The 71,443-nt window shown below is 38.2% G+C and overlaps 5 protein-coding genes and 1 long non-coding RNA gene across 9 annotated transcripts in view; 3 read left to right on the forward strand and 3 right to left on the reverse strand.

The window, feature by feature from the left end:
- Nucleotides 1-398: 398 nt before the first annotated feature.
- LOC131321098 (uncharacterized) lies at nt 399-1,313 on the reverse strand. Its single transcript, XM_058352110.1, has one exon. The coding sequence runs from the start codon at nt 1,311-1,313 to the stop codon at nt 399-401; it is 915 nt and encodes a 304-aa protein (XP_058208093.1).
- Nucleotides 1,314-23,939: 22,626 nt separating this feature from the next.
- Nucleotides 23,940-24,887, forward strand: LOC131318386 (putative phytosulfokines 6). The gene is made up of 3 exons (XM_058348094.1): nt 23,940-24,180; nt 24,306-24,388; nt 24,558-24,887. The coding sequence occupies exons 1-3, from the start codon at nt 24,084-24,086 to the stop codon at nt 24,681-24,683; spliced, it is 306 nt and encodes a 101-aa protein (XP_058204077.1). The 5' UTR covers nt 23,940-24,083; the 3' UTR covers nt 24,684-24,887.
- Nucleotides 24,888-33,401: 8,514 nt separating this feature from the next.
- LOC131318387 (heat stress transcription factor A-3) lies at nt 33,402-38,486 on the forward strand. 3 transcript variants are annotated; one of them, XR_009197685.1, is made up of 4 exons: nt 33,402-34,242; nt 35,197-36,439; nt 36,552-36,630; nt 38,276-38,486. XR_009197685.1 is itself a non-coding variant. In XM_058348095.1 (2 exons), exons 1-2 carry the CDS (start codon nt 33,508-33,510, stop codon nt 36,229-36,231), a joined length of 1,770 nt encoding a protein of 589 aa, XP_058204078.1. In that variant the 5' UTR covers nt 33,402-33,507; the 3' UTR covers nt 36,232-37,558. The 3 variants fall into 3 exon arrangements, 1 of the variants encoding a protein (XP_058204078.1); XR_009197684.1 differs by having other exon boundaries at nt 35,197-36,630; XM_058348095.1 differs by lacking the exon at nt 38,276-38,486 and having other exon boundaries at nt 35,197-37,558.
- A 688-nt stretch (nt 38,487-39,174) lies between these two features.
- On the forward strand, nt 39,175-40,050 carry LOC131318389 (uncharacterized). Its single transcript, XR_009197687.1, has 2 exons — nt 39,175-39,441; nt 39,505-40,050. It is a non-coding gene; the product is annotated as an uncharacterized LOC131318389 (long non-coding RNA).
- LOC131318388 (serine/threonine-protein kinase CTR1) lies at nt 39,524-56,714 on the reverse strand. Its single transcript, XM_058348096.1, has 16 exons — nt 56,075-56,714; nt 52,052-52,353; nt 51,186-51,330; nt 50,753-50,856; nt 48,853-49,061; nt 46,463-46,735; nt 45,678-45,718; nt 43,880-43,948; nt 43,656-43,756; nt 43,463-43,547; nt 43,180-43,278; nt 41,706-41,774; nt 41,464-41,595; nt 40,769-40,863; nt 40,498-40,688; nt 39,524-39,838 (listed from the first exon to the last, which is right to left on the reverse strand). The coding sequence occupies exons 1-15, from the start codon at nt 56,591-56,593 to the stop codon at nt 40,580-40,582; spliced, it is 2,352 nt and encodes a 783-aa protein (XP_058204079.1). The 5' UTR covers nt 56,594-56,714; the 3' UTR covers nt 39,524-39,838; nt 40,498-40,579.
- Nucleotides 56,715-64,914: 8,200 nt separating this feature from the next.
- LOC131318390 (DNA glycosylase/AP lyase ROS1-like) overlaps nt 64,915-71,443 on the reverse strand; it is a 12,948-nt gene continuing 6,419 nt past the window's right edge. For both annotated transcript variants that reach the window (XM_058348098.1, XM_058348097.1), the window contains exons 5-20: nt 71,214-71,304; nt 70,057-71,134; nt 69,866-69,945; nt 69,606-69,690; nt 69,425-69,516; nt 69,277-69,345; nt 69,098-69,134; nt 68,920-69,002; nt 67,614-68,072; nt 67,195-67,231; nt 67,033-67,090; nt 66,663-66,802; nt 66,510-66,575; nt 66,318-66,432; nt 66,207-66,245; nt 64,915-65,300 (exon numbers count right to left, since the gene is read on the reverse strand). In XM_058348098.1, coding sequence (XP_058204081.1) covers nt 65,176-65,300; nt 66,207-66,245; nt 66,318-66,432; nt 66,510-66,575; nt 66,663-66,802; nt 67,033-67,090; nt 67,195-67,231; nt 67,614-68,072; nt 68,920-69,002; nt 69,098-69,134; nt 69,277-69,345; nt 69,425-69,516; nt 69,606-69,690; nt 69,866-69,945; nt 70,057-71,134; nt 71,214-71,304 — 2,654 coding nt within the window. In that variant the 3' untranslated portion in view covers nt 64,915-65,175. The remainder of the gene's footprint in view (nt 65,301-66,206; nt 66,246-66,317; nt 66,433-66,509; nt 66,576-66,662; nt 66,803-67,032; nt 67,091-67,194; nt 67,232-67,613; nt 68,073-68,919; nt 69,003-69,097; nt 69,135-69,276; nt 69,346-69,424; nt 69,517-69,605; nt 69,691-69,865; nt 69,946-70,056; nt 71,135-71,213; nt 71,305-71,443) is intronic.

Below are 71,443 nucleotides of genomic sequence, written 5' to 3' on the forward strand. Positions count from 1 at the left end.
CAAACCAGGAGGCCAAGCTCTTCATAGTTCTTACCCCAAAAGGGGTGGGGAGAGAGCGACAAAGAGAGACATTCAAAGACAAAGGATTGAATTAATCTTTGTACATTTCCAGATTATCCTAAAACTAGGAGTCCCAAGCTCTTCATACCCCGAACCGGCGGGGGCGGGGGGCGAGAGAGATGAGCTATTCTATAAAGAGTTTCATGTACAATTCAAATCCCTTTCATATCAAACTCATTTCCTCCACGCCAAATTCAAGCATATGTAGTATCTCTATACTCATATAACGAACCACAGTATATTTTTCCAGAGGGAAAAAAAGCTAGTACTTAGTAGTATAAAAGTTGAAGTGAAAAAAGGAAAAGTTATGAGAGAAAACACCAAAGCATGAAAGGGAATCAATCAGGAGTCTTACAGGCACAAATCAAGAGAGAGAACTCAACTCTATCGCTCTCAATCTGCTCCAAATTGCTCTCCTCCAACCATAACCTGCTGTCCAATCCACTCCTCGTCCTGAACATGAACACCCCAATTCCAGATTTCTGATTGAACAACCAATCATGAACGTCCCACATCAAATCCACCACCAACCCGTCCACGAAGATGCTCTGATTCCCCCGGAAATTCCACCGCAGCCTCTTCACCTGGATCAAATTCCTGTCGTCAATCCAAACAGACAATACAGAATTCCCTTTCCCTGTCACTCCGTTTTCCTCTCCCCTGCACTTGATCATGATCTCATGACAAACTCCGTTCTCGCAAAACTTCGCCTTCGTCGTGTAAAACCCCTTCCCCGAGAACTGCTCGGACCGAGAAACCAATGAAGATTTCCCAACTGGGTAACCGGAAACAACCCTTTTCAACTCCGATTCGGCCTCCATGTCTCCGAGTTGTAGGCTCAGTTCCGAGTCGACCAAAACCATGACATAAAACATGCTGATCGGTTCAGGCCCAGAACCATACTTGGCATTTGAGAGATCCCAGAAAACTACAACGTTCGAACCGGAGGATTCGAATGTTTTGGAGCCATTAGACGTACGCAATTCACGAGGATTTTGGGTGAATTTGAGAGGTGAAGAGGGATCATCATCGCAGAGAGTTATGGTGAGGCCGAGGCCTAGGAGATTGGACCATGTGAGCTTGATCAACAGCTGCTTTTTGGTGGATAATTTGGACTTGTATATACACGTGACTTCATTTTGGATTGAAGGGGTCAAATTTGGAGAGAGATAGGATTGATTTGAAGGGCCTGAACAATATGAATCTGATACCTTAATGGCATGTTCACTGTAGCAGGTTGCTAAGTTTCTCATGGCAGAAAAAAAAACCCACCAAGAAAACACAAAAACAGATACCAGAATTAGGTGTAGAGATTGAAAATGAAAATGGGTCCTCTTCACATGGAAAAACAAGAAAAAGGAGGGAGAGAGAGAGAGAGAGATAGATGGGGTTTTATCCCTTGCCTTTGCTACAAGAAAATGGAAACAGCGTGGTTTATGTGCTTTATTTACCCATCAAATACAATTCTAAAATTCGTGACTGAAACACCATTGGACTCATGAATTGACAGGAAATGGCAAGGACAACGCAGGTTCTAGGCCGGCAAATCCTCATTTAATATGACTACTAGACATTAAAATGAAATGGATACGTAAGAAGGGAAGACCGAATGACTGTATCAGACAAGCCCAAATCATGTTTCTACGGGTATCTCATTGGGCAATTTCCATCTGTCATAAAATAAAAATTGAATCTTGTACTACTAGGCAGAGAGATGGTCATTGATTACTGTTTGACCTGATCTTTTGGTCTAAGAACATCCAATTGGGTATTGTTAACGGACTCAGATCCCGTCCTTTTTACCCGGACCAGTTCAGTCCATTTGGGTGTATTCGAGCCGTCTAAAAGTATTTTGGACGGCTTGGATTTAAAGTGAATGTTTTTTTTTTTTAAAAACACCTCTTTAAATCTGAGCCGTCCTCGGATGAACCAAATGCACCGAACTGGTCTGGAAAAAATGAACAGGATCCGGTCCGGATTTGGCATCTCTCAACTAAAAAGTCATATCCTTTATATATATGTAGAAAAAGGGAAGCAAGTAAAGATTTGGTTAGTTGTTACTTCAATCACACCTCCGAGCTATTATGCCTTTTCAGATTTAAAACTTTGGATGATGAGGTGGCCAGAAGTGGAGTTCTGGGATTAGACTCATACATCTGACTCTTCTTCTTCTTTTTTCTGTTCAAAATAAGACTCAGATCACCGACTGATTATACAGTGCTCTAAGGGCTTTTTCATATCAGAGCTACACACTTGCTGGTGAAGGCTATGCTAATGTACGGTGAAGAAGAAGACCTTAGAGCGTTACGTGATGACGGTTCTCTAGGAGTAATTAAAAATGTGACGGTGGTACAGACTTCGGGAGTAATTAAAAAATTTTCCCAGATACCTAACCATATAACCGGAAAAGGATGCCTCCCCTCTGCCAAGTTTGTTTATTCTAGCTTCCCAGATCAGCTTTTACTACTAGAACCAGTATTTTTCTTCTTCCTTCGAAATATTCCTAGCTGCAGCTTTTTCCTGAAAACCCAGTAGTAGTAACGTAAACATTCTTTTGTAAAAAGCGATCAGTCAAAAACTCAGCTTTGATCCTTCGGCTTTAGCAAAATCAACTTTCAATAGTACTATCATTTAAATTGCAACAAAAACATACTAGTACTGTATAAAGGGCTGTGAAGTCAGGAGTTCGAACCCCAAAAACAAGACACCTGGACTACGTATTCATTTTTTCTCCATAATTCAGAGTTTTTATTTTACCTTCCACGCACCTCGACCAATCCTAAAAGAACCAATCTCACCATTTACTAGTAAGAGGCCCGATTAAAGTCAGGCAAAGTCTCGTCTAGACTGACGAAATAACAGTTGATAGTATATAAGAGGTTTTCGCTGGAAAAAAGCAAGCTCCTGGACCTTGACTGCCAAACTAACCTGAGGGTATAATAATTGCTCAATTCACATGTCTTATAGTATCAATGAAAACTAGTGTATTTTTCTATATTTTCCGTCTCAAAGGCAATGAGCTCGAAAGATACTTTATCCAATTATGTATTGAGGAAATGGGTGACTTTGCCGAAGCCATCCAGTGGCATGGGGGTAGGACTGATGATGGTGAAACTTGGGCCCAATAATTAAAAACTGGACAGGAGTCTGGACAACCCACCGCACCTACTACGGTACAAGATGAACATGATTGAAGTTTTCTCATTAATGTTCTGTGGATGCTTTCTTTGCCCCAACAGTTCCATAATTTGACCGTCCAATTTCTCTCTCTCTCTCTCTCTCTCTCTCTCTCTCTCTCTCTCTTTTTGCCCCAACAGTTCCATAATTTGACCGTCCAATTGCTCTCTCTCTCTCTCTGCCCCAACAGTTCCATAATTTGACCGTCCAATTGGTCTCTCTCTCTCTCTCTCTCTCTCTCTCTCTCTCTCTCTCGAGTTGAACGCTGAAAAATGTAGATATATTTATTCCTTGACTCCACAAATTTTACACTAGACAAAAAACAAAAAAAACCGACGGGTACCCTTTCTTGTCGTTATAAGAACATCTCTAGTCCTTGCATCAATTTTTACCAGTAAAAATTTGATTTGGTATTATGCACTCCGATTACAAATCCATTTCTTATTCAAATTTTGCTATAACAAAATTTATAAACATATTTATACCGTTTGACACAATTGGAGTCGAAACTCAACACCAAGTTGTTCCTCAACAACGTCGACGTCGACCCACCTCCGCCGCCATCGAAAAAAAACAACCTTCGGGATCTCGCGACGTCGACCCACCTCCACCAGAAGCCATTGACGATTCGCTGACCACTGGAAACCATTGACCAATACTAGAAACAAGCGGCGACCACCACCCTCGATAAGGGTTTGGGTCTCCTTTGATTTGGGTAAGGATGAATAAAATTCAATTTGGTATGAGTTTGTTGATTCCAGGGCTAGAAGTGGATTTTGGGTGTTTTTAGCCAAACTTAAAATTTGATTATAGATTTGAGCTAGGACCAGAGATGCTCTAAAAGCAACCCATTTCATCTGGTCAATCACTGGCTAAGCTTCCGCTGCTTGTTGGTTGAACGCCGAAACAAACTTATTGAACCTATCAAACTCAAATTTGATTCGCAGTATCTGTGGTGACAAGCCGAAGCAGTGGGATCACACTTTGCCGCAGGATGAGTTTGCTTTCAATAGTGCAGTTCACAGTGCCACAGGAAAATTACATTTTTCCTTGGTATATGTGACATCTCCAAAGCATACAGTGGATTTGGTTCATCTCTTGCGGAATCCCGGGGTTAGTGTTGCAGCTGAGGCAATGGCTAAGCAGGCTCAAGAGGTGCATGAGCAAGTAAAACAGAAGCTAGCTGAGACTAATGCGAAATACAAGAGGGCTGCAGACAAGTGCAAGAGTGAAAATTTGTTCAAGGAAGGGGATTTTGTGATGGTGTTCTTACGCAAGGAACGGTTTCCAATGGGGACCTATAACAAGCTGAAACCTAGGAAGTATGGTCAGTATGAAGTTCTGAAAAATATTGGCGACAATGCTTATGTGATTGATCTTCCTGATTTCATGAAGATTTCAAAGGTTTTCAATGTTGCTGATTTATCTGAATATCATGCTGAGGAGCCGCTGTATCCAGACTTGAACTCGAGGTCAAGTTCTTTCGAAGAAGAGAGGACTGATGTAGAACACGTGAAGGCCCAATTCCATGATCAGCTGGACCGAGCTAAGCCTCGGAAGCCCAAACGGTATTTAATTTCAGATTACCCAAATTGGCTAAAATTAGGACGAGCTCAGAATAGACCCAAACTTGGTGGGCTGACTTATTTTCGCGCTCCGGTCGATACACATAGGGCTGCAAACGAGTCGAGCAGAGCCGAGCCGAGCTTTACGATGTTCAAGCTTGTTTATTAAGTTTTTAACGAACACGAGCTTGAACTCAGTGAGAACTTAACGAGTCGAGCTCGAGCCGAGCAGGCCTTGGCTTGACTTGAGCTCGAGCTTGCTCACGAGCCTTAACAAACCAACAAAAAATGTATATATATCCTCGCATAGGTTTAATACAACCAAAAATATTTTGATTGTGAAAGTATATATCTTTCATTTTCCTATGGAGTGGGGGTGTACTGGTGTGCGTGTGATTTCGCTTCCCTTAGTTGACTAGAAAGTGAAAACGGAAAAAACAAATTATGAAATAACAATAAAAATCCTAAACTTAAGTATATATACCCCAGCTCGCGAGCCGACTCGAGCTGAGCTTATCCTAGCTCGAGCTCGACTTGTTCACTAAACAAGCTGAAAAATCGGCTCGAGCTCGTTCGTTTAACTTTCGAGCCGAGCTTGAACGAGCCACTAACGAGCCGAGCTACGAGCGGCTCGGTTCGTTTGCAGCCCTAGATACACATCAACCTTAGGTTGATGATCAATGGTGTTTTTCGGCCTAATTCCTTCGTTTAGGCTTTCAATTGCGTTATTTTGCCATTTTAGGAAAGATTTGTCGTTAATAACTCTTAGACCGTAATTCATTTTATGTTGATTCTTTTTGGGAAAGTCTTGTTTTTCTTTCCCGTTTTCAGTTTTAGGAAAAGCCCCAAATTCTAGAACTTTTTATTTTTCAAGTTTATTTTTATGGTTTATAGGGTTTCGGCCTATATAAGGGTTTGTAACCTATAATTTATGCAACTTTTAATCAATAGTATTGCAGAGATTCTCTCTTTTTTCTTGTGCACAAGATTTGCTCGTTGCGACGAGTTGTTAATCTCGTTTGGACTAGTACGCTAACTAGTCTCTCATGAATTCCGCTGCGTCATTTTTTTAACTCTACATGACATTTCCACAAGACTAATTGAGTTTCTAAGAGTTCGTGAGACGACCATTTTGAACCCCCAAAAAAAAAAAAAATTGCATACACCAGGATTTCGTTTATATTGTTTTTTTTCATTGCTGCTTGCTTCAATTAGCGGAATTCGTATCAAGGAAATACGTGCGCAAGTATTGAAAGAAAATAATGATAAGAATTTCAAAATGCTGGATGAGAGTAGTAATGAAAATGCACTCTAGAATGTCAAAAAAGAATCACCCAAAAGATGTAACAAAAGAGAAGGGACATTCATCGATTAAGTACTATAATGGTGTTTACTCATATATATCTCGCTTCAGCGTGAACCTAACAACTTAAATTGTGATAACAATCATGACCAAAAAATTGTGTGGAGAACAATAAAGCTAGTCACGGTTGAACCCTCATACTCTAGCTCATGAGGTCGGGGATTCAATCCCTACTTCTTCTCTTTTCTCTCTGCCCTCGGCTAGGCGACCGGAGGTATTTCCGGTCTAAACTATTATGTATACAACTTGTAATTGATGAGTATCATACACAAACAAGCTGGTTTGGGAAGAGGCCTAGTACTATGATTCACTTTCTCAGTTCCATGAGTAATCAAACTTTGTGGAATGGAACCCAAGGAAACCTTGTCTCCTAGGAGTAACCGGCAAGACTATATCTTCATCATCTAGGGGGGGCAGAATCTGATAGAAGGTTCAAAAGCTTATACAGCCATGTTGGTTGTAGCGAGTGATGATCACCAGAAAATAAGAAAAGAAAACGAGAACGTAAAGACGAAAAAAAGAAGGTAATTATGTACATGATAAGAAGAAGGAAAAAAAAAAAAAAAAAACATATACGGCGGAAGGGGATCGAGTATAAAATTATAGAAGAAAGAAACATCAAGCAAAATACATGTTGAAAGTGTTAGAAGAAAGAAATAGAAGGCAAGCAAGAATATACTTTTCCATGAACTCATACAAAACCGAACTGACAAGGCTGAAGCATTCCTTGCTTGCATACTTAATTCATCTTTGTGTCCAAAAATTTTTAAACAAGAAAGTCACACGGTTCAGTTGCTCCTTAATTTTAAGTCTTCGAGTTTATTCTTCTTCGTTTGTCAGCGACACAAGAACATACTTTTCACCAGCGTCGGTTCGGAATTTTTAAAACAGATAATCCCCCAGTGTGAACAGAATCCGAAAGGTCTGTGTACATATATACAAGAGGATGGATAGTTGTGGCAACTTCTAATAGCTATATAATATGTCTTGGATCCGGATATATAACCATACACAGTCAACTCTATCAGTTTTTGTGTGCAGTTTTTTAATGAAAGTAACCGTAAACAAGCGATAATATAAATCCTATATGTCTTAAGAAGACACAACAATGAGTAAAAGAAAGAAACGATTGCTTCGAATCAATAAACTTCGTACAAAACAATATGAACAGAGAAGCTGGCAGTTCATCAGCACAATCTGTATAGTTTTTTACGGTGTGTTCTTTGATTTTGTTTTCTTGTTTAGAGCTGCTTTGTATGGCTGCCTGTATTGTTGTTTCTTGTAAGGGGATTCTATCCCTTGTACCTTGTGCGTTGAATTGAACTAGATCTCTCGTTTAGGAATTGCAGAAGAGACCTATAATCCATTTTATTCTACTTTCCAGAAAGTAAACTGAATCATGAAAAGGACTCTTAAACCTCAAATATACCTAATCAAGATTATCGTTAACAACTAAAAAAGGCTTAATTAGAACTTGGCAGTTAGAAAAGTGGGATATACTACTAATTAAACAGAGCATAATGTGAGGTCCTCCACATATATGGCAAAATAATGTCCTCCCCCAAACTGTCCTTGGAGGTACTCGATGTCAACTCTGCCATTTTCTGCCCCTATCCCTAAGATTTTTAATCAAGTTGTTCCAAACACCAAAGTCTCTCTCCCTCTGTCTCCGTATTTGTGTGTATGCGTGCGAGGAGACATATCTTTGAACTTTCTAATAGCCAGAAAAGATATAGTAATTCAGAGATGAACACCACCTCGGAGGGAAAATAAAATTAAGGCTATCCGCAATTGAGTAAACGTACCAAATTTCTGGACACTATGTGTAGACTTACATCATAAAGATGCGTTGTGTTTCTTGAGAGACAAAACCGAGAAGAAATAACTGATACATAGAGAAAACATAAAACTGCAATCGGAAATACAATCAAAATGATACGTAATCAAACACCAAGAAATTAAGGCGCCTGCAGTACGCCCAAAAAAGTTCATATCCTATGCATGCGGATTTCATCTATTTTGAATTGTTGATTATCGTTAACAACTAAAAAAGGCTTAGAACTTGGCAGTTAGACGTTTTTAAAAATTTCCAAAAAACAAGAAAGAAAGAATACTTTTAGCTCTTTTGCGTCATAACCAAGACTAATCATAACCAAAACACCAAAAAAGACTCTGTAACAAGGCCACTATGAATCATAACCACATAGCACAAAGCCTCATTGCCAATTCAGAGCCTACTTTGATTGGACCACCCCTTCCCAAGACTATTATACACACAGGGTCTATTAAGCATACCTTCAAATGATATGTACCACAGAATAATTAAGCCCCAACTACACTACTACTAAATGCTATCGTGTGATTAGGTCCTAGTAATCATCTTCTATTATAAGCCTGAGTCTGCCTAACATCTAAAAGGTGGTCTTAAACAAGTATGTTTACCTACATGTGCTTGTAAGCTTGTTTTGTACTACTCTCAGGTAGCAACTGATGTTACAATCGGGAGAAATTAAAAAGAACAGATAAAGTGGATTAGTGGTCATTAGTTTTGACAGGGGCAAGGAAGAGAGATGGAAATCTGTGACAGTGCTTGAAATCCAAACGACTACTACTTCGACACGTTTCCAAGGACTCCAAATTCATAAACAGTACTAACAACGATGAAGTCGAGTCAAGGATGAAGCATGTGCAGAGATGGTAACCCTTTGATTTACATCCAAGTCTTTGCTGCAGGAACCTCCTATTTGGGTGGCGAATTCTCCTCAGAACCTCACTCCCGCACTGCCAAGTCAGACTCTCCTATGAAACTCCCTCCCTACGAGAAAGGAACCCACTCCCAACTAGAATAGAGCCTCTTAGGCATATAGGATCTCAGAAGCAACAAAAACAAACGAAACCAACCTCACTCCCGCACTGCCAAGTCAGACTCTCCTATGAAACTCCCTCCCTACGAGAAAGGAACCCACTCCCAACTAGAATAGAGCCTCTTAGGCATATAGGATCTCAGAAGCAACAAAAACAAACGAAACCAACCAAGAGAAATATGAAGTAATGACAAGATACTAAAAAAATTATTAAACTGAAATTAGAAAAATAAGTTTAACTTACATTCGCTAAAACAATATTTACAGTTGACACCACTTACAAATTATAAAATTTTCTTGAATCACATATTTATTTGTGTAAACTATTTCAACGCCTCTCTAGCATTCCCAAACGAGGAGCTTCTATGATCCTTTGCTACCCCGCCTCCACATCAGCCCCGAATCCGCTCCCGCCCTTGCTTCCTGTCGAAAGTTAATCTTGCACATGTGAAGTGGGCCTATGTGTTCTGTTGTTGAGTGACAAAGTGGAGGCTAGGAGTAAAGAGGGAGGTGAGAGTAAGGCCAAGCCAGAGAGGTCTTTGAATTGTATTTGTGGTGCATTTACTTTGTGTGGTTGTGTAGTCATTAAGTAGTTTGTCAAGTAGTGTATAAGTTGGTTGTGAATTAGTGTGCATGGGTATTGTATCAGTGTGCATGGGTATTGTATCAGAGAGAGTGAGAAAGTGCTGTGAGAAGTCAGAGAAGAGAGTTGTGTGTGTGAGCATATTGCATTTGTTTTATGCTTGTGATTTATGATTCAATGAAAGTAAGTTGAGTGTTGTATGTGATATCTCTCCGTTGTTTCCTATTATTGAATTCCCACCACCCAACACTTCTTGCTACGAAGATCCAACATGTTTTCAAGGAATCTGGCACGTCCAAGAACAACTCGAGCTGCTAAATGCTTGCACTCAACGAGAGATATAAAGAAACCAATTTCAAGAGCCGCCTTAGAACCCTAGAAATTGCAGTTTGGATCTACCTTGTCCAAACGACAACATTAATACCATGGGTTAGAAGACTCGGAACAAATCTTTTAACGAGCAACTACAATATGAATGTCGGCTTTCCAATTAGTAAAAAGCCTATTTTCTGTAAGGCTGGCTATCGATCATATGTATTCCTATTTTCATTGCAAAAGTTTCTTGTCCTTGGCTGCTAGTCTAACAAGGCGGACTCTAAGCATTGCCATGGCAGACAACAGTGCATATGCAAGATACATGCCCAACGGGGAGAAATAGTGACATAGGAGAGGAAATGACCCAGGTACAACTATTGTCAAGGTCTGATAAAAAAAAAACACTATTTGCCCAGGATGCAAATGGCTATTATCAGAACATAATATACGTATCCACGTGGTTTTGTAGTTAAGAGAGGGTGCGATTGCGCCCTTAGACTTATAACTTCTAGTACAGCCACTTGGAGAAAATGGATCCATGCTTGCCTTAGGCAACAAGTGGATTAGAAAAAAATGGGTAAGGGTTTGAGGGTTTAAGCAGCTTAGCAATAGCCGCTCTACTACATTTTTCGCATTGTCCTCTGTAGCAATCCTCCAATCAATCAGACAAGGGGGTTAGCATTATTGCTGGAAACATTACACATGGGTACGCGAACAACGGTAAAATGCAAGAGTATAATGAGCTAATCCACACCCGAACGTACTCACATTTATCCACTCAAAACCTTATGCGAGAAAAGAATTAAAACAGCAATGGGAGCTGATCTGGTTTGTTGGGCCACAAATCTTACTGCCACACTGCGCATAGACCACTTAAGACAACTGAACTGGCCAAAAAGAGCAACTATCGCTACTAGGAAGTCTCAAGGAAAGACCCAATAAGCATTGCCGTCTTTTAAGCCAAAGACAGCAAAAAATGCGATAATCTGTCCCTTAATTCAAGGAAATTGATTTTCGCGCTCTACTTTTGTATGCAAGCGATCCAATTTGTACATGAAGTCACGTTAAAGCGGAACGCCTGCGTACAAGGAGCGCCAAAATCAACATCCTAATTCAATTGCAAAATCATGCCAAAATATGTAGTCCAGCAATTATCGGACGTCATTTAGCAGTCAAGTACAGAGAAATTCATTTTGAATCGAATTATGCATTAGACACATTTACAGGGATGGCCCCGGGGTAAGCCCCGCAAGCCTTCGGTCTTGGGCAACCCCCGAGCTGGGGCAACCAAAAAAATTTTTTTTTTTAAAGTTATATTATAAATTTAAAAAAGTTTCCCTTCCCTTTGCTTGGTGTAGTGGTCGCTGAGATACTGTTAAAGCACCGGCAGTGCCTAGTTCGACTTCCAAGCGTGCTCTTTCTTGTTTTTTCTCCATTTTTTTTTGTTCTATGTCTTTTTTTGTTTTCCTCCAATGCACAATTTTATTTAACCTCCTTTTGTTTTCCTCCCAACAATAATCTATAAGTGATATGTTACATTTGATTGAAGAAAAAAAAGTCAGTTAAAATAAATCAAGCAAGCTAACACGGTATTTATTTTTATCTTCGAACTACCATTTCGCAAGACAGATTAAAGAGATTAGCTATGATCTTAATTGAAAATGGGGCACAATTCCACTAAGAGTATTTTTGGGCATTTGAGACTTTTTAAACTTTTTATGCTTTTCAAACATATACTCCATCAACCAAAAAAAAAAAAGTTAGCAGAACGAGCCTAAGTTCCTGGATAAGTAAAGTACGATGAGTCAATTGAGAAATTTGCTTCAAAAAATGTTAGGAGAAGTTTTCTTTAAATCGGATCATGCTAATCATAAAGCACTATAATCAGGGTTTACATTTTGATGTTGATTTTTTTTGATGTTATTCAAGCTAAAAAACAATGTAATTTTGATTTTTTTTTTGTACTTAATTTTTAAAAAATTTGTACGATTTAATAGTAAGTGGGTAACAAAATATGAGGTTGGATAGGGCAACCCAAATGTCGGGACCGGCACTAGACACATACACACAGGCATCTCGAGAGAGAGAGAACCTTCGGTGGATTTGCTAAGTTCAATTGGGAGGTTGGAGAGGAGACATGCGGAGGCTATTGCACGGCGAAAAGGGATTTTTATACACATATATATATATGATCAGATTGAGAACAAAGTTAATCGAACAAGAGTAAAATTCAACGAACATTGGTGATTGATTATACATTCACCAGTAGATATAAAATTCTAATTCGCTACCTTGCATGAAAGAATCTTAATTAGCCCCCGGTGATTGATTTTATATATATATATATATATATATATATATATATATATAGAGTCATTTTTAAATGAGAAGGTTCTTATTTTAGTTAAAATAAGTATCTCTCCATTTCAAGTGAATGTATTCACCAATAGATAGATATAAAATTATAATTCACTACTTTTTGAAAAACTCTAATTCAAATGAACGTATTCGAATGCGCCATGCGGCACTGAACAATTTTCCCAGACATGTGTGAAGCCTTTTTCAAGCCATGCAAAACTCACCTTCATGCTCATCTCTCACATCCATCGGGACTCAAATTTTTTGGGTCTCGTTAGAGCATTTGAAATCCTTACCCATTCTTTTTTTTAAATTTGGGTCAAATTTTGAGCAAAACCCCATTTTAGGTAAGAGCATCTCCAATCATCAAATCCAATTTTTACCCGAATATAAATTCGAACCGTGTATTTTGTAGACAATATAAACAAGAATGTTAATAAATAAATAAATCAGCTTTATTAAACATACATGGACACTCGCACAAATTGAGTTTAATTCACTATCGCCGCCTCGATAGTTTCCTCTTTTGCCCCACTAGTATTCCCTCTATCCTTGATTCCTGGTATAAGAGCATCTGCATTGGTAATAATCAAAATCAATAACCAAAATGTGTCACGTTAGCATTTGATTATCCATTTAGTTCATAATCAAACTTACCAATCTTTACCTCCACATTAGTTATTTTTGCATCCCTAATCAAAAGACCACCCACAATACACAATGCACATTTGTCCAATCGCAAACGAGTTTCAATTACGCATCCGACCACACCAAATTATTTATCTCGAATAGACGATTCCAATGTGGGGTGTTTTTGAGTTATTAAGTTTTGAGTTTGGTTATTGGTAAAAGTTGTTAAATTTGGTTACAAAATAGGTAGAATTTGGTTATTTGCTAAAAGATTTGTAACTTTGCTTATTACAATGTGGAGTGTTTTTGAGTTATTAAGTTTTGAGTTTCATTATTGAGTTTTGGTTATTGGTAAAAGTTGTTAAGTTTGGTTATAGAATAGGTAGAATTTGGTTATTTGCTAAAAGATTTGTAACTTTGCTTATTACAATGTGAGGTGTTTTTTGAGTATTGTTGTTAAATTTGTTTATCCACACACATTTGCTTATTACAATGGGGATGCTCTAAGGCCACAAGAAAATAATGATTTGTTGTGAATCCCCTAGCCTAGTTCCAGAGTTGATGGCATCCTTTTGACTTTTGACTAGACCGAAATGAGTTTAGTTGATGTACGCGTAAGATGACTCAAACACTCTAGCCATAAAAAAAAATAAAAAATAAAAAGGAAGAGACCAATTGATTAGGGTTTTCTTTTACGTATTGGATTGGTATGTACCAAGTGAGGAGATAGATAAGGAGTCTAAGAGCATGTACACCAACAAAAGATATTTTACCTACACAATTACTCCCTCCGTCCCAAATTGTTTGTCCGGTCCGCAAAACGAGGACTCAAAAATAATGCACTTATTTCAAGAAAAAATTCAAACTTTTTTCATAAATTAAAAGAACTCATCGATATCTAGTGAATTGTTGAAAAAAATTAGATTTTTTCTTACAAAAATTGTACTATTTTTACATCCTTATTTTGCGGACCGGACAAACATTATGAGACGGAAGAAGTATTTACTTTTTTCATTTTACCTACTCAAATCTCTCTCACCCCTACACCAATCCTCTTTTATTATACATCTTTATCCTTATTAAATATACTAAAAGAGAGAAAGACAGAGAGAGTGGAAGAGAGAGAATGAGGGAGTGGTAAGGAGGAGAGAGAAGAAGAAGAATATTTTAATGATTTGCTTGTGAATAGTGGCTCTCTAATTTTACCGAGTATTTTCTGAAAAGGAAAAGTACCTCAATGTTTAAAGAGCCTGGTGCAAGTTGTTTTTGTGGCTTTGAGTAGATAAAATGACTATAAAGGTGGGGTAGGGGGAAAGAGAGACAAGTGGGGCTGACCTTCCAAATGCTATAAGTATATTTTTCACCCAATTTTTACTTACTGGACCTCATTTTAAAATACTAATTTGCCCTAGCTCATTCAAAGATTTGGTACTAAGTAAAAATGGGGGCAAAATAGAATCTTCCTTCGTCTCTTTTTCCACAAAAATTCAACGTTTTGTTTCATCATCGATGATTTCTCAATCACCATAGAGGATTCATTGGAGGTATGAGCCCCTTCTATTAACTTTCCCAAGTCAAAATTGACTATATTATAGCAATATTTTTTTGACAAATTTGATGATCTCTTTGCTCCATTGTTGATGATGTCAATTTGTGACCCCACTATCCGAAAATTCTCGCTCCACTCCTGAGCATACATGTTGACATTTTCAAGCCGCTCTAGCTGACCTGTTAACTTTCCGCCTTCACCACGTGACTCAAAAGTTATAACTCAAGTTTTTTTTTATAGGCAACATAAGTTTTATTAAGAAACTTGACAAATGGTACATCAAGTTGGGGGAAAGGGAAGGAGAATCCAACCAAGAGTTAAATGAGAAAAATAAAAATAAAAACCTGTTAGGACAAAGCGAAACATACCCTAAGGGCCAGGTCCCAAAATAATAGTACATCCTAAAAACACATGGGCCTAGCTCAAATCAAGAGCCCAAACCTAACCCTAAACCTGTTGTCTCAACCACTGCCGCCAACAAATTAGCACCGCTGCCCGCACCACGCTAACACCACCACCACCAGCCATCGCGCCACCAACCATGCTCTCCACAACCAGATCCACCAGTGCCTCACGTTAGTCATCGTTGGTGCGCATTACCTTATGTACTATCCCATATTTTTATATACGATGTGGGATTTCACACTATCCTATTTTACACTTAAATAAATGAGTTTTAGTGAGACTCACGCACGTGAAGTTACATATACTAGTATAAAATTCCTCTTAAAGGGTTTCAGAGAGATCGAAATGGATAACTCGTATTATAAATCATGTGTTCCATCCTTACTGTTGGGAATGCCTTGTATTCTTTAGTCCCATATTGGTTAATTATGTTGTTCCCGTTTTTGTAGCCTATTATAAATAAGGCTTTTGAGGTACTTCTAAAAATTATCTTTTGGGCTTTCATATTGTGGCCTTTCTAGAATTACGGATTATAGCCGGCTCTTTGTATCTCTTCGTCACATTGGTTAGTGAATCCTCTCTCTCCTCGCCCGTGGACGTACCCATCTTAGGGAACCACGTATATCTTGTGTCTTTGTGATTTCTTGTTTAGTTTTCAATTTCTCGTTCTTAGCTTGCATTCATAGCGTTCGTTACAACAAACTGGTATCAGAGCCTTAGGTTGCAAAAACTAGGGTTTCGTTTCCGATTGTGGCTATGGCGGCTAAATTTGAGATTGCGAAGTTTGATGGGCAGAGCAACAGTTTCAGTCTTTGGAGAGTAAAGATGAAGGCTCTGCTAACCCAACAAGGATTGCACAAAGTTTTGTTAGGCAAGACTAGTTCTGGAATCAAAGAGGAAGATTGGGATGATACGGATGCCAAAGCTCTGAGTTATATTCAGTTGAGTCTGGCAGATGACGTTCTTCGCGAGGTGGAAGAAGAAACTTCAGCAGCAGGAATTTGGCTGAAGTTGGAAGGCATATATATGACGAAGTCGCTCACCAACAGGTTATATCTCAAACAACGTCTTTATACGTTTCGTATGCGAGAAGGTATACCTGTTAAAGATCATTTAGACGAGTTCAACCGTATTATTATGGATCTGAAAAATATTGATAGTAAAATTGAGGATGAGGACCAAGCCCTAATTTTGCTATGTTCTTTACCACTTTCGTATGAGCACTTTGTTACAACCCTATTGTATGGCAAAGACACGATATCCATGGAGGATGTTAAGGCCAGCCTATATTCGAAAGAATTGAGGAAAAAAGTGTCAGGTGAGGGTGATGCACATGCGGAGGGTTTGTTTGTTAGGGGAAGAACAACAGAAAGGGTGGAGTCGAGTAATAGGGGAAGATCCAGATCATCAGGTAAGAAGAAGGGAAAGTGCAATTATTGCAAGAAACCCGGGCACTGGAAAAGTGACTGTTTAAAACTCAAGGAGAAGGAAAAAGAAGACCAGAAAGGGGGTAAAGTAATTGCTGGAATTGCTGAAAGTTCAGATGAGTCAGATAATGTGTTATCAGTTACAGAGGGCGATTCTCGCTCTAATACCGAGTGGGTTCTAGATTCTGGATGTTCATACCATATGTGTCCGCATAGAGAGTGGTTTTCTACTTATGAGGCGGTCAATGGTGGTACAGTTTTGATGGGCAACAACATGGCCTGTAAGACTGTTGGTTCAGGAACGATTCAGCTTAGGATGCATGACGGTATTGTTAGGACTTTATCTGAGGTTCGACATGTTCCGGATTTGAAGAAAAATCTTATATCCCTGGGTGCTCTTGATTCTCATGGTTGCAAATTCCTCGGTGAAGGTGGAGTTTTGAAAGTCTCAAGGGGTGCATTAGTACTGATGAAGGGTCAAAAGCGTGGTAACCTTTATACACTCCAGGGCAGTACAGTTTTAGGTGCTGCAGCAACGGTTGCTTCATCCAAGGTTTCAGATTCAGACTTGACTCGTTTGTGGCATATGCGCCTTGGGCATATGAGCGAGAGGGGGATGACAGTTTTGAGCAAACAGGGTTTGCTATGTGGCCAGAAAATTGAGAAACTGGATTTCTGTGAGCATTGTGTCTACGGCAAGCAGTGCAGGGTAAAATTCAGTACAGCTGTTCATCGCACCAAAGGCACGGTGGATTATTTTCACTCGGATCTTTGGGGTCCCGCAGAGGTAACTTCTAAAGGTGGTTTTCGATATTTTATGAGTATTATAGATGATTTCTCTCGTAAGGTTTGGGTGTATATGTTGAAACATAAGAGTGACGCCTTTAATACATTCAAACAGTTTAAAACTTTGATTGAGAATCAGACTGGTAAGAAAATAAAACGTTTGAGAACTGATAATGGTATGGAGTTTTGTCTTGGCGAGTTTGATAGATTTTGTAGTGATGAGGGCATTGTGAGGCATCACACAGTGAGAAAAACCCCTCAGCAAAATGGTGTGGCTGAACGAATGAACAGGACTCTTTTGGAGAAGGCACGTTGTATGTTGTCCAATTCCGGATTGGGCAAAGAATTTTGGGCTGAAGCCGTTTCCACAACATGCTATTTGGTGAACAGGTCTCCGTCGACTGCTATTGAGTGTAAGACTCCGTTTGAGGTATGGTCAGGTCATCCGGCTGATTATTCTGTGTTGCGTGTTTTTGGGTGTCCAGCTTACGCTCATGTGAATGAAGGTAAACTGGAGCCACGGGCCAAGAAGTATATTTTCTTGGGTTATGCAGCAGGTGTCAAAGGGTACAGGTTATGGTGCTCTGATGATTTGAAGTTTTTGATCAGTAGGGATGTGACTTTTGATGAAAATTATCTGATTAAGGGGTCTAAGCAGGTTGATGATACAGTTCAAGAACATAGTGTTCCAAAGCAGGTGGAGTTTTTGGGTGAATCTTCCGACTCAGGGAAGAAGCACATTGAGAAGCCAATTGAAGAGGAGTTCAAGAGTTCAGACACAGAGGTTGATGCATTAGTTGAGCAACCACGCACTATTGCTAAAGATAGGCCAAGGAGGGAGATTCGGCCTCCTGAAAGGTATTCGGCTTATTCTGAGATGGTGGCCTATGCTTTATCAGTTGCTGAGACAGTTGAGTATGAAGAGCCTTCCAGCTATACGGAAGCTATTTCGAGCACTGAGTCTGCACAGTGGTTTGTTGCTATGAATGAGGAGATTGAGTCTCTTCAGAAGAATCAGACATGGGAGTTAGTAGAACCGCTGAAAGGGAAGAGGATTGTTGGATGCAAGTGGATCTTCAAGCGCAAACCAGGTATTCCAGGGGTAGAAGACGCTCGGTTTAAAGCTCGGCTAGTGGCGAAAGGATACAGCCAGAAGGAAGGTGTTGACTACAATGAGGTATTTTCACCAGTTGTAAAATATAGTTCCATTCGCACTTTACTTGCTATTGTTGCATGTTATGATCTTGAGTTAGAGCAACTTGATGTCAAAACTGCGTTTTTGCATGGCGAGCTTGAGGAACAGATTTATATGCGTCAGCCTGAGGGATTTGTTGTTTCTGGTAAGGAGGATCACGTTTGTTTACTTCGTAAGTCTTTGTATGGCCTCAAACAATCCCCTAGGCAGTGGTATAAGCGGTTTGATACTTTTATGATAAGCCAGTCATATTCTAGGAGTGAGTATGACAGTTGTGTGTATTTTCGAAAACTTCCAGATGGTTCATTTGTTTATCTACTGTTGTATGTTGATGATATGCTTATTGCTGCCAAGAGTGTATCAGAAATCAACAGGTTGAAACAACAGTTAGGTGGTGAATTTGAGATGAAAGATTTGGGTGCAGCAAAACGTATTTTGGGTATGGAGATTTGCAGAGATCGAGTAGCTGGCAAACTATTTTTGAATCAGAAGTCTTATGTTCTTAAAGTGCTTGAGCGCTTTGCCATGCAGAACTCGAAGCCAGTCAGTACCCCTTTGGCAGCACACTTTCGACTTTCAGCTGAGTTGTCACCACAGTCGGAGGATGAGGAGAAGTATATGTCTCAGGTTCCATATTCGTGCGCAGTTGGGAGCCTTATGTACGCCATGGTATGTACTCGTCCTGATATTTCACATGCAGTTAGTGTCGTTAGTCGTTATATGGGGCGTCCAGGAAAGGCACATTGGGAGGCTGTGAAATGGATACTACGGTATTTGTGCGGAACTGCAGGTGTTGGTCTATTGTTTGGGATTGTCAATTCTGGTGATCATGCTGTTGGTTATGTTGATTCGGATTTTGCCGGTGACCACGATAAGAGGAGGTCTCTGACAAGTTATGTCTTTACTCTGTCCGGAAGTGCCATTAGTTGGAAAGCTACTTTACAGGCTACAGTTGCGCTGTCTACAACAGAAGCGGAGTATATGGCCATTGCTGAAGCTGTGAAGGAGGCATTGTGGATGAGAGGTTTGCTTTGTGAGCTTGGTCTTGCACAGGGTGTGAGTTCAGTATTTTGTGATTCGCAGAGTGCTGTACATTTGACTAAAAATCTGATGTATCATGAGAGGACTAAGCATATCGATGTCAGGTATCACTTCGTTCGGGATATCATCTCACAGAAGCAAGTTGAGGTGAAGAAAGTGGGTACGGCAGATAACCCAGCAGATATGTTGACTAAACCGGTTCCGGTTGCCAAGTTCAAGCATTGCTTGGGCTTGCTTGGTATTTGCAGTTGATCGCCCCTCGGGGGCATTTGGCGAGTGAGAGGTTAGAAGGGGATAGCTATATTTGGTGATTTAGTTCGGTGGAATTCAAGTCAAGGTGGAGAATTGTTGGGAATGCCTTGTATTCTTTAGTCCCACATTGGTTAATTATGTTGTTCCCGTTTTTGTAGCCTATTATAAATAAGGCTTTTGAGGTACTTCTAAAAATTATCTTTTGGGCTTTCATATTGTGGCCTTTCTAGAGTTACGGATTATAGCCGGCTCTTTGTATCTCTTCGTCACATTGGTTAGTGAATCCTATCTCTCCTCGCCCGTGGACGTACCCATCTTGGGGAACCACGTATATCTTGTGTCTTTGTGATTTCTTGTTTAGTTTTCAATTTCTCGTTCTTAGCTTGCATTCATAGCGTTCGTTACAACAAACTGATGCCACTGGGGCATGACACAGGCAAGCGACGAAGGATCCAAACTCGAATCCAAAAAATATATATATATACAGGGAGGGCCTGGAGTATGTTGCTTTAGGAAAAAAAAATAGAGTTATGTGTCTTTTGTCAAAGGTGCAATGTATGGAAGATGTCGAAGGAAATCGAGAAATTTTTGGGTTTCGGGTGGGTATCACGTGGCCTTGCCCTGTTCGAGCCGTTTAAAAGTGTGTTGAACAGCTTAGATTGAAACCCTCTCACTTCTCTCACTCCACCACTCTCTCTTCTCTTCCTCTCTCCAAATTCGAGCGGTCCAAAACCGAAATAAACGGCTCAGATGGGCCGAGCGGACACCACGGGCATGTTACCCAACCAGCATGCACCCAAAAATTTCTCAAGGAAATCTTATCAAAATGCTCAATCCTTTTTCTGTGTGCTACATTATTACTGCCCAAGATTACTCAACAAAGCACCAAGGAGATCAACAAATCACATTTCACTAAATTGGGAAACGGTACTGATCCAAATGGATAGGGGTGCTAATTAATTTCGCAACTCAATACATTGCACCTTGCAAGCCTTTAGTTGACCTTTGTTAAGTTGCCTACCAAGGGTCAAAACCCATATGCATTGTCTTGCCAACATTGATGAGATCATTTTTCAACTTACATGGTGTAGCAGAGTTGACATTTGATCACAAAGCCCATATCCATATGGTTGACGATAACCATCCAATGGGAAAAACGGATCGAAAATTCAAAATGACTTGATTACGATGATGAATTTGTACGTCTTTGGTGTATTTTGTTGATTTTCGTTTGAGGAAGTACCCGCTCTACATCCCTAGCAATTAGGCGAGTCAAAATGATGCATGAAACTCAGGATCGGGAAACGACCCTGGAACGTTGTCGTTTTGGTTCAGTCCCCAAAACGACCATGGAATGTTTGACCCTTTCAATAGCAGTAGCATGCAAATAGCCTTAAAGCACACCAAAATCAGACCAACCCATTGCCATCCCCAAGTTAGACCAAACACACCACCACTATACCATCACCAAATCGAACCAAACCCACTACCATCTCCAAATCAAAACAAACCCACCGCATGCAATCCCTCTCGCAAAACGCGACCTACTTTCACTAAAATTTGGGGGTTTTGTGAATTCTTGGATCTTGTTATAATGTTTTGCACAACGTTTTGGAGGTTTTGGTTGTTATGTGAGGGTGATTGGTAGAGATGATCAGGGATGGGTTTTTTTTTTTTATAACTCGGGTGTTTGAATCAGCATGCGTGCACCTCAACTAGAGATGATTGAGGGAGGTTCAGCGGTGGAGCTATCAAGAGGGGTGGCACATGTTTTAGAAATTCCAAAAAAAAAAAAAAAAAAGCCTTAGTTTTTTTAACATAAATTATGAAAAAATAAACGGTTCGGTTCATATAAATAATTTTTCAATGACATTCATTAAAGACTACAAGATATTTGAACTATGCCTTTATTGTTTGTAACCAACAAATAAAACTCAAGACAAAGTCTGATTTTACGATATCATTTTCCTTCGTTTTTTTACGAACATCATACAACAAGTATTAATTAGTGAACTTCCATCGAAAAAACTTTGTTTGATAACTCAAGTGTTTGAGCCGTTTTTTGCGTACGTACCATCGGAAATTTTCGCACCCATAACCAAATTCTGACTCCGTCACTGGGAGGTTTGATCTCCTTAATTAGTAGTTACTCCTATTACTCTATGCATGTGCACACCACTATGCCGCATTTTGACTAAAGCACTATATATTGTACCACCCACTTCTTATCTCCATGTAATAATAGTGCGGCATAAATAATTTTCTTTATTGAGTTAGGAACACTTCCATTCAAACTCTTAAGAGGATATGCATGGAATTTCTTAATTTCCATAAGGCATTGTGTGGTGGAGGAAAAGGATAGCAGCGATATGCTGCTGATAACGCATGGTGGATTTTCTTATTCACAAGCCTTCCCTCTCAAAGTGGTTCAAAAGTTAAATGCATGCACAAAATATGGAGATCATGATCATGTGGTTTTAGGGCATATGTTTTAAATGGCTACCGGATATTTTGCTTTTTTGACTCTCGGCTAAACAATCCAAAGTGGATGACGTAAGTCATGACCACTACATGACATGGAATTTATACAATAGTCTAGGAGTACCGCCGGCCACGTGGTATTCCGAACCACTTTGCAACTACATATTCCTATAGGGTCTATCCACTTAGTGTATGAGCCCCACAGAAACGTGTGGTTGTAAAGTAGTCTGGAGTACCACGTGGCGGTACTCCCGGAATATTGAATAATTACCCATACATGATTCTATTTGCCATTGTTTAGCAATTCAACTAGGGGTTGGCTTGGTTGTTAAGGTTTGGGACATAGAAATTTGTTTTCTCGTAAGATCTCAAGTTCGACACATTTTAGCTGTTATCAATTCTTTAGAATTAGTTCATACAGAGCTTTGTTTTGGTTTGAAATGGATCCCTCATTAAGGGGCAGTGGGATCGGTCTCCTAAGATTAATCGAGGTGTGCATAAACTGGTTTAGATACTGGATTGTTTAAAAAAAAAAATTTAACAAGAAGAAAATGCACTGGAAAATTAATACTACGTACGTTGCTTAATTTACAGCATTATACTGATCCTACTTCTTTTAATATATGTGACTAGCTACTACCCATTCTACCCAACCCACTGACAAACAATAAAATATAAGCCAAACTCACTAACCACAGGTTTATAGTAGTAATATATATATATTTATGTGAATCAAGCCAGTACTTCGAGGGGATTTGTAGCTGCTCCATCTTTAAACAAGTGTATCATGATCACTACAAAAGAGTACTTACGTAACCAGTTAAAGTACGCATGATTAATCACAACTTTTAACTAGCTAGTGATCATACTCAAAAGAGTACTACTTATGTAACCAATATTTCGGGTTCAGATGTTCGACTCTCACCACCTAAAAAACATTTCCGAGACCGCAGGAAGTTCGTTCAACTTTAGAGTCTGAAAGTTAATCGAGATACACATAAATTGGTGAGGTTGTAAAAAAATTATGGGTTTGCATCAAAATTGGAGCCTTGCTAAAGTTCAAGATGTTAACAAAATACAGAGGACAGCTATCTTCGGCAGTGCGTAGGAACCAGTGGGTAGAAGGTATATACTATGTAGAAAGTAGAATAAAACAGCTGGCCTGGCGGGCATGAGCATCTCAGATTCTCAGAGGTTGACTCAATTCAATTGACACCCCTTTCTGTACAGTTGACTATACAGAAACACTTTTTCCCACACGGAGGAAGGAAAAAAAAAATTTAAGGAATATCCCATTAAAAATAGCCTAAAAGACCAGAGAGGAAAATCTATTATTGTTTGCATGGATCCTTTGTTTTTTGGTTTTGAACTGGCTCGTCTGCCCATTATGGAGTTTATCCGGACCACATTTGACAGTGAGGTATCCCCCACACCCATCTCTTGGGAAATTATTCGGTAGTCCCGAAGTACTAGCTCAGCCTTCCCATGTGGTGCTCCGTAACAAATCACATGTTAGACACCTCAACGTCGTGGCAGGTCCCTGTATGTGTCAGAGTAAATTTAACAGAGATTTGTGCCAAGTTAACCTCGCTACAATTTCATCGATCTCCGTTACGGGCACCTGCCACCATGCACCTTGACAAAACTACGTTGAGGTGTTCAACGTGTAATTGTTGCAAAGCAAAGCATGAGAAGGCGGAACTATCTCTTCAATAAAAGAAGGTGGATCGAGCTTGTAGTCCACTCCAGGAGTAGTGAATAATTTTCCCTCGCGATGGCCGTCTGGTTTGATCACATGAGAGGATGGAAATGGTAGGGCCCACCAGCAATGCAGTAGTGAAGTTACAACTGCCTTCTTTTGAGGTCGACTCACCATCAGCCTTGCTTTTCTTCTTCTTATTTATAGGTACAAAACACCGCCCACATCCAGCATTCCAGCTCACTTCAACACTTTAATCAAACACTTCTCTCTCTCTCTCTCTCTCTCTCTCTCTCTCTCTCTCTCCTAGACAGTAGACAGAGTTCTGAAGCCATGAAGCAAGTATCTCAAATGGGTATCATCTTCCTCACCGTTTCCCTTCTACTCTTCCACTCATTAACCTCTGCTCGTCCCTTACCACCCCTCCAAGGTACTTAGATATGCAGATGATTAGATGAATATATATCTTTTTTTTTTTATATATGCACCATGTTCATTTCTTGGTTCACATCCTCGTGATATAGTACCTATAGTACCTTCTCATTTTCTTTTCAGGAAACCAGATAGTGAAGGCTAATGATCAGATCACTCAATCACTTCCCTCCATTAACGTTGAAGATGAAGAAGATCTAGTCAATGTAAGCAAAAGTACTTTCTTTCCTTAATTTCTCTTTTTTCCATTTCAAGTAATTAATAAATATATTCCTTAATTTCTTTTGATAGTTCAGGTATCCGAACGAGCTTATAATATTCCTTAATTTCTAATAGTTGTTTCTTCTACTTTTTTGGGGGTTTTATTTTGAACAGCTGATGGGCATGGAGGAGTGTGATGAGAAAGATGAAGATTGTATCAAGAGGAGGATGGTTGCAGAGGCTCACTTGGACTACATCTACACCCAACACCATAAGCCAAAGGGATCATCGGCACCTTAGAAAAAGGAAGGACCATGGAATCCTTATACATATACATATTTAGTTAATTTCTCCTAGTCTTGAATCTCTAGTTAAATAAATTGTGTACGTTAGTAGAGGCACATATTACTTCCGGGGCGAAGAAAAATTTTCTTTTCATAAAGGTACGAAACCGTGTGTAACTATTACCTTATAATTAATAATACGACATAATATATTGGGGAAGACTGTTGTGTTCTAATAGTGCCGATCGAGTATCATATGATGTGGCGTTTTACATGAATCAATTACACACGTTATATATGTAAAACCCTTTAAATGATGTGATCCATTTCTATATAAAAAAGAGTTGTCTGTATAAGGTGCCACCGGGCCGATTCAAGTAATTGTAAGTGAGGTTACTTGGCCCTATTGAATTAGAAGAAGAAGAAGAAAAAAATACTTAGAGTAGGTATTAATTTGTTTTGTTATTTTTTGCAAATTTGTCCCCCCACAATTTAGACAATTGCCCAAAGCTTTTGACACCACTTCTATTTATTTATCTTTTTTGGTTAAAACTACTTCGATTAAATTCTTCATATAAGAATAAACTGCACGACGATGCGCACAAAAATAATAGCTTGTCACATATCAAGTGATATAAGATCAGAAACCGAACCAGTAACATCTATTGTGTGGCATTGGCAACCATCTGTTAGAGCGATCCCCCTTATACAATAGGATTGGGATTTTTTTCCGTCCTTGATTTGGCTGAACAGGACAGCCAAAGCTGGATTGTCTGTCGCTGCAATTATTTGAACAAATCTAAACCATTAATTGCAACTAGCAATAGTGAATCTAGAGTTGGACTGTCTCGTCCAATCCAAATTAAGGGTCGAGGACGACTCAAGTTTTATAGTACAAAATAATACTCCATCTTCTTAGTCTCACGGGTGTGTTTGCAATAATTATTTAGTTGGGGGTTCTGATCCGTCAAGTAATAATATAAGAACAAAACAGGAGCCTCACCTTGTAACATGGGTCGTGTCTGTTTTTGATTATTGGAATTGCTTTGGACAGATATAGTTGACTTTTATGATTTCTCTGCCGACAAAAAAACAAGGATTCCTTTGGATTTTTTCGTTATTTTATGATTGTTTTTATTAAGATTCCTTTTACGTTTGCATGGTTCACACAAACTGTCGGAAAGGATAAGGAAAATTAATCAGTTTCAAACAGACAGAACCAGAGACGTGATTAATTTGCCGACGGGATGTTAGATTTGTCTCATATCACTCATCTAAATCATCCAAGTTTGATTAATAAAATTTAGAGGCTACTCCATCTATAGCCAATTGGTTTTAGATTGAAACCCTCTAAGAAATTTAACATAGTATCGGAGCTAGGTCTTGAGTGGTCTCTCCTTACGTGGTCAAGTTTCTGTCGCCCGAGTCAATCGCCTCATCTCATCAATTCATACCTCCACATGCATCCGGGCTGCACGTGAGGGGTCGCCCAAGTCAAATCTCAGGGGTAGTGTTCGACTTAATCCCACATCGCTCATATATTCTAGAGATTACTCTACCTATAACCAATTGGTTTTAGGTTTGAATCCTCCAAGAAATTTAACAACCGAATTGAATAAAAATTTTACATGAACCGATGAACGTACGTACTACACATCGAGGGACTGATATACTAAGGCCCTGTTCCAGAAACCTTCTTAAAAAATAAGCAGCTTATTTCACATTTTCAAACTCAAAAATAAAGTAAATGAAAAATAAATTTTCAATTTTTTTTTGCATCGTATAAAAGATCCCATCGAGATCTTCCAAACAAGATCCATATTGCATATTTTTATATTTCAATAAACTTATAATTTTTGAATTTGAAATTGCCTTCTTAAAAAATAAGAACTTATTTTTTGTTTCGGAACGGAGCCTAAGCTCGATCAGGTCATGAAAGACTCTTAATGAGCCCACGGGCGTCAAATATTGCCAGAACCTCACCTCGTCCCTTTGCTCAAAGCACGATGCAGTACTCTCCTCACCGCGGTCAAGTTCCGTGATTGATAATTCAAAATTCTCATCGCCTCCTAAACCTGAAAAAATGCAGTGGACAGAAGGTTTTTTTTTCTTTTTGAACAGCAAAGAAGGTAATGTTTCATTGATGATACTAATAAAGTGTTTGGACAAATAAGCCAAAGTGGCTTATTTTTTGTCCTTATTTAAATTTTTTTCGTATCACTTGACTTATCCTCATTATTTTGGAGATTATTGCATCCTCATGACGAGAGAAATCTAAAAAGTATAAATTTTTTATCGAAATCCAATATTTTTTGAATAAAGACGAAAAAAATGGCTTATTGGCTTATTTTTGTTTTTATGTGGGATTATTTGGCTCATTTTTGGCGGAAAAGCCAATGGCTTTTTAAAAGAACAACCCCTTAATAAAATATTACAAGAGGAACAAAATAGATAAGACAACTAAAAGAAAACACGAACTGTTGTTGGCAAAATACCAAACTACTGCAAAATTTTCCCACACGAGCTGTGGGACAGAAGATACAATTAACCCCCCGGGATCGCAATATTTTCATTTTGTTATTTTCTCCTCTTTTTCTTCTCAAACCAATTAAACAATGGAAGAGAAAATTTCCTCTTTGCTAGTATTTGGTAAATGCTTGAGAGCAGAGATGAGAACAAAAGTTGCAAGACCCCATATCCATGGTAGAATTTTATTACTATTTGCCTGTGCTTGCAACGCTCCAAGCAGACCACTGGCCCAGTATCTTGATTTTGATCCACAAGCCACACCACATGGTCCAAAAGCTTAAGCACAAGGTACTAGTAGTAGCCCACAAGGTTTGTTATATGCCCAAGATCATCCATGTAGACTTCCGATGTGGGACGGGGTGTTACAGTGCTTAATTGTGATGGTTTCTTGTTATGTTGAACAAGTGTGAATTGAATTCCCCCTCTCTTTCTTTTTTGTCAAAAGTGAGAAGATTGTATTGATAAACGCTAAACGGAACTTACAAAACGGGCGCAATTTGCATAATCTTATTACTCCGGCCACTAAATTACTTGACCAAATTAAAGACCCTTTGAACTCCCTCTTCGCAAATCGCAGTATTCAGTGGCATTTCATATATCGTATAATTAAAACCCCTTTCAGCTCACTTTTACTTTGTCTCTCTCTATTTTGCCCTCTTTTTTTTATCACTATTAATAGAGTTATTTATAATTTTTATTATCAACACTCTGTATCTCTCTCAACTAAAATTGGATTTTCGCTTATTACTTTTTAATTTGAAATATTGGGTAACCTCGCATGCTAAGGACAATCCTCAATTGCACAAGAAAGCCCAAATACTTTATAGGTTAGCAATATTGATTAAAACTTAGCAACATTTTTACCAATAACTACATTTTTATATTTGAATATACTTAATTAGCAAAAAAATTTAAAACTAATTAACGGGCTCGACGATAAAGCACAGAGAGCATTTCCAACCTTGGCTTCAAAAGTCGGAATGTCAATTTTTTTTTGAAGGCTTATGTGACAATTTGACATCTCTACAATGTTCACTCCAACCAATATGTCTAATTATTTATTTAAGGATAGTTGTTGAGTTTTGGGGAGTAAAATAACCAGAGAAAAATTTTAACATGAGAGAGGAAATGTCAAATGACACGCAAGCATTTGACCCGTTGGTTGGACTTCCTTCACATAGCAATTTTTCTAGCTACTTGACGTGCGTGCCATGTCAAATTTGACATCTCAGGTCGAAGATGCTCTGTGAACTCAGGCCCCGTTTGATAAACGGATTGGAGGTTGGGATTGGATTGCTAAGGTAATGGTATTAGTAATACTTTGTTTGGTTTTCAAAATTTGTCCGGATTGATAGTCTCATGGGATGAACAATCCAGCCCATAAGGGGTATTGCTAATACCCCTTGGGACTTAGTATTCGTAATCCAATCTCAACCCTTTTTCATTACTAATTCATTCTCATTACCAATTTCTTCTATCAATACAATCTCATTATCTAATCTCATCTCAAACAAACATACTCATTATCAATCCCTTCTCATTAACAATCCCTTTTCATCATCAATCTCAATTCTAATCCTATCTCCTTACGAATCTCATCCATCTACCACTGTTTGTCTGTTATCAAACGGGGCCTCTATATTTTCGTATCCGCTCCACAAAAGGTGCGTGGCAGGAATAGTTAAGATTCTCAGCTAGTTCAAGCTGCGTTGGGCCGGAACTTATTGGCCCAAAGCAATCAAATATTTGGGTAACCAGCTAATCTGATCCAATCTTTGGCAAGCCCAATTCTACCTAAATTGGTTTTCTTTTTAGAAAATGACGGCTCATGACGTGTTTTAATAATTAATACTCGTCAAGAACATGCTGAGGATATTTGTTAATGTTGAAAATATTCTTGAAAGATATAAATTATCAAAATACGTCATCGACCGTCATTTTCCTTTCTGCTTTTTTTTCTTCCTGGCCGGTCCTGTCTAAGTTAATTTTGCCCCATCAGATCTTAGGCGCATAATTCGAAAAGTTCATAGCTGACAAAGTCATTTTACACGCGCGGCCCCCTCTCTCTCTCTCTCCACATATTTAGTCAAAGATTTCTTCAATGCACCATATTTTGGTACACTCATGCCACATGTCATGATTTTTTCGCGTACAACCTCATGCCACAAGATCTTTCTGGTACCAACCTTATGTCATTTTAGCTGCTGCTTTTTTTCCTCCCCCCTCTCTCCCTCCACTCCCCTCTCCCCTTTTTATTTTAAATCTTAAAATATTTTTTTCTTTTATTGCCATATCTAATTTTGGAAATATATATATATATATTTTTAAAATCTACTCGACGAAACCTATCAAACAAGACCAATTTTAAATGTGAACTTATGGGTACAAACAAATAATTTTGGGGTTTAGGCTCTCCTTTTTTTTATTTTTTGCATTATAAATTTTAAAATGCTATAATTTTCATTATACATGTTTGCTTACACAATGAATTGTTAAATGAGCACTCTAATTATGAATTTAAACTGCTAAATTTTAACTTTAACACATCTAATATTTAAATGAATATTATTAATATAAATTTAGACTGTTAATTGTAAATTTAGACAAAATAAAATGGACATTGGAAATAAAAATTTTCGTTTTCTATAGTTTTATATTCGATATTGGTCTCATTAGGTAGATCTTTACGAGTAGATTTGGAAAATATAAATTTATAAAAATGAATATGTATAAAAAAATACTATAATCATTTTTAGATTTCAAGCTTTAAAATAAAAAGGGGAGAGAGAGCGAGCACATCAAATGCGCACATGGTAGAGAGAGGAAGAGACACGTGTGGGAGTTATTTTGAGGAGGATCTAATGAGATATGAAATTATTGAAGAGGATCATCCCAGCCATGAACTTAAAAAATAGGACCGGCCCGAAATTATCCCCCCCCCCCCCCCCCCCCTCCCTTTTGACACATTCAGGTATCCTCAAAAACTCAAACGAGATAAAACTAATCCACCTAAGGAGGATTGAAGGAAATCAAACAGCCCGCGAAAAATAGTAAGAAGCAACTATGAGAGGGGACCAATAGACTCACTCACAAAGCTATCTACATGGACGTTTACCTCCTAACCAGTTAGAGCATCCGCAATGGTAATAATCAAAATCAATAACCAAAATGTGCCACATCAGCATTTAATATACATTTAGTCCACAATCAAACTTAACAACTTTTACCTTCACATTGGTTATTTTTGCATCCTTAACCCAAAAATTTCCACAATACACAATGCACATTTGTCCAATAGCAAATGAGTTTTAATCACGCACCCGACCACATCAAATTTTTTGTCTTGATGAGACGATTTCAATGTGGAGAGTTTTTGAGTTATTGAGTTTTGGTTATTGGTAAAAGTTAAATTTGATTGTGGAATTTGGTTATTTGGTAAAAGACTAATAACTTTGCTTATTACAATGTGGTATATCTTTTTAGCATTATTGTTAAATTTGTTTATCCACACTCATTTGGTTATTACAATAGATGCTCTTAGACTCTGTTTGGAACTTATGGATAGAAAAAGAAAAGAAAATTAAAAAAATTTCCCTTCTATTGTTTGGTTGGAAGAGAAAGAGAGAAGAAAATAAAATTTTTAAATTCAATGAATAGTAAATTTTTCCTCATATTTTCCTCTCATTTTCCTCCATTTTTCTTTTCCTTTCTTTTCTTTTCTTTTCTATAGGTTCCAAACAGAGCCTTAGTCTACCCTCCGAAAATCAAAAGCACCCCTCCCGGGTGGAAGCAAACCCTTGTTATGTGATTGGTTGCTTAAAACTTCCTCCGGCCTATTTTCATTGTCCAATATTCTGTTTGTCACTTTTATGTCTTTTACTTATATTTTTTAGTGTGAATCTTAAAAAATATGCAATATGAATCTTATTTGATAGATCTCGATTAGTTTTATAATACAAAGTTTTTAAAATTATGAAAAACATTATAGATTCAAAGCGGAGAGAGTAATTAAAGTAACTTTTAATGAAGAAGTCTCAAAATTTTGTGGCCCCCGAATGGATAAACAAACAGAAATCCTATATGTACCGGTCAAAAATGTAGGGAAACCGTACCGACGGCCGCACGTGGCCGTCTCCGGCCACCAGACGGCCGATCCGAGCCGTCCAAAAATTTTAAAAAAAAAATCCGAGGGGCCTATCGTGAGAATCAACGGCATCCGATGTGTGTAGGGTGCTTGATCTAAACACCATATTTTTTGTGTATATATGTATATACACGAATGCCGTTGATTCATGTATATACATACATCGGATGCCGTTGATTCCAGCGTTGGGCCCCTCGGACTTTTTTTAAAAAATTTTGGACAGCTCGAATAGGCCGTCCGGTGGCCGGAGACGGCCGCGCGCGACCGTCAGTATGCTCCTGTCGGTGCAAATAGCACCACTCGATAACAAAACTCCCAATTGTTTGATATCTGCATCCTCATTGGCTGCACTTACGTGATCTGTTTCCCACCACAGAGACACCCAATCATTTTTTATTTCTATTTTTGGAGGAAACGCTAGAAACACCCAATAATTTTTAATTCCCAAAAATCGAAAATATCTTCTGCCCAAAGGAACAACAAATTGCGCAATTCCTCCCCATAGTTTTAGAGAAATTCTACTTTGATCCCATTAGTTTCAATTTTCTGTATTTGGACCATTCATTACCATTCTAACGAAGTCACTCTAAAATCTTCCGTTCATATTTAAAACCAAAAGAGAAACAATTTGGAACTAGAAAGACCAAAGTGAATGACAATATATCGATCCCTTGAATGACAATATATCAATCCCTTGGATAATCTATCTTTTCATTTCATGGCTAGAGTTGTATAAATATATAGTAGTTATTGGGATAATTTATAAAAATATTTCAAATGATTACTCCCTCTATCTCGTAATTTCAAATCATGACAGCAAATGCTATCAAATTTTTGATAAAAAAAAAATGCAATCTTTTGCATATTTTTAGCACATTTCACTATAATTTAAAGAACTAGTAATAAAAAATACTTAGATTCGAGCTAAAAAATTTACAAAATTATGTCCGGACATAATTTATCTTTATTTGAAAGAATGATATGGCTTTCTGTTCAGATACGAAGGAATTCACGTGGTGAGGTCGGCCTTGTTCTTTTTCCATGTGAACTTTCTAACAGAAGACGTCAAATACTCCCTCTGTCCGGATTTAATAGTCTTTGTTTTTTGGAGTTTGTGTTATTTTTATTCGATTATATCTTATAATTTATAATGTTTTATGTAATTTTGAAAACATTGTCTTTGTAGAACTAATTAAGATCTACCAAATAATATTCATATCAAATGTAAAATTCATTATCAATTTAAAAATATTACTTATTTTATTCAGTTAGAAACTTAGAATTAAACAATGAACTATTAAATCCAGATAAAAGGAATAAAAGATGGCTTGGACATAAACTAACCAAAATTATAATAATAATTATAAGAACCAAAATACCTTCTCTAAACCTAAATGGACCAACAGCGTAATTTACCACCAAAAATAAAACCCCAAAATATCTTTGCCAAGTGGCCCTCCCAACTGTCCACACAACGACTGTAAACTACCCGGAAGTACCCCTAGGTCGGCGGCCCCCTCTCTCTCTCACATGATCTTTTAACAGAGAGATACTTGTCCAGAGAGTGTTGCCGTAAATAGATAATTTACGGAGCTACACGATCTCACTTATTTGTGTTGATAATTAATGATTCGGATTTTAAATAAATTTTCTTGAGATTTCAAAAAAAAAAATTTAAAATTCGGACCGTCCAAAACTCTTTAGATACACGGGATTCACCTCCGTGAACATTTTTTTATGGCACACTCCGTAAAGGATTTTTTCTCCTTTTCTGTTTGGTACATAAGAGGGCGTAGGTTTTAAGAAACAAAAACACTTGACGCAGTAACTCGATGAACTCCAAAACTATCGTGGTCATTGCGCAAAGCCTTCGTCACTGTTTTTTCTCCTTTCAAAATGGCTTTCGCTTCTGAATCATGACTCTGAGTTTGCAATCTTAATTCTCGCACTCACAAGTTACAGTTGTTCGGAAAGTTTTCGAGAGACGCGCATGTGCCCAACATGTCTCTTTCTCTCTCCCCACATCAGCACCCATCTGGCCATCTCCCGCGTCCGTGAACAGAACTTGTCGCGTCCACCCCGCAACAGACAGCCGACACCACCGCCTTCCAAGATTTTTTTTACTCAAACACCTACCTGCTCGGCACAACCTATAAATCCCCCCCTCATGCCCCTTTCGTTTCCCCCATTTCTCTCATTCGTCTCTCTCTCTCTCTCTCTCTCTCTCTCTCCAAAAACCCAAAATCACTTCAGAAATCTGGGTTTCCATTTCCGTATCCGTAACCAAACAATGAGTCCTGATAAAGAGTCCTTCCTTCCACCATCAAAATCCCTCTCCTCTTCCTCTTCCTCTTCTGCGTCCTCCTCGTCTCGCCCGCCCGGGTCTGAGCCAGAAATTCAGACCCTGGTTGAGAACTCAGATTATACTTCGCCTCTATTATTAGAATCTGGGTTCTCAACAATCCAATCCGAAACGACGTCGTCATATTTTCCAATCCCTTCTCAGCCATACCCTTTGCCTATACACTTTGTTGGGCCATCATCTCCTTCTCCATCACCTTTCATCCCTCCTTTCAGGGACTTCGAGTCATACCCGGACCCGGATGAGCTTGAATTTGAAGTCCCTATCATAAATGTTCCATCTTTACCAAATGGAACCAATACTGGGGAAAACTTGGGCGTTCCCCAGCCGCTTGAACGTCTGCAGGGCACTCCGATACCGCCCTTCTTGTCCAAAACTTTCGACCTCGTCGATGACCCGAGTTTAGACCCGGTAATATCGTGGGGGAACACGGGTGGGAGCTTCGTCGTGTGGGACCCGGTGGAGTTCTCGAGGATCGTTCTTCCGAGGAATTTCAAGCACAACAATTTCTCGAGTTTTGTTCGCCAACTGAACACTTATGTGGGTATTCCATTAACACACAGCCTGTAAGGGCTGGTGTTAGTCTGTATGTAATTTCCTTCTTTGTTCTTTTTTGTGCAGAAGTAGAAGTAGTTTTAGTATGTAATTTTGTTGTAATTATTAATTCTTGTTGTTTTGTTCTTGTGTAATTATGTTTGTTTTGTAATCGACTCTAACGATGATCGATCGCCCGGGATTCAACACTTTGTTGGTAGTAATTGCAGTGTACCATGTATATATCACTTGATGAAAATTGGAGAAATGTTTGCTCTGTTCAAATAAATATGTTTGGAAAGGCAATGAATGATGCTTATGCTATCCATGTTGTTGTCATAAAATGCTTGGGATTTTCTTCTTGTCATAAGCTTGGTGCTTGGAAATAGGGATTCAGTCTCTTGAATTCTAGATGTATTGTCAGTTGCTAGCTCTTGTAGAATCTTGTTCATTGCTCATATAGCGAAGTCAATTAAGAGATTCTAGATGTATTGTCAGTTGCTAGCTGTTGTAGAATCTTGTTCATTGCTTGTATAGCAAAGTCGATTACTAAAGTTCAATGATAATAAGAATGGGGTTAAGGCTCTTCATTCATGAGACGGATACATAGAGCTGAGAAGATACTTATTTGTTCTTCTTATCGACCAAAATAACGATTTCCTCCTTCAAACATCTACTGGATTGATGATAGTCATCGTCGGCAGGTAGGATTTAAGATTAAATTGAAAAGTTCAATGTTGTTCATGTTGTCAAGTTCATAGCATCTCACTTTTACCGTTATGTGTTCAAGAATTGTGTAGCAGCTTACAGATAGCTATTCTAGTCCATCGCAGGTCCTCTCCGACTGCATGGAATTTGACGCCTTCAACTTGTGTTGTGTAACGATTCGTTAATCTTGTGAATTGGTTTTTTTTTCCTGCCCCATTCACTCTTGAATCCTTTTGGGTAAATTGTATTCAGGGATTTCGCAAGATAGACACTGATAAGTGGGAATTCGCGCATGAAAGTTTCTTGCGAGGGAAAAGACATCTGCTGAAGAGCATACAAAGGCGCAGGTCACCTCAAGGCCAGCCGAGTGGAACACAAGCCGTGTCTTCTGGAGAAGTAGGAAAAGCAGGAGTGGAAGGTGAGTTGGAGAGACTGAGGAGAGAGAGGAGTTTGATGATGCAGGAAGTTGTCGAATTGCAGCAGCAGCAGCGCGGTACAGTACAACACGTGGAAGCAGTGAACGAGAAGCTCCAAGCAGCAGAGCAGAGGCAAAAGCAGATGGTTTCGTTCTTGGCAAAGCTATTTCAAAATCCGGAGTTCTTAGCGCGTCTTCCCCGAAAGAAGGACCAAACAGCTCTTACTTCTCCAAGAACAATGAGGAAGTTTTTAAAACACCAGCAAAATGAACCTCTTAAACTGAAGTCATCCATGGAAGCCCAGTTTGAAAATTATAGACCTGACCTCACTTTAGTCCCCTCTTCTAAAGAGATTCTCGATTTTCTGTTTCAAGATACGGTAGGAAATCTTGATTTGGGTGCAGAAAGCATGCCATCTCAAAGTGAGAGTATTGAACCAGAGCCTACTACAGAGGGGCTTTCAGGCCTTGGACCTGAAGACCCTCTTTTCAAAGGAAAGAGTGTAGTGGTTCCACAAGAAGCGATCCCTCCTGAATATTTCGTATCATTTCCAGAAGACTTGGGAAAGGAAAAGAATTTGGCGGAGTTCTTTTCTCCAGGAATCGAAGGTATGGAAAAGCAAGAGGACATATGGAGCATGGGTTTTGAAGGGGGTGTTGGTGTGTCTAGTTCTAGCGATGAGTTATGGGCTAATATTGGCAACTATGACATGCCAGAATTGGGAGTAACAAGCAGTTTATCTGATATTTGGGATTTAGGTTTTCCGCAGGCAGGTGGAAACTCAGGGGTTGAGAAGCTTCCAGGTGATGAATCTCAGTTTGACGAGCCTGATCAGCAAAAAGATGAGAGTCTGAAACAAACGGAGCCTTAGGGCTCCATCCTCTTTAGGCTGCTTCGGCCCTTGTGGATCCTGGCCCTAGTTATTACTTTCTAGGATAAAGGGTTTTTGACTTTGAACGTTCCATTTTTAAATATATTGATTGGATTGGATTGGATTGGATTGCCATCTTCCATTCGGTTTAGATTCATTTTTCTACATTTTCTTCATTGCCAAACTGGTTACATTTACCTGTTCAATGGTATGGCTCTAATGTTGTATGTTTTGGTGAATGTGGTGTTTTATGAGCTATTGCTCCAGCTGCAGCTTTTCTCACTAACAAATATGGAGTAATTAAGTTATGAACTCTGCAGGTTTGCGTGGTTTGGGAATTGGGATCCTACTGCATGCTTCAACGTGGCTTTGGTTCACGCTCTTTATAGGCATTTCCTGGTACGATGGTCCTATTACATATCTTTTGTTTTTATGTTTTTTTACTCGGCATATTGCAATATCATTCATTGGCTGGCGTACACACTCATTGTTTTCCCTATGCGTAGTTCTCTTCTTAAGATTTCGTATTAGTTGGTGGCAAGTGCAAACTGAACTTCTACCATTTTGTGTCTGTAGGATGCCTAGAGTCAGTAATAGAACTACAGCTGCTCTTTTCATTTACAGATCTACATCTGATTTTCCTTCTGTTATCATGTTAGAAATATACTCCACTAGCGTGTTTTCATCAACACATCAACAATGTGCTTTCGTTTTTCCGTCTGTTATTCAGTGATGTGTCTAAAACTTTCTTTAATTTCTTCTACTTCTCTTTTGTGCTTGAAGAGTTTACATCATAGCATAGCTGCTAGGACTTTTTACTTGAAGGAGCCGTCTTGTTCAAATTTGGTGCCCTTTAGTTTGTAGAAGGCAGCTTTCATTCATTTTCGGGCTCATCCTAACAGAGTGCTTCCTGTCATGTCCGCATGGATTTTCCTGGACCCTAGCTAGCTCTCGAAAAGATCAGTTTCTAACAATAAATCACAGCGATGGAAATACCCCATTCGTCCATTCTAAATTAAGATCATTCCGTATAGTTCTTTAGGGCTGAATCTGTGATTGATTTGAATAATAATGTTCAGGTTGAGGTCCTATCGTTAAAATTGTGGTGTTGTTTCCGTTTGATTTACTATTCGGGTATTTTCTTGACGGCGCACAAGTTAAATTGAACGTTTCTCTTTTGGGGTGGATATAAAAAAGGTCCAATGCTCTGTAGTTGCAACGCCCCTAATTATAGAATTAGTTAAACCAAAAAAAGAAGAAGAAAGAAAATAGAGGTGGTATTATGCATGGGTGTGTATAGATGGCAAAATGTGGGCTTTTATAAGGGGGGGAAAAATTGAGGTGTACCCATATGTCTTAAAGAGCATGTGCTCCTGTCATCTGTATTAATATGAGAAAAATAAAACAAATTAAGTTCTATTTATAAAGGGAGGTCTCGTGATGTATTAGAAGAAGAAATAGGTGAGTTTCAAGATAAAGAAAATGAGAAAAACACTTTAGTCTTCATGGACAGCCTTTCGGCTTTGAGGAATGCTTGATAATATTGATAGTGAGCATGAGAATCAATCGGTCGTATTGAATCTCAGAACGTGCAACAACTATCACTATCTTAAGGTACCGGGTAGTGTGCAATACATTTCTAGCTGAATCTCTTTGCGAGTATTCTTTGATTCTCTCATATTTGTACTCATTTGATCTCTATGCTTATTGACTCGATTATTGTCACTTCTTTTATCGTGACATAAATGAAATATTTTGTTGAAAGCCATGGAACAGATTTGTAAATGTGCAAGTCCACCGGGTCACAGAGTTATGAAAGATATACGATTGACTACCCTACGGGGAGTCCAAAATATTTATGGGGCCCATGTGCCCCATATAGAGTTTAGACCTAGATGGTGCTTGGCATGTTGCCGAGTATGAGGCTACAAATGAAAGTGATCCTAATTGATTTGTTATCCTCGTTCATTGAGCATAATCTTATTGCTAGTCTTGTTAATTGTCCTCGTATTGCATATACTACCCGGCCTTTTATTTTTTTCAGGTGCAGAGAAAGTTAGTGGGAACCCGAGTTGGAGTATTGAAAGACTCAAGTTTAGAGATTGCGTAGAAAATCTGTAACATTTTGGAGGTTTTTAGGCCCACCATGTATATTTGTCTTGAGGACTTGTAATTATTGGAGATGTAATTATTTTGAGGCAAATGTAAAAATTCGGATCGTCACAGTAGTCTTGCAATAGTCAGCTTCAATCTCCAACTGCTTTTGTTTGTTGCAAATTTTAATGACTTGTTAACTCTCCGCTCACAGCCACCTGAGGATTTCGAGAAGCAGATCCTGGATGCCGAAGGCCTTGGGGTGATCTTGGCGGGGAGGAGGCATGGGCTCTGAATTCCGAACCCTAACTTGCTTGTTGCTAGCCAAGTACACTCGCACTAGAAAAAGGCAACACCCTTAGGGGGAGAGGTGTGCTCAATTCCTACATGTTCATTTGATAACATTTTCAGCTTGTTCTTTTTTCCTCCATTTTCCGACGTTTCAGTCTCAGTACTTTTCCGACAGCATCGGTCAAACAAGTCTCCCTGTGTTTCTCTCAGTGCAGGCGAACCAGAGGAGCAGTCCCCACAAGTCATTCTCATCTAGTTTCTGCCATTCAGGAAATTCGACTCATCCCTTCCCAAATGTGATTGATTTTCACCACACGGTCATGTACATTTATTGGAAAGAACCCCCGAAATGATTTTGTTCCTGGCATGTCTTTTCACTCCAGCAACGCTCAATCGATATGATAATTGTTAAATTTTTTGGCAATTAAAGTTGTCGAAGCTGTGGTGTTCAAATGTGGGAAACATTTCGGTGCTGAAACAGTGTTATTTTTATAAGGAGTATGTTCAAATTAATATACCGCGCAAAAAGTCTGCGACGTTTTCTCCTACAGTGGAAACACGGAAACGGCAGCAGCAACTAGGAAACTTGAAATACTGCAAATAATTGGCTGAATACTCACAAGTATTTATTCTGATTTCATTAAGAAACAGGATAGGAGGGGGGGGAAAGAGGTGAATTGAATCTTGCTTCCAGATTACTCATTAGAAAGAGGGTACAACTAGCACACAAGACAGCACCAGCCCAGGTTTCATCGCAGTTTGGACTAATGCAAAGCCACTTACACCCACTCTTCAATATTCAGTGCATTAAGAGTGTGTGTATGCGTGCGCGCGCATGTGTGTGTGTGTGTGTGTGTGTGTGTGTGTGTGGGGGGGGGGGGGGGAGAGAGAGAGAGAGAGAGAGCTCTGCGCTAATTCATTAACCTTTTCAATGAGGGTAATATAATGGACGGGCTATGAACACTCATTCCAGGAATGTGTCATCCATGTTGCCTCTCCTAGTCTAAGCTGACCTCTGTTACAATAAAGCATAATGTCAAAACTATGGGCAAACAGATCACGCCTGCTGGCATTTGATCATAAAATTGCGAACGGAATCATTTTTCTTGAGAAGACCAAGTATGGAAATGAGGATAGTAATCTCCTGAAGAGCAACAGCAGCTTCTTGGATTGAATGACAAATAACTATTCTCTAGGCAAATGAACATGTACAAAATGGGTCCTGCATGAGATCATGATAACAAGTAGGATTGTCAAACATACACAAATTCCTGTGGGAAAAGAGAGAAGAGGACCAGTTAAACAGCAGAAAATTGCAGATCTAAGAGGCAAAAATTTACCATTTATTGCAATCCTTAAAGAACACCTAAATTCAACCAGTTTTACACCAATGCAATTACCAAGAGGCATTCCCCTGGCCGATCAAAAAACAAAGTGGCATTCCCCTACTATCCATGTTTTTATTTCACAGACCGATTCCAACCTTGATTTGATTTTAGCAGCCATGAATGCATGTGATTTGTGATTTCCACAGACACTAATGTGATGCTAATGACTGCATCATATCATTGTGACAAAAATTCCATTTTGGTCCTATTATGACAGATAATCACAAATACCAACTCAGGAAAAACGATGGGGAAAAGGGAAGAAGAGTTTAGTAGGAAGTTTTTTATTTATTAAATGTTATAGACAGCATTAAAAAGCAAAGATAAATTACCAGGCATATACAAGTGTTTGGCTTTGGGAAGCCGTTATACCACCCAGCTGAATGTACTTGGCAGCTAAGTATCAGTAATCAGTTTGAGGTTTACCGAAATTGAAAAAACTATTTGAAAGTGTAATAATCATCAAAAGCTGCAGTTTTCCAGATGGACACACCTGAGATTATCCGAGCAGCATTTCTGACCAAAAATCGGATCATCGAAAGAATGAAATTTATGTGCATCAACTAGATTTTTCTTCATGTGAGTAAGTCCATTTCTGCACGAACTGGTTGAGTTGTTGGAGGTTTAATCAAAGGCCTTAAGGTTTCCATGATACCGGAAAAGGACGGACGTTTCAAGGGCTCACTGCAGAGCAACAAAAACTTGTTTAAAGAAAATTTACACTGCATTGGAGGGTACTACATGAAATGAAAATTTCAGCTCACTTCGCCCAGCAAGCTTCAATTAAGGCTGCTACTTGAGGATTTAAACTGCGCGGAATATCAAGCCTCTTGCCCTTAAAACCAACAGCAGCTACAACCTAAAGACAGCATTCATTGAGATTATCTCCTGAATTAGGTTTACTAGAATCGTATGCTTACATGAGTCTGCAAGCTGAAGTCTAAACCAACCAGTGAAGAGAATGAAATTATACAACGAAAAGACTGTAGTGCAACTATTTTCAGAGATGTGGCCCAAGTCGGAGACCTCTCTATAAAGTGCTTGTTGCACAAAAGAAGAAGAAAAAAAAAGAAGAAAATTTCCATATTCTAATCAATAAAGCTCCATATAAAGCCCCCAGTCCACCTACAAACTATTTATGATCTCAAGCCGCTGTTTGTCTTCTTTCTTGTTTTGACAACTAGCAACAGTTTGGTGTTAAGACTCAAGCGAGCTTAAATGCTACAGCCTTTTGTGGGAGAAAGCAGTCATATGTTGACAATTGGGAATGTATTTGACCAGGATGGAGAACTTTCAACCTTCGTAAGTTTTGGTTTGAGGTGTTTCCCAGTCAACTCAGATTCATCTCCAGTCTATTGCATAGATGCTGGTTAACACTATTTTCCTATTCCCAATTCCGAAACTCCTCAACACAGGCTTACATAGTTTCACTAATATCAATAAACCACACCACACAAACCTGTGCTGGATTTAAAGTACTCCATGGTTGTTGCAATGTTGCAAGTTCCCACAATATCACGCCAAAGCTGTATACATCTGATTTTTCATTTGATTGTTCATCACGAAGAACTTCTGGTGCCATCCATTCAGGCTATTAAAATAAAACAAAGAAGAGTATTTTATTTAGTGAAAGATGTGACCCACACCATCTATGGCTGACAAGTTGGAGTAATCATGTGATCAGATCTGGATAAAACATACAGTTCCTGCGGCTGACTTTGAGGAAAGAAATGTGTTTGCTTTTAAGCGGGAAAGACCAAAATCACAGACCTGAGTGAACAAATAGACAAGAACTTAGTCTAAATGCTTAAGCATAAAAGCAACATCCAACAAAGAACAAAAATGGAACTAGATTACAAATTAGCATATCTACAGTGTGCATGCATTTTACGCAGTTCAGTACATAAATCAGAATAAAAATCGTTTTGTCAAGTATACTGCAATATAATACCATTTCTAACTGGAAACGTATAAGAGCAAATTAATAAAAAGGTATTACCACCACCTAACAGAACAGACTTTCATTTAAAACATTAAAGAAACTAAGCATGGAAATCCGTTGCAGACAAATACCGATTTTCAATGTAATAACAAAAGATCTCGTCTCGTTTTCTTTACCTTATCTATGATGCAAGAAAGAATGGACTTATACAAGGGCATTACTAAATTGGTAGCGGTCAAGACTGTGGTCCGGCCGAAAAATGTCAGCCAAGGTTACCTCCTCACCCTATGATGAAATGTGCCTTTTGGTTTCGGGAACGTAGAATGGAAGAGAAATTCAAATGTTAGAACATTCACAATAGTAGGAACTAAGAATACAGCATGCCAGAAACTACACAACATGGTGAATACGAAAACAGCAATATCTGCAGAGGCTAGAAAAAAAATGACCACCACTCAGTACCTAGGGCCTAGAATTACATTGATCACTAGACCTCGTAAATACAACCAATGCTTTAATTTGTAAACATGAATAACACCCTGAGATGATATTAGAATGTTGTGATTCCAAAAATGCAACCATCAGTGAAACGATCTCCATCATTATTCAATAGAGCCTACGAGTACCAGCATACTAGCTTGGTGAAGTGTACTAGAACAACATTGATGTGGAAAAGCAGCACTGAAGATTAGTACAAAGTTCATACATCTGCACGTATGACTATAACGTTGGGAACAAACAAGGCACACAAAAAAAGGCGAAATTCAGAAAGGTTAAAAGTCCTTTTCCTGCGGATTCAATGTCATAGTGATAACCAGGAACTCAACAATGAATCTTTTAGCATGCAAAGTTGCACTTCTTTTAAGTCTTTTAACACAGGAAGTTCATCCTCAAAATCCACGGTTAAGAATTAAAGAGTTGTATAACTGAAAAACTTATATCCTAAATGTTGCCCAATAAACAAACTTTGCTTTGTACTGCATTATCTCCATTCTAACATTCAAGTCAGCATTCTTCAACACAGCATGGTCAATAAAATGATCTAGAGATGGTCTACTAAATCAAAACAAAGAACAAACGCTAAGCGAAGTAAAATCTATTTCTAATTACCAAAATTCCAAATTCAATGTCGATAAAATTGAAAGTGAGCCTTAATTTAAATAACTTAGAGAAAATTAATCATCAAGACAGACTGGAAGTATCTCCTATTCTCACGGAATTCCTTATTCTCACCTTCACTGTATACTTTCTGTCAACCAAAAGATTTGGAGACTTCAAATCTCGATGAACAATAGGAGGATTGCGGTTATGAAGATAATTCATTCCCTTTGCCTGAAAAAACCAAGCGGTTAACGATTAAGCCAGAATTCCAGAAGCCAATTAAGAAGAGAACATGGAAGGACAGGAAAAAAATGCCCAAAGCTGAAAGGCCTTTTATCAGTATGATGAAATCATGAGACAGCAAGATGGGTAAGCAAAGATACAACAACACAGCTTTCGAAACTTAAGTTCATACCACGTCATAAGCCATACTTAACCTACGCTTCTCATCCAACACTTCCCTTGCGCCAGGTTTATGCAAAAGTCTATACAAGCTGCCTCTGCAGTTCAAAGACACAACTGCAGTCAGTTAACTACTCAGAAGAATGCTCTTGACAATATCTAATTACCATAATGATGTTAAGGAAACTACAAGAGACAGTACAAACCTTGATAGATATTCTGTAACTATGGACAAGTTTGGGGGCTGAGTAACAGCACCCATAAGAAGAACAATATTTGGGTGCCGCAATCGTTGCATGATTGCAACCTAAAAACATAAGTAGTGAAGTTAGAAAGTACCAATAAATGACCATCAATATTTAACATAAGCCATTAACCTGATATTTCTCAATGTCAGAGCCAGTTCATCCAGAAAAAAGATGATCCTTACCTCCCTTAAAAATTCCCTGATGCGCTCTGGATGAAAGTCTTGATCCATAAGAATCTTCACAGCAACTTCCTGGAAGACATAAGATTTCATATAGCATATGAGCGAATGATGCCACCAAAACAACGCTAATCCCTTAAAACTAGCAAAAATTACGTCACCAAGAAACTAAATAAAGCCGTTCAAAAAAAAATTGAAACTAAACAAAGAGAACCTAAAGAAGAGTGATAACAAAAGAAAACTTCTCAAAACATTAAAAAGCAACCAGAAGGAAAAGATTTCCACCTTATGTGATGGAGATTGCTACAAAATCAACAGAAAAATAAAATAGGCAAGTGGGATACTTTCCCAGAAACTACTTGAAAAAACTCTTGTTGACGATTCAACTCAAAACTAAATGACAAGAGGGGATTGGGCGCTGAGGCTCGTACACTAATCTGCGAGGGGATAATTTCTTCACGGGGCAGTGTGGCCCCCAAACTTGCACGTGCAGGGTAAACAAATGTTTCATAATATGGCCAATGATATAGAGTTTACAACAAAACAAAGTAGCACAAACAAGGGGGAATCAATTCCAAAAGAAATCAAGAGTCTTATCCAAAAGCCTTTGAAAGCCTACTCTGAGAACCTGTAAAATCACTAATTGTCCCAAAAGCTTACGTCGTTAAGAAATGGGCCCTAGATCATACATCATATCCATTAGATTGTTAACCACCAACTCATCTAAAAGCTTAGGCTGTCAGAGAGAGGGGCAACTTTATCATTTATATTCTCAACATGCCCCCTCACATGTAGCCAAGCTCTCCTGCACAAGCGGGCTAAGCACGTGTAAATTTTAATCATTAGGTGGCCGGTGAGGTTCGAATACACAATCTATTGCCTAATACCATATTAGATTGTTAACCACCAACTCAACTAAAAGCTTAAGTTGTTGGAGAGAGGGGCAACTTTATTATTTATACTCTCAACAATATCCAACACCGGCCGTGCAACATCCACATAGAGCGAAACAGAATGCAAAGGGGAGAAGCACAATGCAAACAGAGAGACTTGAGAACCCAAGACCTCCTAGAATCAACGTTCCCACACTAAGTTAAAGCATCCAACCCAAACCAAAGGGCAATGAGTGTACAAGTAGCCCAGGTTCACATTAGCTTAGGAGGTGATAATTAACTGCCACATACTGCTGGGCAAGCTCTAACAACTCGAATCATAATAAGCAACAACTTGATGCTACCTACGAACCATGCTATAGCATACAACCTTGTAACCACAAAAAAGAACTCTTCACAATCATCAAACTATACGAATTTCAAAAGAGTCAATGGTTTCACTATATGCAAGCTACCTTTTGGAGTTTCCACAGACTAAAGGTCAATTTAACAAACAAGATAGGATAATAGCAACAATAATACAAGTTTCAACTATGTCCAAATGAAACTCAAAGCACTTCAAACACTAAAAGTTGCATTGATGTCCACAATTTATGCTATTCTTGTGTATCAATGAAACAAGCCTCCTCTCACAAGGCAAAAAAGAATAACAGGGTCACACAGCACAGATGAGCTGCGCAGATGTAATCAGCTGCCATCAATACTATGGCTTTACTATTAGAGGTTGTCACCATCGCTAATGAATGAGTTTTCATGACGCCTTAAAACCAAAAGCCCAAATAGGTTCTGCACATTAGCACTGGTTAAGATATATAGTTGTACAACAACAATAACTGCATTACTCCAATTTTAAATGTCAGAGCATAAAAGTGTCCAATAGTAATCGAGTGCAGATATGGATTACTTACCGAGCCATGCCAATCAGCACGATGGACTGTACCAAAAGAACCTGAAAAAATTCACCAAGTTACTTCGTCTAAATTGGTCTAGATACAGTCTTATACAAGGTAACAAGAAAAATTGCACTTCGTATTAAAATTTCCAACTCAAAATCAATTGGCAATGAGAAGAGAGGCAGCCCACTTCCCAACCCATCCAATAGTTACAGAGGTAATAGTAAACTGATATGGAAAAGCTCTGTACACTCCACTGCACATTCAACCACTAACTCACACGTGAAGAGGGAGATAAATCATCCAAAACATATGATGAAAACGAAACAAAGTGTGCTAATTTGCACAAACAAAGGGGGAACCAATCTAAAGTCTTGTACAAACGCCTCCCCGAATCTAGCTCTGGCAAGTGACACTATGTTATAGCATCCAACTCAAAATCAATTGGCAATGAGCAAAGATGCCGCCCAAGCTCATATACCAGTTTTGGAGCGATAATTAGCTAGTGCGAGAGTAGCTCCAAACACTTTGCAAAACTAAGAAAGGTACAAATCATACTAATTAAGAAATACACCACCGTTACGAATCTAATGATCGTCCAACCACAAGTAAATACCTGATCCAATTCTCTCTTTCAGAACGAGGTCACTCCATGGGATGTACTAGGTCAGGAGTGGTAATTAACTAACTTGAGACAATATCCAAACTCTTGCAACACTAGGAAAAGTCACATGGTCGTACTAATTTACGAAGTACACAATGTAAGGAATATAACAATCCTTCAACCAGGGAAAAAATACCTGATCCAATTCTCTCCTTCAGAACGAGATCACTCCATGGAATGTCCAAATCTTCCCCTTCAAAGGAAAAGTTATTACATGGTTTACTTGGAACCGCTTGACCAACAGCTGGGAAATGCTTCTGAGCGACTGGATCTTTGACCATGTTTGTGCGAGGATTACATGATTCAAACAGCTGCTCCCTATCAAGAATTTCATTGCTGTCGCTCGAACTAGGCACAGCTCTGTTTATATCCATGCACTGTCTACCAGCATTGCCGTCAACAATAATACCTGCGAGAGTGATTTTGTAACCTCGTAACTCAGAAAGCAACATCGGTTGGATGATCATTGAAACTAACTTTTCCTGTTCCCAAGCATCACACTTTGCTTTCACATGCAATCAATTTCAACCTTTTAGTAAAATAGAAGGAACAGGCAAAAACTCGTTACATAGGTATCAAACAAGGCATAGAAACCACATTTAAACTCATACATTCTTCTTTACATTACTCAATAAGTTCGAGGGTCCAACAAAAAAAACTTTTTCCATGGATGTGGAAAAATGGCCTGGTGATTCTAAAGGGCATGTTTGCTTCAAGTTTGTGACGAGATAGCTATTCTTGTATGGACTGGGTTAGTATTCACAACCTTGGGCCGAAGCTCAGCTTGACTCTGCTTGTTTAGGTAGTTAAAAATAACTTGTAACATCTCTTTTACTTGCACCTATCAAAGATTAAATGTAAAGTTAATGCATAGCCATGAAAACTTGATAGAATTACAAAGTGGGCACATGTTTATAAACCAATAAGCTGATCAAGGGCCTTCCAGGCCAATTTTGTTCATCCGAAAGAAGCCACTGTTCAGCTCATTTGATCAGCAAACGAGCCTCGTACTGAGCTGATTCAAGACTCTTTTCATTACCGACTTCTGCCCTCTCAGTCGGACTGACTGTCCTTTCCTTTCAAGTGTCAAGAGATTGCTAGGTTCACAATTTCCCCTTACCATCTATAGGAACTCAACAACGACAGAGGACCATTTATCCAGCTGCGCCTAAAAACAGTAACCGCACTAGACCCATTCAGTTTCTTGACAAAGAAAAAGAAAACTACAAAACACAAAGAATAAGAATGATCTTTTTGATGGAAGCTGGAAAGAACTAGACCAAACTGAAAATTCCACGAAGGGGGAGGGAGGCAGGAGGGTAAAGTAACCTTATGCCAGATTAAGGTGAGAGCCCAGAATCACCTCATGCCTACACTTAACAAATAATCCATCCCACCCTGAGAAATAGATAAGCATATATTAAAGGAGTAACTCACAGTAATCTATATTTTCTTCTTTCTGTCATCCATGGGTATTTATATTAACTTCTCTTTTCGGACAGAGGTGTTGGTTATATTTTAATAGAGATACAATTTCACAAGAAAAAGGCAAAAACAAGGGTTCCTTAGTAGGGGGTAGGATGCAGCAACCAGTTTGGGAGCAAAAAAATCTCATACAAATTTATTTGGTAAATAAAACTAATAGATATCAAAGAGATGAAAGATAAAGGAACTAACAGCTGCATGTCCCTCCAGCACAGAAAAAAAATGGGGAGTAATACATACAAAATATGAGACATCCACCTACTCAATACCCAATTCTAGGGTTTCCTTAACCTTTTTTCCAAAAAGTATAGGCTTTTCTCAACTTTCCATCAATCAACAGAAAAAGAAAATCCATATTTGGCCAAGTTGGACGGCATGTCTGCCTCCGAACACAACTTTCAGATTACAGAGTTCAATGTGTCGGACTCATCATTTCATTGGTCAAAAACAATGCCGATATCCATTGTTTTCCCAAAAGTACACCTAGTAGTAATTATCCTTGTCCACATATTTCCTATACATAAACAAATAGACAACACATGCAAAACCATTCTTATCAACTGAAAAACTAGTATCCTTTGGAATTAATTCATTTTGAACTTTAAAAAGTTACAAACTTGGATACATAGGTTTGCAGATAACATAAACAAGCATTGAAACAGTAGTAATGTCATCACAACAACTTGATAATATCACTAGAGAAGAAAAATAAATAAATCGCATTCAACGAGTGCCCATCAATGAATGGCATCAGTTATAGTTGTAGCAAAGCTAGTAAAGAGTTTCCATCACACTAATCCTGCGCAAAATGTCCATTGTCCAACTATAGGGCAAAGGGCACGTATGAGAATTGAAACAAAGAGTTAAACTTAAAAGCAGCTCTTAAAACCAAAACATCCTCAACGGTTACACATACAGTTCATAGATCAGATTTTTCAGAAAGGAAAAAAGGAAGTGCTACAGCACACAAACAAAGCACCTGAACACAATAAGAAAGAGGTCAGTTGTTTGAAACACATGTTCAAACACCAAGGAGATCACCTGTGGAAGAGTCCTCGAACACAATATTAAGCGATTCAAAGTCTGAGAAATATTGTTTGGCCAGTGACCTGAAATCAACCGGCGGTTCAACTTGTCTGAATCTGGGGAAGCACAATGGTGAAGAAATCGAGATGGAAGATGGACCATTTAACAAGGAATCAGGTTCACACAATAGTCCTGGCTTCCCCACTAAATCAACTAAATACTCTCTGCAATGATGCATAGAAAGGTTAGTGCCAGATTTTAAGACCAATGTAGGAGGCATTCAACAAAGATTGCAAATACAAACAATTGAAAAAAAGAATGTGCATACAAGGGATAGACAGTGTTCTAAAAGGCGGCCAGGTGGGCCATGATTTTCCCCTAGGCGGTTTGTTTAGGCGCTCGGGAGGCTAGGCGGAGCTTGGCGGCTGCCTAGGGTCTGGACTCTCAAAAAGTATAAAAACTTAATTGCAAGGTGGCGCTAGGCGGTGGGTCGCCGCCCGACTAGCGCCTAACGCCTTTTAGAACACTGGGGATAGATTACGATAGAGTAGACATTAATGCATTTGATTAAAGCGTGTTCATGTTTTTTATAAATTATAATCCTTCTTCTATCTTTTGTGGTTGGAGGAGGGAAAGTCACTAATGAGAAAAGTCCAATTACATGAGCACGAGATTCATTTTTGCAAGCATCAAAACAAACAACGTATTCACCATTTCACATTCCAAACTTAAATTCTCAATCAATAATTTCTCAAGGAACTCAAAGTAGTGTAAAATGAAATGAAATGAAATTAGAAACTACATCTTGATGACTTCATTATTCACATCTAGCCTCTAACCATTTTGATGAAACCATTTGTCCCAAAGAAGAAAGAAGTTAAGTCTTCTAATGCAAGGTGCTGGAATAATTGGAAAATAATTCAAATAATTTTAAGTGGAATCTCTGTTCTGATGCCACTCTGAAAATTTATATTTTTTTGCCACATATTGTGCCCTCTCTCCTTCAGATGAATTTGCATATTTGGCAAAGCCAAACTCTAGTTAAAAGTTAAGCCTATGTTTTCCCTGGGTAAATAGTAAACACATTTTCCACACAGAATATAACTTGAGTTGTTCCCAAATTTTGTTAAAGACAAAAATAACTGATGGTAAATGAAAGAATGACCACACATTATTGGTACTGGTCCATGAACTAAAAAGATGCTCTCCCCACAGTGAAGACGGATTCACGTAGCCAACCCAAATTGATTGGAATTAAGGCTCAGTTTGGTACGGTTCAAACAGAAATCCAACAATCACAGAATAGTGGCACAACTTTAGTGAATAAGCCAGAAGAAAAAATTGAACTAGTATCACACTAACAACCCAAGCAGCTTCGTTAACTGTAGAAAATCTACACAAATAGACCGCTTATGTGAAAACGTGGGTGGAGGAGGGTATAGGGCCGGAGGGACCCTTGGTCCCCTCCACTTCTATAAAAACGTTTTTTTACAGTTCGACTTGTGGTGGACAATTAGACCTACAAGTTCAGTGCGTTTCTAATACTTGTGAGTTACAACATGTGAAGGATGGCCAATCTTTTCAACGATGCACAATCTGTTTATGTACTTGAACCAAAATCGAGAATGATGTATCGCATCCTGCTACTATTTGAAGGATGGCAAATATTGGTGGTTGATTTTCTTTAACAAAGAAATAGTAAGGATTCAGGAATAGGAAACGATCATTGATCAAAATTTTACTCCTCTTAACTTGGGCCCCCTTGAAATCCAAAACCTAGCTCCACCGCTCTGTGAAAGCTGTCTTAGCAGGCCCAAAAAAAAGGCATGCGTGATTATGTAGGTTTAGGATTTCATATTTGCACGTGATTGAAATGAAAATCCATATGTACGGAAAAGTATCTCATTATGAGTACCTGTCAACACCAAAGCGAACAAGACAAGAGGCAGCAGCATCTGTCGTACAATATTTGCACCCCTTGGCAACTCGGCATGGTAAATCAATTGTGTCAGCTAGCACCTGCATAAATAAATAGTTGGAAATATAGGCTGCCACTGATTTTGCACGAACACCCTTTAGAGTTACCAGGAAAAAATCCTCTCAAATTTAAATCCTATGAATCAAAGAAAATGGAAGGCAAGGAGGGGGGTGTTGAAGGCAAGTGTTCATTAAGTACTCACCAAAATAAAAACAAAACTGATCCAACAAAGCAAAAAGAAAGTAGTACCGACAAAAGCAATGCATATATATTCAATTTAATCAGAGACAGCAAAACTCTCTCTTATGGAAGTGAATTCAAATAATTTCAACAATCAAACTGATGTCTTAATAGGGTATTTGAAACATACCTTGAATAGCAAAGCACGGTGTCTGCAAAGACCCACAGAAAGGTTACCAATTGGAAGCACAACAGATCCTAAGCATTCCTTAAGATCATCACTGCCCTCCTTCCAGACCGAGACAAAGTCGTCTTCTCCCATGGAAGCTTCGTCCCTTTATTGATAGAAATAAAAGTTCATGAGAGAAAAATGCAGGTTTAATTACAAATTACCCCCTCAAACTATCACCTTTTTTTCATTTTACCCCCTTCATCAAAAAAAAAAAACCTTACACCTTGCCCCCTTGATCTATCAATGAGTATGGCTCAGCCCTTTCTTCCACTCTTCCGTCCGAATTTGAGCGTTAAACTCGTATGACATGCACATGTGGATAATTTATGACCAACATATCTTTCTCTGAGAGTCGCTATATATTAAAATATATGGCTTTTTCTTAATACGTTTATAAATTTCCTTTACTTCTTTTTTTAAGTACATTCATCCAATTCAAGGAACATACTTCTCTATGTTTATTTGCTCTGTGGAGCCTACTATGACTCTAATTTAATGATCCTGTCATTTGTAAATATTTCAAATATGAGTCGTAAAATGATTTTACACTATATATTGGTTAAGACGGACATTTCAAGCATAACTTATTCATATGTGCCTGTCATATCGGAATCTAACGCTCAAATTAGGACTGAAGAGAGGGCTAAGTGATACTAAATGATAGATTGATGGGGCAAAGTGAAGGGTTTTTTAGATGAAGGGGGTAAAGTGAAAAGGGTGAATTAAGGGGGTAATTTGTACTTATAATTTGTACTTAACCCAAAAATGTATGACAGAAATAGACAGCTCTAGGAGTCTGTTGACAGGCTATGACAAAAACTCACCCCATGCGACTGCAAACGATCTTTGCAAGATGTTCAATAACTTCCTCTGTAGTGATGCAATTGCGCGAGACGCTCTCAATCCTGTTTTGTAAATCTTTTAAGCTATGATCACTACGTCGATCAATCAAAATTACTTCAATTGAAGAATCCATTCCAGGAACAATGGCCTTTAGGGATTCAATTGATGGAATGCGACCATTCTCTTGCAGATCATTGCATACAGTCCACACATATGGATCCATCCCATGAATTAAATAAAAACCATCCGGAATTCTGTCGAAGTATGACAGGCAGCCATTCACCTGATGTGTATTAATTTAAAAGCAGGATTAATGCACATAGTTTGCATTACTTCATAACAGCAGTTAAGGCACACTAACTTTCAGAATACTTATGGAAATATATCGTTACAAACAGCAAAACAAAACAAAAAAAATTTGATAAGTACAAGCAGCAAAACAAAATGAACAAAGCATAAGAGAGGGTTCATTTGTTGGCCATTATCGAATACACCATTTAATTTACCAAGTTTTCAAAAAGAATTAGCAGATTCAAATGGTTAACCGATGAGTTGTTTTGTCATATGGAGCTGATATTACAAAAGAGTGTACTCAATTGAGCATTATACCTCTACATGGCTTCATTATGGGAACTATCCATCCCTCATAAACCCATGTAAGAGAAGTACATATAATCAAATCACAAACTGAAAAAGATCAAATATTTCTCCTCCAGTGGTCTAACAAATTTTGGGGATGTAGTAGCAGCATAGTGGATAAGTTCTCATTGTGTAACTATCAAAAGATCAACGTTTTATGTTGACATCTAGGTGTAGTGGTGTTTACAAAACAGTTACATACTAATGGGCTAATAACTTGTGCAGTTAAAGGCTTATAGGGAACCTTAAAATTTCTTTCCATTACTTTCTTCCATTTAACTCAAGACATTTTTTAAAATATGATATAGAAAGATAATTTTATCAACCAAACGTACATAACTTACCTAAATTCAAATTGCCGCTTAAAAGTCCCGATACAATGAGCAATTCAACAGACAAATACCCCGAAGGAGTTACTCGATATGTTGACAATACTGGTCTGAATAAAGCGAATAGAAACTATTTACATCAATTGCATTGCCAATAAAATAGCATAAAATTTCATTTGTTTATTTCCTTTCATTCAATGTAAGAAAGGCGCATTTCCATTGAACTTATATGAAATCCACTATATTCTTAATGAAATGAGGAATTCAACTGACATCTACCCTGTAGAAACCACACATGTTATGCAACTACATTCGACCCACACAAACAATAAAGAAACAAAACAAGCAACAAGCAAAGAGTATCCTGGTTGCTGAGATATTGTGGCAGTGATTCTGTTGCCAGTACTGTATGGAAGCTTTCGTTTGCAGCTTCAATCTATCATCTGTGGAGGGTGAGGAACAGTCGTATCTTCGCTCAGAAGAGATTGGATGATTCCACTATTATTAATAACATAGTGATGTTAGAGCTTGCTTGTTGTCTTGGAAGGAAGAGCCTGTAAATGAAACTAGTAAGAGGCTGTGTATAGAGCGGAATATTCATAGGACGACCTAGGTTAGGCCAACCAAGGAAGAATATTCACAGCAAATTAAGGGAACAATCCACATGCCCTAAGTTAACCAAGGAAGATCAGGCCAAAGGGCAAGAAATGAGAAGAAAGTGAAGAAGAAAGAGGACAAGGAAAATAGAGAGAAAGTGGATATATATCAAACGAAGACCAATCCGAAGATATGTTGAAATACGAAAGCTACATGAAGAAGAGTTTGTATTGTATAGGAGGAAGATGAGGATTTTGGTTGTGAGTCCAATAAAGACCATGTTTTAAAGGGATATGGAAGAGAAGAGGAGGAATTAACATTTGAGTCCATGACTTTGATATCTTACTACTCACAATATTATGCTTTATGGCCCATTTGGATGCGGGAAAAGAATTGAAGGCATTAGTTAATAAGGGGGGATAAGATAGTAGGGGGTATTAGTTAATAAGGGATGGCCCACATTGATGTGATGTTTATAGAGGGGGTATTAAATAGTAGGTTGTTTGGATGGTATTAGAGAATAGAGATTAAATAATACTTTGTTTGGATGGAGGATTAATAAGGGGTATAAGGAAGGGTGGATGATAGAAAAAGCTGTCAAATGACCCTATTGCCCTTGTGCAGTCCCTAAATTAATTATGCATTATGTTTTATATATAATTGCAAATTTAATTATTCTTTCACAATTTAAGCCGTAATATTTATTTCTACTAACAAATTAACGAATTTAGTATTATTATTAAACAAATTTTTTTAATAACATTCTGTTTTTTAAAAAAAATTAAGTGTTCCAAATTTCAATCCGTTTAAACGGGTGGAAAAATTTTAGGTTTTTGATCATTTTATCCTAAATGACCATAATTAAATTTTGACTCTATCGCTCTCGTTAATTAGCCCTAAAAAATATTTGATTCTACGACTTTCTTAGGGCTAATCAACGAGAGCCCTAGAGTCAAAATTTAATTATGATCATTTAGAATAAATTGATCAGAAAATTAAAATCTTTCCACCAGTTTAAACGGATTGAAATTTGGAATACTTAATTTTTTAACTATATTTTTTAATACATAAACTGTCTAAAGAGGTTGAAAAATTAAGTGTTCCAACTATCAATCCGTTTGAACGAGTGGAAAGATTTTAGTTTTCTGATCATTTTATCCTAAATAACCATAATTAAATTTTGACTCTATGGCTCCCGTTGATTAGCCCTAAGAGATATTTGATTCTACGACTTTTTTAGGGCTAATCAACGAGAGCCCTATAGTCAAAATTTAATTATGACCATTTAGGATAAAATGATTAAAAAACTAAAATCTTTCCACCTATTCAAACAGATTGAAATTTGGAACACTTAAATTTTTTAACCACATTTTTTAAAAATTTGGAACACTTCATCTTCCTTCTCTCCGATTTTCTGTTCTTCTTCTTCTTCTTTTTGTTTTCCTGCTAAATCAAAAAACCCAGCAAATAGGAGGTTGGGGAAGGGGGATAAGGAGGGGTGAAATTGTCCAATTTCAAGAGGGATTGGGGGTATAACTTAATAACACCTCAAACCCCATCCATAACTAATACCCCCGCATGCCCCCTTGGCCGGTATTACCCGGTATTACAAAAAGGGCCGACGAAATAACACCGGCAGCCATTTGGCTTCCCAAACAAGGGCTTAGCCCTGGGCCCGCGTCCTTACAAGGGGGCATAACTAATGCCCCTTGCTAATACTCCATCCCCTTGCTAATACTCCATCCAAACGACCCCTTAAGTACTTCATTCCATCAATTTCGAACTCTGAACATTGAATTTCATATTTCCCTAATTACTGTAGTCTGTAACTACTTACTTTTTAGTTGATATTTTAGTCCTAATTCCATTCTGCCTAGTCTTTTATCAATTCGTACTCACACTTTGAAGGTGGAAAATATCTTTCAAAAATTAAAAAAACGAATAATATCTAGGTTTGCCCAGGCGCTAACTCCTTTTCCGTCCAACTAACACCAAGCAATGTTTAGAGCATTGATCACAGATTCACAGCAATCAGAATTACAAAGCTCAACTCTAACTCAGCCTCCATATCTACTCGAAAATTCATTGCATGTGCATCCGAAACTTAGAGCCAGTGAGAAACCCGCCTACCCCCCTCCCCCACAATCCCCACTGTAGGAGGCCTCTCCAATTACTGGTTAACAGAAAATAAAACACCCCTCACAAACATCCAAAACATTTATGACAATGATGTGTTTCCGTTAGGTTAGATTATTGGACAATAGGTTAATGTCAGTAGTCGAGTTGTTTCCACTGAATGGTATTTTATATGGGGTATATGTGAGGAGAATGACCAGCCTAAAAATCCGTAAAATATAAGTTTTAGTCCATTTAGTTCAGCGGAAACGCAGATGAGTACTAAGATGAGGAAATGGAAGTAAGAGCATGAAAAAATCTCACCCAAAACCGGTGCGAAATAGACTCCGCCGAAGGCAACGAACGCGAAGCTGATTCGTCCGGCACGGGATCCAAGAAGTTAGGATCGTCAGCGCACGTAGCCTCCGACGACAGCCGCAGCGCCAGCGCCAGCTGCAGCTGGTAACTCTCCTCCGTCTGCTGCGCCCAGCTCTTCGACGACGTCGACGCGGACCCCACGCCGCCGCCCGACAAATCCGCCGCCCTCGCCTTCGACCCGATCCTGAGCGAATCGTCGGGATCGAGCGCCGTCGTCTCGGTCGAAGGCAGGTAGTACTCGCCGGAGAGGGAGCTGTTGTCGCCGAAGCTGCTGCCGCTCGACTGCCTCTGCAAGCCGATCGAACCGATCCGGCCCGACTGGTTTCCGGCCATGCGGTGGTCGACCAGCTCCCAGTCGAATCCCCCTCCTCTCTCTCTCTTGCCCTTGCCGTCGCCCGACAAGGGCTGCTCGTCGGGTACCTGGCTCAGCAGGGTGTAGTTCGATCGCCTGGAAGGTATGTCCATGTCGACACGGTCGGGATAACGGAGAGTGCAATAAATCGTCTCACGCTGACATTGTTGTTTTGTGATCTTGACCTCTCTCGCTCTAGATTTTCTCTCACTGTGATTTCGCTTTCTCCTCTTTCTCTTGGTAAATTGCTTTTCCCACCCCCCCTGACACCACACCCCTCCCGGTCCCACATCCTTTTTCCTCTTTTACCCTCCCTCAGCCCTTTTAATTACCTCTCTCCGCCATTTTAATTGGTCTGGGCTCTGCTACCCCAAACGGCGACGTTTGGGTTAAAAAAAAATTCGCACCATCAATTTGCAATCCTATAGAGCAGAAACGTAATTATGAGAGCTTTAGAGACAAAATTTGATTATGTCTCTTTAGAATAATATGATCAAAATAAAAAGATCTTCACACCTGTTCAAACGCATTAAAAATTGAAGTACCTAATTTTTTAACCATATTTTTTAATATATAAACGGTCTAAAAAAAATTAAGTGTTCAAATTTTCCCTCCATTTGAATCGGTGAAAAGATCTTGTTATTCTGATTATATTGACAAGATCTTTGCACTTATTCAAACGGAGCGAAAATTTAAGCACTTAATTTTTTTAGACCGTTTATATATATTAAAAAATATGGTTAAAAAATTAAGTGCTTCAATTTTTAATGCGTTTGAACGGGTGTGAAGATTTTTTTATTCTGATCATATTATTTTAATTTATTTCTTTATTTAATTACTCATATCTTTTTAAGGCCTTTCAACAAAACACCCTAAGACTTATTTTTTAGTTCTAAGACTCTCTTAAAATGTCCATTAAAAGGCTTTGGAACCAAAAATTTATTACGACCATTTAGGATGAAATGATCAGAAAAAATAGCATCTTTGCACTTATTCAAACGGATTGAAAATTGAAATACTTATTTTCGTAACTATATTTTTTAATCTATAAAGGACAAAAAAAAAAACAATCGTATAAACATGATCAATTGAAACACTTTTTTTTTTCTTAATTACTTTACAAAGCCTAGAATTAGAACCTATTATTAAAGAGAAAAAAAAATTCAAACTAGAAAGAAAGAAAAAGAAATAAAATGAAAAAAAAAAAATTAAACTGGAAAGCAAAGGAAAAGAAAGAAAGAAAGAAAGAAACTGTAATGAAAGAAAGAAGAAAAGGAAGAAAGAGAGAGAGAGAAAGGGGCGGGGTAATTCCGGAAAAGGGGTGGTGGGGCCGGGAGGGGTGTGTGTCAGGGGAGGGGGGAATAGCAGCTCTCTTCTCTTGTTGTCGGAGAGAGAGAGAGAGAGAGAAGGGAGGGGGTCTTTTCCTTTCTTTTTTCTTTTTTTTTTTTCCAGAGGGTTTTGTGATTGGTGGGTGGCGAAGTCGTAATACTGGGGAGTTTTTGTAAATTAAAGGAGTTTAATATTCACACTCTTTCTTTTTGGAGTGTGTATATCAATTTTCTAAATTAAATATTTTTTTATTTATTTGTTCTGCTAAGATTTTTTTTTAAGTACTTAATTTTTATTTTACAAAATATATTGTTCTTTCGTAATATATCAATTCTAATTCAAAAAATAAGTACTTATTTGAGTTAGTGAAATACACCTCCAATTAGCTTTGGGTCACAGGTCCAACTAATAGTATTGAATATTGGGGTACCGAAAATGTGCATACGCCATGGGTCTCACTTCTGGGTTCTGCACAAATAATCTCAACCGTTCAATAATTTTAAAATTATTTTATTTAGTGACTTGCGAAAAATTCAGTTTCATTGCATATGTGTAAGTGGTTGATCAAATTTTTTATTCAGAATTTAAGACCTTAAATTCTGAATGACTTAATTTTTTTGACTTTAGTCAATTTTCTTTTTTTTCATCAAATAAGAGTATTGGGTTGGAAAATCCCCTCCATGAAATTTGATTATCTACATCCCTGCTTTCTTATATAATTATATATATATAAGCTGCAATCAAGAATTTCCAGTTTAGCCTGGAGCTAACTAAGAGGTGTCTAAAATCGTGTAAGAACTTGGTGTTCATTAAGCCTTGAGTTCCGAAGTGTTTGTTAGGGGTCGACGAAAGGGGATAAGAAAATCAAGATAAGCAATTCCCCCCTTCATGTTCGGTGTTTTTGCGCCGGATTACGTAGGGGATGAAAAATTCGGTGGATATTTCTATCCATCTACACCCATCTATAATTTGAACACCTCTCACCCTATCCAAATTATATCCCCTAATGGCATCTCCAATCTACCTCTATCCCTCTAAAATAGATAATGGATATAACACATTGAGAAAAGATTTTGTAATTTATTTTCTTTTTTTTACTTTTTTTATTTTTTGAGAGAATATTTGAAGGACTCGTTATCCTTTTTAGAGTTTTGAGAGATTATGTACTCCAAATTTATTTTTAGTCCTCTATTTTTAGATGATCAAATTTACTCTTGGAGGACCAAACTCTAAAAATGACAAAGGAAGCTGAACTTTAACTGATGAATAGGGTCCTCAAAGATTCTTCAAAAAAATGCAAAAAGTGAAAAAAAAAATTATAAAATCTCTCGTTAATGTGTCACATCTATCATCTATTTTTAAGAAATATAGGTGAATTGAAGATACCCTAATAAGTATCCACCTAGTGCCATTATATCCCCTGCCGAAACAAATCCAATATGAACTAATCAACGCTTATATAAGAATCCTCCCTTCTACTATACTCTCTCATCTTACTATATCCTCCTATCTATATCCTCCTATCCCCTTTTAATTTTTTATACTAGCTAACAAACAAATCGTAAGGGCTTGTTTGATTGAAGGATTGTAGATGGGATTTTTTTTTTCTTCGTTAAACAAAATCTACTCTAAGGGAGATGGCCGTTTACAGGAATCGAACTCTACCCATATATATAGAAGTATAAGAGAAGTACTAACTGCACTTAACTCCGATGATGAGATTGGATAAGGAGAAAATATGTAGGGCCCACCTCTTACAAAAGATTTTTCCCTAATCTCCCATTGGTAAACAAACAAGATGGTGGGATTGGATTGACAACCACCGGAGAAATCCACTCGATTCCCCAAGAGTGAATAGTAAATTTCTGGTCCCGTTTCGGATTGGGTCCTTAAAAAATAAGTATTTATTTGCATTTCCAAACTTAAAAATAATAGGCTTATTGAAATCAAAAAAATATGCAATATATATCTTATTTGATGGATTTCGATGAGATCTATCAAATCCTGCAAAAAAATAAAAAAATTATTTTTGTTAGTCTATTATTTTTAAGTTTACAAATATGTCCTTATTTTTTAAGTACTTATTTGAAAAAGCGGAACAGGAACCGCACCATATGCGTACATTTTTTTTTTGGCCCTTCAACCACTTTTTTTTCCCTTAGGATTATTTTATTATTATAAGTTTTGTTCCTTGCTTTCATTCTGCACCCATCGATTTGAATTAGTACTTGAATTCCCACTTGCGGAAAATTGAGTTGTCACCTCATTAATCCCACTTTATAATAATGAACGACTTGTGGAAATTAAATCATTGTTAATCCCAATACGTCCATTAATAAATCATTGTTAATCTCACTGAATAAACTATGCGCTCTCTCTCTCTCTACCCTCTCGGTTTCCGTTTTTTTAGATTATCAAGGCGTCCATTTAAGGATTTTGTCTTATTTCTGAGGGTATTCCAGTCATTATCTCTTAGTGTAATTATACTATTAGCGTAATCTAATATTAAAATGTGCTTGGTTGATTAAACTTTATATTATATTGCAACTCTCGCAATTAAAAGTCCTATTTTGATATTTGAATATGGTACACATGTATGTCAAAGTATTATATAAATGACGATACGGGGGCTAATATGCAGTGATATATAATTCGCTGGAGATTATTCTAAGTATCGATACTCATCGGGTTCAATTACGCGTATTTTTATTTTAATTAATTTAAACAATAGAAATAAAACCATCCAAATATCCAAATCGATGACACTTTTTTTGTTGCAAGTATTGTTATATTGATGAACGTTGATGTTATCCGATGGTCGGGCTCTGTTTAGCCTTATGTATTGATGTATTTGCATGTTATTATTAATGAATGAATGTAAAGTTTGGTGCACTTTCTGTTTTTAGAAAAAAAAAATGAAAATTGTTTTTCAAGCTGATAATCGTAAACCAAACACCCACAATACACATTTGCCTAGTGCATAGTAATGTTATCGTACAAAAATAAATAAATTTATAACTAATAATAATGTGTTACAGTATATAATTATAAATGTGTAATTAGTATAGAATTTTTTAAAAATTTAAGTAATGTTGATTTAATCTAGTTAGAGATTGAAGTTATTTTACACTTTCGTGCAAAATTTTCAGAATTTATTTCATAAATGAAAAAATAAACATGCATGGGCATTGCGATTGTCGACAAAAAACAAAATAATATCACATGGAAATATATTATTGTACTACAAAAGCTACACGATATATTAGAACATATTCACACACAAAATATGTCCCGTTAATCGTCCCCCCTCGCTGCCCTCAAGGCAAAATATTCTACCTCCGCCACTGCACACCAACGGTTTGGGAGATGCTGCCAAGCCCCTTGTGCTTGGCAGTGGTGCCAATCGGCCGATAGGCTATTCATCTCAACAATCGACTGCTCGGATCTTGTCCAAGTAATGAACGGTTAAAATTTGTATGCGCTCATATTCAATCCGAACCGTCCGTATCGAAATAAATGACTGGATGCCGCTCAGCACCGAAGGGCTGGGCAACATCCCCAGGTCCCACACCAACACCTGCAGTGGAAGCTACACGAGAGTGCGACATTTTACTCAGTAAAATGTATGGTAATACCCATTCAACTAAACTTCTCCAAGACTCCAAAGCAACAATTCTGGAATTTAAAAATGTTTTTTCTTAACATGGGTTATAAAGAACTATTTCTTTTTTCTTTTTTTGGTAAGTAAAGAACTATTTCTTTCTCCTGTATATTCTTACCATTTTCAAATACCGTGGGATTCGCCCCCAGATTTTTGAAGTCCTGGAATTTCGTTCCCTTTGATCTATCTATTCATAAAAGTGCGAGAGTGCGGGGTATTTCATATCGCAAATGAACAAATAAAAGTAAAGGTTCTGTTCCGGTTTCTTAAAAAAAAAAAAACTTTTAGAAAATGAAGGTAATTTTAAGTTAAAAAATTATGTGTTTACGCAAATAATTTTCATATCGATATGGATCTTGTTTGATAGATCTCATTAAGATATTTTAAACGGTGCAAAAAAATTTAAATATATATTTTTATTTTCGTTATATTTGAGTTTGAAATTACATTCTTTTTGAAAAAAAAGGTTTGGCCCCGTTTTGGTTTACCTTCTTTTTCTAAAACTTCTTTTTTTTTTAAAAAAAAATTTCAAACTCAAATATAATGAAAATGAAAAATAATTTTTTGTTTTTTTTTTTTCACCGTATAAAAAATCTCAATGAGATCTATCAAACAAGATTCATATTGGTAGAAAAATTATTTGCGTAAACACATAATTTTTAAACTTAAAATTACCATCTTTTTAAAAAAAATACTTTTTTCTAGAAATCAAAACATCTTTTAAAAAGAAAGCGGAACGGGGCCAAAATCTCTATTATAAAACAGAAGGGTGTGGGGACAAGTTGTTAGAACGGCTTAGATTCATTCGATCCAAAGGCTGTAGTGCATCATCCCACTTTCCAGTTAAGTGCCTATGATTTTCACCTAAATCACACACCATTCTCTTCCAACCGAAATGCATAGTGCCGTAGGCACGGGCTAGCACTGGTCTCTCTATTTTTATATACTCCGTAATAAAGTTCATGGGAAAAAGCCTTCTTGTCGAAGGTATTTCAAAAGGTCTTCTCTAATTGTCTTAGCCGCCATATTGCAGATTGGAGAGAGTTCTAAGGCTTTGGACAAAAACTTATTGCAATACCCCTTTGCAAGATTACGAAAGTAAGTTTCGCGCAACAGGGTTCAACCAGCTCATGACTTAGCTAAGCGACCTTTGGCTCTTTTATTTCAAGTCCAATTGCGCGTGATGACAGTTTTTTTTTGGAGTTTGCCGAAGAGATGATCAATCAACTTACATGCCTTGTGTCTCCGTCTCCCCTTTAGTTAGCTAGTTATTATTATTATTACGGGGCGGTTCCGGGGACATTTTAAAAAATCTCCCCAAGTTCCCGATCGAATTTTGATGATCCGAGCCGCTCAATGTAATCAGAATGTGATTTTAAGGGTGCCCGTCAAGAAATCAGCAAAAAAAATGACCGGGAAGGGCTTCATCCGAAAAGTTTTTTTATTGAACTTTATTAAATGGTTCAATAAAAAACTATTCAAATCAAGCCCTTCCCGGTTATTTTTTTTGCTAGTTTATCGCGAGCACCCTTAAAATTACGTTCTGAACACATTGAGCGGCTCGGATCATCAAAATTTGATCGGAAACTATGAGATTAAGACTTGGAGGGTTTTTTTAAGTGTCCCCGAAACTGCCTCGTTATTATTATTTTAAATATCCCTGCAAACTGTTGTGTCTTTTAATGATATGAATTGTTTGCTCATTCCTAAAAATTAAGAAAAAAAGGAGATCCATCAAATAAATATGTTGGAGTATTTATTTAGTCTCAATAAATCTCTGATAAAGAAGGAATGAAGGATTAACAAAACAGAAAATGTTGCCAAAGCCAATTGACAAGGAGCTAACATTGGGCCAGCCCATAAACTGATGCGGGCCGGTCAACAGTGATCCAGCCCAAACACAACCACCTTTGGCGCGCGACATTTCAAAAACACTCAAAACGGGGGGAAAAAAAGCGGCGTGGCGGCAAAAACTTTTACCCAAACTCACTCAACAACACAACCTTTCTCAATACTCAGCAATGTCCTCTCTCTCTCTCTCTCTCTCTCTCTCTCTCTCTCTCTCCATGTGCTCAAACGCGTGTGTATATTCGTATTGCTGTACGTAGATGTACCCACGGGCGGCTCAGTTCCCCGTTCCATCCGATTTCAAAAGGTGCGTTTTCAATCCAAAACAGCTACTATATTAAGCTTGCGGAGATCTAGTTTAAACACGCAATTAATTTTCAATTGTTTCGTTCGTTTTTATTCTGATGCTGTTTCTGTACTTGGATTACACTGATATCAGAAAATTTGCAATTGACGAATTGGTTTGGTGAATTCTCGTCGTCTAGGGCTATATATTTGGATTTCATTATGATCTACGATATTTGAGTAGGAAAACTCAGTCGTTTACATGATTGGTATAATGTTCTTTCACTGTGGTCTGTGGAGCAAACGACATTCATTTGTGCGATGATGTTGGTTTGCATCTTATTTCTTACTGTAACCATACGTCATTTTGCCTCATTTGCATAGGTTGATTACTCCTTTATATGTTACCCATCTTAACTAGTTGGAGGAGTTTGCTTTGCAGTAGTTTTACTTACACACAAGTGAAATGTTGAGCCCAAATAGCGCAGTATACTGCGCTATGCTTGTTAGTTTTCTGTTCGACTTGTTTCTGGGATTTTGGTTCTAATTGGTCAGGTCCGCTTGTTATTGCATTTCCATAACCGAAGTGTAGATTCTAAACAGTAAACACCATTCCAACTTCCATCTTTCTTCGTCTTGTATAAAATAGAGGTAACATAGCAAAGGTGGTTCTGTTTTCTGTTTTTATTTTTTGGTTGCTAAATTAGTTCCCTGTCAAAACAACCCAGACCCAAAAACAAAGAAACCAGATCACAAATCAGCAGATCAAAACAAGAGAAATACAACTAGCAACCAATACAACCAACGCCAACGACAACCCTAACCGCAACCCTACAGAATCAGAACCAATGAGCCATCAAAGAGGAGCAAAGACCCTAGATGAGATTTCCAATTCTGCACCAATTTCGCATTCGCCATCACTCCTCTTAATATCCTCCAAGAGCTAATCATTAATCGGTCATATCATTAGGGTGCTTCCACTTTTCTTCTCTTTTGTTGACAAGTTCAGTAGCTCCTCGACTTTTTTGCTCTTTGCACTTCCTTATTAGTTTGTTTGTTCATAACAAGGAAACTGTCAGGTAGTCTCTTTTAAGTATGAAAAATACAGCAAAGTCATGTTACCATTATGTGTATGCGTAGAACTAGATCTAGATATGTAGTAATGGAGTTTAGAGTTTAGTTCCTTGAGCAGCTATGTGCTCTACCATAATCATCTTAGGCCCAGGTTTCAAATGTTTGTTCCAGTTCTTTGGTTTTATTAAAAGAGAAGACACTAGGAAACTTAGTTGCCTGGCTGAAAGAGAAATAAAATGCAGAATTTCCTGGTGTTGTTTTGATGATAATTTAAAAAATTTCCCAGCTCTGAGCATGGACTAGATAACTATAATTATATTATTCACAGAGACTGGATGCCCATTCATCAGTAATACAAGTACGAAGTTAGCCAATTATCCTTTGCCCTGTTACATCAAGCCATTCTTGTTGAGTGCCATGCCACTAAATGTTGGTTTGAGCAGCTTTCCATGTTCTTGTTTGGACAGTTTGGACCTGGTGCCAACCAGAACGAGTTCATCATCCCTGCTTGACATTAGTGTCACCTTTAGTCCCTTTTAATTTGCTAGCAGGAAAGTGTAATCTTGCCAAGAGAGGACGGGGAGCTCGTGTCTTCCGCTCAAATCCCCTTACGCAAACAAACCCTGCATAAAACAATTAGCAAGTTATACATGGTACCAAATAAAAAGAACTGTCATATACACAGTAGGTCATGTTAGTTCCTTTCTATAAACCAATTAACTAGTTATGGTTGTTTTGGGAGATTTTTAAACTACAAACTATATGCTTGTGAAACTTTTGCTTTCTGGTTAATAGGGTATTTGGGTCTCTAGAGCACTCAGAATCTCTAGGCTCCATGTGGCATGTGGTTTCTAGTCTATGCACCACATTATTACTAAGATAAATCCTTCACCCCCTGGGGACACTCTAACAAGGACATTGGTAGTTGAGTTAGGTTTCTAGCCTCTTTTTTTTTTCCCCCTTTCTTCTTCTACAACCAAAACAATTATGATCTGAACAAAGTCATTGCGGGAATCCGTCTGCAAAATAACTCTTAAAGTATCAGAAATGGTTACGAGAGGGGTTACGCTCCCTTACCTCCTGCTATAGAACAGAAGTCTCTAAGTTTACCCAAAGGACACTACAAGCAATCAAAATGTTGCTGGTTCCTTGCCTGCTAAATGAGCCACATCAATCAAAGGATCCCAGGGTCCTCAGTCCTCACCTAGAATGTTCAGCTGTTTTTATGCTGTTGGGCAGAAAATTTATTCTTAGGAGTTGTTTAGTTGGTTTGGGTAGAGTAGCCATGTGCAACTTGGATTTGGCAAATTTGTCTTGGTTAGCATTTCAGTATTCCGTACGGTAACACAGTCATGGTAACAAGTGAAGGACAGTAATCATTACATATGTGGAAGTCAATTATGTCGTCTTTTGCAGAATGTTCACAATTTATTCTATTTCACTGGTATATCCTGCATAGTGCATATAGCCAATAATGTTGACAATTATGGAAACAATGTGGAAGCTATAACATCGTTATTCTGACGTACCTCTCCAAAAACAGTATTGAATGCTTTCCGTTGACAGACCTAATGTATAAGAAAAAGTTGTGTTAAATTCCATACCTAATTACAAGTTGACAACGAATTATGATATTTTACCTCTAAATATTGTTGGAATAGAGGTTCCAAAGAACACTGTGCGTCTCGGTAAATTCCATATCCAAGCCCTCGGAACGTCAATTGGGTTAATGCTAGATTCATGGTCAGCAAACACCTGCATAGGAAATTCTCCTTTACTACTGCCTAATCGGGAAAAGTGTCCTGAATTGGCTGACATATATCACAATTTACCTCATTAACTTGAAAGTATGTGCCGTTCAGTGGAAAACTTCCTCTCATAGCTGTTCGGCATGGTATCTGTTCATCATAATTATTAGATAGAAGTTCAAAAAGTAATCTCATCACTTAAATCCCATAATAACATTGATGATATGGATATCTCACCAGAATGGTCCCTCGAACAATTTGAGAGTTCGCTTCACGGGTGCTATTGCATGAAAAACATGTATTCTCATCACATAGCTTACCAAATTCTTGAGAGCCACAACTCTTTTCTGGTGGTTCAATTGAGTTTGCAGTTTCACCTGACACGACATTGGACATAAAGTAGAATCAATTAGCAAAATCAGAGCAGGATTAAAAATGAATGAGCTAATTGTCCAACTGTCCACATGGACCTCTTGCTTAGTCCCGCAATGAGATTGCAGAAGGGCTGAGGCAGACGTTCGTGTCTTCTAGATTATGGATAGATCATCATGCATCGGCATTGTTCTAGCGATGTTATGAGCCACCTTAACTATTGTGTTGTACTTACCAGGTGTCCATATAGCAAGAAGGTATGAGCATGGGTCATCTGGTTCTCGATTGTCCAACTGTAATTTTAGTAAGTCCATTGAATTAGAGTGTGCATCTAAACATGTAAGAGTCAAAAAAATATATTTCATGCTATCTTTGATGTAGATGGAGTAATACTAACCCCTTCAAGTAGAGGATGCGAATCTGGAAGCTCGTAGCTGCAGAATGTAGGATGGGCAATTGATATAAGTTAGCAAGGATCAGCACTCATAACATGTCAGGGAAAGGATAAGTTTGATTTCCCAATAACTTATTCTATTTTGGGACTTCCTCTCCTCATTGTAAAAGAAAGTTCTCCTCGTGGCTTGTCTACAGACTATAGCTTAGAAAATGACTTGGTTTTTGTTCATATTAGGTCTCTTGTACTATCCAAAGGCTTTTGGTTAGCTTCAATAGTTATTATCTCAGACTCTCATGACCAGTGATGCTTTCCTTTTATGTGGCTAAGAGGAATCTTAATCTCTCGGTAAAGCATAATGGGACCGGTGATAGCTTGCATGCTTTGTTAATTGTTCGGAGATGCAAGAAGTGGCTACTTACACTTGGTGTTCTGTTCTTAGACGGTTGATATACTTAAGTTTAGGCACCGGAATTGAAGCAGCTTCTGGAGTTAGAGCTACTAAAGCCTTTGAGATGTCTCCCTCACAAAGTTCCAGGTTCTGTTGCATGTAGTGTTGCAAATTTTGAGTGAACTCTTCAATATTGAGTTTGATCATAGGAATTTCCTCAGGGTCTTCATAGAATGCATCCTCGATGTCTCTTTCTAGTACTTCCGTCTCCGGTGTTGCAGGGACTTCAATGGTAGGTTCTGGTGATGCTGGCATTTCAACAATAGGCTCACAGTTGTTGATTTGAGAATGTACTTGCAATTGTCGATTAGCTTGAGGTAGAGGTAGCTGCAATGGTTTGGTAACTTCCACCGGGATTTGACTAGCTGCTTTGCTTTCAGTTGCACTCACTATACTTTTCTCTTCTAGCCCAGGGAGGGCAAGCCTTGCACTGCATTCAACATGGTTCATTGCTGTGTCATTTCGTATAATGTAAACTCTTTTGGATTTGTTTTTGGGACACTATATTGGACTTTTGGTGCACTAAGCTCACATGCATTATTTAGATAACCAGAAGGAAAATCATGTTTGTGTACCCAGAATGAAGTAGTGAATTTCCAATACCTTGATAATTGCCTGCCAAAAAAGTACTCCCTCCGCCCTATGCTGCTAGTACAGGGAACTCAACTTTTTAAGGGGAGTATAATTAGATTTATAACATTACCCCTTATTCTCTTCTTTTAAAACTACTTTTAGTAATTTAGGAGGGTTCGTTTGGGGAACTCTAAAGAATTTTTTCTTTGGGTTTTCAAAAAGAAATAATATTTTTGGATGTCCAAAATGGAATAGCGGGCTAAAAATATGGGACACAAGGAGTATATTGACTTTGAATATAAATATGACACGATCTGCATAAAAACACAATTCAAACGTTGCAGTTGCTTTTCTTGCGTATATTTATCTCCTATATCCGAACTGGTATATACACATACACACCTGCAAAGACGTAAATGCATGTGTGGATATATATATATATATATATATATATATATATATATATATATATATATATATATATATATATATATTAAATGAGTATCTATGAGCATTCAATTTGTATTTTGCACCTGCAACAACTATGTGTTTGTTTGTTTCATCAACATACTAGTAATTTTTCATCTCCCATGCCGTTCTGGTGGATCATTGAAAAGTGCACGAACAGAATTTTCCAACTGGGTATACAGATAATTGGCTTAGTGGGGGTTTAGGTGAAGATTCATGACAAATGATGGGCAAACCTGGCAAATGCACTTGCAAAGTGACGACATTCTCCTCTCAGCGGACAAGCATTGCAATTTGGTTTACTTTTTGTACAGAAAACCTGCAACAAATTTCATGAATGCCTATTCCCCCTGTGTGCAATTAATCATCAACTGAGGGGCAATCAGTGGATATTTCCCGGGGTATACTACATACCTTTCCAAAAGTTATCATCTGGTAATGTAGCTCATACCTGTAGCAAAATAGCATTATTGCACGATGTGAACAAAAATTCATATGACATTTCAGCCAAGTCATACAACTAAAAGAGCATTATTGCACGATGTAACCAGAAATCTAAATAAAGTATTATGTTTAATCAGAAAAGTCTTTACAATGTTCTTTGGTTAAGCTTGCAAAGTCGTGGCCAAAGATATCTCTGAATTGATTCCAACACCGGGTACCTACGTAGGAACAACATCAGCTTTTCTATTGTTATTGAATAATTTCAGTGCTGTAAATCCCTTGGCAGTTCATACTTACAGTTCTAGTAGATGCAGCTGAAGTGATTCTGGCAGTGGCTGAAGGGGTACCCATCCAAGTCTTACAGCTATTCTTCCAACATTTGTGTCGACCTTATTGCAGATGTACAAGTATCAAACGTCTTCATTATCGGATTTATGCATGTTATATGAGATGCCAAGTACATAAATTTGCAACTTACTGGGAAAGCAAGATGATGAAGTGTCAAAAGCCGGACACACTCCACGCTTTTCAAACCCAACCCTCTTACGCTTAACAAATACTCTCTGCCATCACAAATTTTTTGTAAGAAATTGTTTTTAATCATTTTGCCATCTAGGAAACCTGAAACTAATTTTTCCATTCATTAATATTGTAATCACACCGATATGACCTTGTTAACTTTAGACAGTTGCATCGTAGACAGTAAGTCAGTAATATAAAGTCCTTCACTAGGCTTACTTCGCTTTGTCAGGTGGGACATCTCTTAGCCATTCAAGATCAATGCTTCCATGGTCTTGGACTAGCCGGTTCAGGAAATCCTGCAGTTGCTCAATCATTATCAGTTAGATGGCTTTCCTATGTAAGATTCTCCCAACATAACAAAAATGGTCGGATACTTGATTATCTGCTGTCAACTGACATATATGTACCTTAATTCTCTCTGCTAGCCTGTTGTTCATTCCTCTTTCTCTAATGGTGTAAGCAATTTCGCTAACATCTGCACACCGCACTGCTTCCCAGTCCAACGAGTCCATTGTGTTGGTAGTTCTTTCTCTCCTTTTACCTTCGGCTTGTGCCTGCAATCTTAAGCTATCCCAGTCTTCTGTGTTCTGTTTCTGCTCTCCAATCCTTACCCCCTTCACGCTGGAACTATCAGAACTCTTTCCACTTATTGCTATATCAGGAACATATCCACGGTCTACCGCACATGGATCAACTTCCTTATGCTCAGTGTTTTTCGGTTTACTAGTTATGCTGGTGCTCTCTGTGGCATCCAAGGTCTCTCTTGAAAGGTTTGGCAACTCCTGAACTTGCTGAACTATTTGATTTCGTTTATAATTTTCTGTACAGGAGTACCCATTTGCTTCACAAGGCGATACATTTCCAGTTTTGTGATTGTGAATTCCTTCTTCTTGCCTTCTTAATAGCTCCATAAAAGAAGAGCCAGCAACAATTTCGGGGTTTTGCCTCAATGTTCGATCTGCTGCTTCTGAGTTGTCATGAAAGAATGATCCTATTCTCTCAGCAGTTTGAGCCATTGAAGAGTTCACAGAATTTGGAGAGGAACTGCTGGAATACTGAGAAGAAAGTACATCATCAACTTCTCTATTATCTCCTGTGGAACTTGCTACATCTTGTATGAGCTGAATCACTTTCCTGTCTGTTGTTGATTCATCGTATATCTGTAGACCATCTCTAGAAATGTCTGAGGTTTTACATTCCAAATTATCGACTGACTTTTCACCATCCATGCTGCTTCCAAGAGATTCATTGCTGTTGGCAACTACTTTTTCTGGAAAATAATCCGTCTCATGGGATGTTACGGAACTCCTGTTGGAGGCAGGCTGGTTTGACTTCTCTTCACGCCATTGCCATTTCATGGTATCCTCTGGATCCATTCTACACACTTCTTTATCTTTGTCCAATACACATGTCTCGACAGAGCATGGCCTTTCATTGCTCTTTGATTTGAGGGGAAAATGTGCAGCCAGAGACATAAAGGCAGAACTGCAAAAAGAAGTAGATTAAGAAGATTTCTAGTGCAAATTGTTTTATAATCTCTATTTGTTTATAAAATCCAGTTCACCTAGAAAGATGGTCTGAGACGTTTTGCGTGAGGAAAACTCCAATCACTGAATCCAAAACAGAACCTTTCCATGGAGAGAAACGTCTATCTCCTGCATACCATTGCATCGCACTGTAAGTTTAACAATAACTAGCATGAACAGAAATATTTCTATCATCCTAGAGGTTGGAGAAAAGCAAGAGGATGCCCTAAATGTTTCTGGGGGTAAGGAGTGTTTTTTTTTTAAAAAC

Source organism: Rhododendron vialii, chromosome 3a (assembly GCF_030253575.1).
Source record: "Rhododendron vialii isolate Sample 1 chromosome 3a, ASM3025357v1".
Lineage (NCBI taxonomy): Eukaryota > Viridiplantae > Streptophyta > Magnoliopsida > Ericales > Ericaceae > Rhododendron > Rhododendron vialii.

Coding starts and splice junctions, on each gene's coding strand:
- LOC131318387 (XM_058348095.1), top strand. CDS start 33,508: ATGCCCCTTTCGTTTCCCCCATTTCTCTCATTCGTCTCTCTCTCTCTC. Junction 34,243..35,196: donor TTCGCCAACTGAACACTTAT/GTGGGTATTCCA, acceptor AATTGTATTCAG/GGATTTCGCAAGATAGACAC.
- LOC131318386 (XM_058348094.1), top strand. CDS start 24,084: ATGAAGCAAGTATCTCAAATGGGTATCATCTTCCTCACCGTTTCCCTT. Junction 24,181..24,305: donor TCCCTTACCACCCCTCCAAG/GTACTTAGATAT, acceptor TTTTCTTTTCAG/GAAACCAGATAGTGAAGGCT. Junction 24,389..24,557: donor ATGAAGAAGATCTAGTCAAT/GTAAGCAAAAGT, acceptor TATTTTGAACAG/CTGATGGGCATGGAGGAGTG.
- LOC131318388 (XM_058348096.1), bottom strand. CDS start 56,593: ATGGACATACCTTCCAGGCGATCGAACTACACCCTGCTGAGCCAGGTA. Junction 51,331..52,051: donor ATCGTTTGCAGTCGCATGGG/GTGAGTTTTTGT, acceptor CTATCAATAAAG/GGACGAAGCTTCCATGGGAG. Junction 41,775..43,179: donor ACAGAAAGTATACAGTGAAG/GTGAGAATAAGG, acceptor TTGTTCACTCAG/GTCTGTGATTTTGGTCTTTC.
- LOC131321098 (XM_058352110.1), bottom strand. CDS start 1,313: ATGAGAAACTTAGCAACCTGCTACAGTGAACATGCCATTAAGGTATCA.